This window comes from Perognathus longimembris, chromosome 5 (genome assembly GCF_023159225.1).
Source record: "Perognathus longimembris pacificus isolate PPM17 chromosome 5, ASM2315922v1, whole genome shotgun sequence".
Lineage (NCBI taxonomy): Eukaryota > Metazoa > Chordata > Mammalia > Rodentia > Heteromyidae > Perognathus > Perognathus longimembris.
In genome coordinates this window covers 47,803,962-47,863,871 of record NC_063165.1, presented here as the reverse complement: position 1 = coordinate 47,863,871, position 59,910 = coordinate 47,803,962, and the positions used below count along the sequence as shown (strand labels likewise).

General features: G+C 41.8%; 1 protein-coding gene across 2 annotated transcripts; it reads right to left on the bottom strand.

Annotated features, from left to right (window-relative positions):
- Positions 1-4,176: 4,176 nt before the first annotated feature.
- Positions 4,177-28,839, bottom strand: Casr (calcium sensing receptor). Of its 2 annotated transcripts, none has more exons than XM_048346750.1 (7): positions 28,587-28,839; positions 26,199-26,626; positions 21,516-21,822; positions 16,248-17,132; positions 11,637-11,867; positions 7,730-7,853; positions 4,177-5,814 (listed from the first exon to the last, which is right to left on the bottom strand). In XM_048346750.1, exons 2-7 carry the CDS (start codon positions 26,381-26,383, stop codon positions 4,286-4,288), a joined length of 3,261 nt encoding a protein of 1,086 aa, XP_048202707.1. In that variant the 5' UTR covers positions 26,384-26,626; positions 28,587-28,839; the 3' UTR covers positions 4,177-4,285. The 2 variants fall into 2 exon arrangements, with proteins under 2 accessions (XP_048202707.1, XP_048202708.1); XM_048346751.1 differs by lacking the exon at positions 28,587-28,839 and adding an exon at positions 27,858-27,944.
- Between the last annotated feature and the right edge of the window lie 31,071 nt (positions 28,840-59,910).

Here is a 59,910-nt window from a genome sequence, read left to right as displayed (position 1 = left end):
CCCCAAACACCTACACATACCCCTCCAACACCCCCCCCCCACTCTTCTGTAAAGCTAATCCCAGGGCTCAGACATCCTCACCCATAAAGACTTATAGCACACTATGTTTTGTTAAATAACCTCAGCACAAATGACAAAGCAATTGGGATCAAGTAACAATAGCCAATCTTGGTGGGGGAGGGGAAGACTTTTTTTTTTTTTTTTTTTTACTGTGGCTAAGCTTTGCAAATGTTCTATAGAGTTGAAATTATTTCCAAATAAAAACTAAAAAGCCAAACAATAAACAAACACAATGATCACAGCATCTAATAATCCTAGTAAGAGGCTTCTTGTTTTATTTGCTTTTTTTTTGTCTTACACATGACAGACAAATAAATGCTCTACCACTGAGATATATTCCTCAGCTTTTTTTTAAATTAAGATTTGATTTTTTTTCTTTGTGGAAAGAAATGAAAACCAAAACCCAAGAAATTATTAAAGGAAATTAAAAACCATGTATAATTCTAATGTACACACACAATCACTACTGAAGGTTCTAGATATTTCTTTAGGTTATTAAATAGACACTAACAGCACATATGAAGATGTCATATGCACATCTCTATATCTATCTATTTCTATATCTACCTAACATCATCATTTAAAAGCCAAATGATACCAAAGGGCTTATAACAGCACGTGCCAGTCCCCATGCTCATCTCCTCTCTTGTCTGCAGAGCTTTCTTGCCTGCTCTGTGTCAGCTGCCATAAGCTGCTTTCTTGTGGCAAAAGGCAGAATATAAACTGCATCTCTGTGTTCCCCCAGAATCTTTCTGATCTCTCACAGCTGTTAAGATGAAAGGGAATCACGTTCTGTTTGGTTTTTCTCAGGAAGCTGTGCCTTTCATTTTATGTTTCATCTTTAAAATACTGGTTTAGGGTGGTGGATGACTGGCTGACTAATTTACTCGAGACTGACTTTTCTAGCAAGTCATCTATGAGAGAGACAGGAAAGCAAACACTACGTTTCCATGCTTGCTGGGTGGCTCGAGTTCTGCATATGTCTGATGGGATTTCCTTGGAAGTTGCTCAGTAGAAGGCAGGTGAGGGGGTAGAAAGCTATGGCCTGAATAATCCTGTGGAGGGATTAGGTATGGATTGTTCCTGATTCTATAGCGTTCAACTTTGAGTCCCCCAAAAGTTTAGAAGTATTCCCAAATTCCTTTTTGCTTAAGCTCGTTAGAATGAATTGTCTCTACTAAAGAAAACTGATAGAAGAAATCATTCAATTCCAAGGTTCTTCTTGAATATTCAAAAGCAAACTCTCTAACTTTTGGTCACCTATAGTTTTTGTGATTATCCATATTCTCAAAGGTGACATTGTGATTTACCTTACTTTATTTTGGCATTAATATAGTCCTAATTGGTAATTTCAGTAGGAATGTTCTATCTTCTTCACATAGAAAAAGAGAAAGTTTCTCATCTAAGGCTGTATAGCTTCCCCGCTATGCTGCTTGGAACCACATTCCTGGTTCTGTATGTTCCACCTGTTTGTGAGTAAATAAAACAAATCTAAAAGTTTTGTGAAAATATTGGCCTAATTAGAGTCCTAGAAAAAATTTGGGAATGGAAACTTGCCGCACATAGTAATTCTGATCTAAAATGTTATGCTTATCTGTTCAAACATTGGTTGTGTGTTTTAGATTCCTTCATTTATTTTTAAAAATAAATTTTATTGCATATACGTGAAGTATACAACATGTAATTTATTTATTTATTTATTTTGCCAGTCCTGGGGCTTGGACTCAGGGCCTGAGCACTGTCCCTGGCTTCTTTTTTTTTTTTTGCCAGTCCTGGGCCTTGGACTCAGGGCCTGAGCACTGTCCCTGGCTTCTTCCCGCTCAAGGCTAGCACTCCGCCACTTGAGCCACAGCGCCGCTTCTGGCCGTTTTCTGTATATGTGGTGCTGGGGAATTGAACCCAGGGCTTCATGTATAAGAGGCAAGCACTCTTGCCACTAGGCCATATCCCCAGCCCTACAACATGTTATTAAACACGTGTGGACAGTAAGTGGTTACTATGGTGAAGCAAATGAACATATTCATCATGTCATCTAGTTACCTTAGTCCATTTTGTAACAGAGTACCTGAGATTAGGTAATTAATAAAGAGTAGAAATTTATTTCTTACAGTTCAGGAGGCTGGAAGTCCAGAGGTGAAAGATCCATATCCAGTGAGGGCCTTGGTTCACCATCCTATAGTGACAAGTAGAAGGATAGGTAAGAGCACATGCCTTGTATCTATGCACATATGGTAGGGGGTGGGGAGGGAGATAGAAAGGGAGAAAAGGGGCCAGGCACATCCTTCTATTATTAGCCTTCTTCCCTCCCCTGATACGGATGCGGTCTCTTCATGAATGGGTAACAAGGCTTTTGAAGATCCTAGGGACGTCCAGGCTGATGGTACATGTCACCTCTAAAGACAGTAGGTTGTTGCTGTTCATCTTGGATAGCCAAAGTTTGGGGAAGGCCTAGAACGTAAGTTTTATACTTCTTCTGCAGATTTTGAGAAGTGAATATTGGTCAGGACCTTCATTTGGAAGAAGGAGCGAACCAGTTGGAAAGAAGGGAGGTTCTTGTCTGTGGTCAGGTGGACTCGCTACTTTGGGCCTTTGGTGGGGTGACAGGTGGCAGTGATGGGGAGCACATGGCTGACTCCCTGCTTATGTCATGGCCAGAAAGCAAAAGAGACAGAGAGGAAGTGGCCAGGGTCCCACAATTCCCTTTGACCTCCCCAATGACTTGAAGATCTCCCACTAGACCTGGTCTTTTAAAGATTCCCTGATATCACATTAGTGCTGCTCTGGGGATCCAGACTTTGACACGTGGGATTTTGAGGGACACTCAGAATCCAAACTACAGCACAGTCTAAGAATAAATAATAATGACTCTATTAGCCATGGTATGAACTAATATTTATTGAGTGCTTCTTAGATGTTAGGCACTGGGCTAAAGTACCTTACAGACATGATCTCATTTAATCCACAGAAGAGCTCTGAGAGAAAAGGATCACTATTACCCCCACTTTAGAGACAAAGATGCTGAGGCTAACAGAGGTACTAGTTACCTATAACCAGTTATCTAGTTTGCAAGTGACCAAGTCAGGACTCGAACCCTGGCCCCTCTGGTCCAGCAGCAAAGTTCTCAGCAATGAGATGACCACTTAATACATTGAGCTCCATAGCTGGAGTGAATTCTGTTATGGCATTTATGGGGTAGAGCTCACTGAAACCACATTGTCTTCCCCCAGCAATTGTTAAGGGGACAGAGAATGGGAGCTTACTATCCATAGTCAGGCATAGATTTGGCTTTAGAAATCCATTGGGTCAGAGATGACAGGAACTTCCTGAATGGATACACTGAGAGGGTCACACACAACTCTGCTCATGGGGCTGAGGGTGGTGGGTTGGGAAAGGAAAATGGAGCTCAATAATACTGCCTTATAGAAACCAGACTGTGACCATTGTTTAGCTTAGCTCATCCACAGACCATTACAACAGAAGCATTTCACTTAAGGATAAATGTACACATAGCGATATTAATTACAGATACAACTCATTTGATTTTTTTATGCAGTCCCGTCTCAAAATTTGAGGAGATTCTTGTGAACCTGACATCTACACACGGCACGACTAACCCAGAAAGCCAGACATATTGCTAGAAAAAGATGCACACTTCCTACAGGTACATGATAGCAGCAAACAAGTAGGACGAGACTATCTTACAGTTTTCATAAATACAAAGGACGCACATCCCCCTGATATTTTTCAAACAACCAAGTTCTTTCTGTTGTCAAGGTGTTGGGCACCCCTGGTGACACTGTGTCTTTGCAGGCTCAATTCTAGTGGTGGGAACACTGATGTCCCATCTGTCCATACGTTTCTGGTGAGGGGGCTATGATTCAGATTATGGCTGGCCATGATTTTCAGTAACCCTCTCTATTTATATAGACACATACGGTTAAAGGAGGAGCAGACAGGAAGCTGAAAGCTTTGGTTTCATCTCTGAGCTTTTGGTGAAAGCAGAAGGAGGGACTTGAAGGGGGATGACAGCAAGTCGGATACAGCTCTCTGACAAATGACCACAGAAACACACGACTTTTCATTCTGAAGGGAAGAGCCTTGGTTCTCGGTCATGTAAAGCAATGCAACTGAATCTGTGTGTCTGTTGTGCTCCGTCTCCCTTCTTTCTCAGAGGAGACCATCTCTCATCTCATCGCTGCCATTCCAAGAAACCCCATGACCCCTGTTACGAATGCAGTATGTTTTCGGTGACAGTGCTGCCTCCACCGCTGATGACAAAGCTCCTGGATTTGGACATGACCAGGGCCGGGGACATCTCTTCTGGATCCTCCACCTCTGCCTGGCGGTCCCCTCCCACCGGCCCTCCCCCATGGTGGCCCGTCTCCTGGCTGCTCAGTTCTGAGTCCGTGTCCTCGCACTGCAGTGGGAGCAGGGCTTGGTGTCTGGTCAGGGCATCGTTGCTTCTCTGAGCTTCCAGAGAGTTCTGACGTGTGGAATTCCTCGGGGGAGCCGCCCCCGTGGCGTTCTTCTGAGGCTCGTCGAAGCTCAGGGAGAAGGTGACCGTGCCGCTGCCAAAGATGACCTTCTGTTTGCACCGGGGCTGCTGCTGGGAGGGTTGGGGCTGGAGGGCCAGGGGCTGCGGCTGCGGCTGCAGCGGCTGCTGCTTGTGCGGAGCGAGGGCCAGCGGCGGCTGCTTCTGCCTCTCGGGCTGCGGGAAGGGGTCTTCGCTGTTGCTCTTGCTGCTGATGGAGGAGGAGGGGATGGAGCCCGTGGAGCCCCCGAGGCTGCTGGAGCGCTTGCGGGAGACGTTGCTGCGGCGCAGCGTGGCCCTGGCGGCCACCTTGAAGGCGTGCGCCGCGGTGCTGCAGCGCACCTCCTCGATGGTGTTGCGCGAGGGCTTGAAGAGGATGATGTAGACCTTGTTGAAGAAGATGCAGGCCAGCAGGCCGAAGCTGGCGGCCAGGATGGCGATCACCTCCACGGCGGACACGAACTTGCCGTAGGTGCTGGCGTAGGCGGGGATGAAGGAGATCCAGACGATGAAGAAGATGAGCATGCTGAAGGTGATGAACTTGGCCTCGTTGAAGTTCTCCGGCAGCTTGCGGGACTTGAAGGCGAAGAAGAAGCAGATGGCAGCCAGCAGGCAGGTGTAGCCGATCAGGGAGCCCAGCGCCATGAGCGAGCCCTCGTGGCAGGTGATGAAGATGATCTCGTCCTCCAGCTCGTGGTTGCGGTAGCTGGAGGGCGGCGCCGTGTACAGCCAGATCACGCAGATGACGATCTGCATGAAGGTGCAGAGGAAAACCAGCAGGAACTGCAGGTTGAGCCCCCAGCGCTTGCGGTGGAAGCTGGTGGGGATCTTGGCCTCGAACACCAGGAGCACGCGGTTGGTCTTCACTAGGATGCAGGAGATGCACAGCACAAAGCTGATGCCGAAGGCTGGCTGGCGCAGGCGGCACGTCCAGTCCTGGGGTTCCCCGATGAAGAACAAGGAGCTGGAGAAGCAGCACAGCAGGGAGAAGAGCAGGAGGTAGGAGAGCTCTCGGTTGGTGGCCTTGACGATGGGCGTGTTTCGGAACTTGATGAAGACACCCAGCACAAAGGCCGTCAGGAAAATGCCCAGCACGGCAAAGAGGGTGAGGGCGATGCCAAAGGGCTCTGTCCAGGACAGAAACTCGATCTCCTTGGCAATGCAGGACGTGTGGTTCTCATTGGACCAGAAATCGTCAGGGCACTTGTCACAGGCGCTGGCATCTGTAAAATGTCCCAGCGGGGAGAGTCAGTTAGTGGGTAGAATAGAGCAACATCTGTAAGTGTGGTATGGAGAGGAGGGCACAGGGGTTACTGGATGTGGTCATTGTTGTCTTTAGGGATGACATCGCTGTGATTTTTACATTGCACCCTGATATGCCTTCACTAAAAATAAAAGTGACTAACAGGACAGTAAAACTGCCTCTGCGTTGAGGAGTTGGAACCAGTGGGAGGAGGGAGGGCTAAAGAAGAGTATGAATGAGGATGAACAGGGTTGGTGAAATTTATTTGCATCTATGAAAGTAGAACAGTGAAATGTGTTGAAATGGTTTTCAGAAGGGAAAGTAGGATAAGGAATGATAATAGAAGGGAAGAGATAGATTTGAATACATTGTATGTGTACGTATAAATATCAAAATGAACCCCCTCCCCTGTACAACTAACATATGTCAATAAAATATCAGCTTTTGGCTAGCATGGTGGTGCACGCCTGTAATCCTAGCATTCGGAAGCCTGAGGTAGGAAGATCATGGGTTTTTGCCACCAGCGTAGAATACACAGTGAGATCCTATCTTCAAAAAAAAAAAAAGCCCAAACTAAAATGAAATAATACACTTAAAAGTACCTTTCATAGTTCTGCTGGTTTTGTTTGCTTTGCACAATTGTGGGGCACATTTTTCCTTTCGTGTTACTTGCTGATGGTGTGTAGCAGAGACTGCCCTACATTTCACAGGTCTAGCATGGTCCACCAGCCCTCCCCAGGGCCACTGAAGCTCTGGCCTGACTTACATTTGTTATTTTTACAAACCTGAAGTTTGTAACAGGATAGATTCAGGTAGTAAAATGGTTAGTATAGTGATATTTCACCATCTCACACACAGCCCGATTTTCAAAACATTTTTTTTATTGTTACTGTAAAGGTGATGTACAAAGGGCTTGCAGTCACATTATTCAGGTAAAGAGCACATTTTGGGGGGGACAATGTCACTCTTTCCCTCGCACTCTGATTTTATTTGATATGTGAGTGGGCATGGGTTTTGTATTTGGAGATTTTGGTGGGATTCTGGCCATTAACCTGCGGTGTGGCTTTGGTTAGGCCCTTAACATTGCTAAGCCTCAGTTTCCTCATTTGTAAGGTGGAAATGACAATGAACTCATTATTGCGGTGAGGATAAAAGAACAGTTACAGTTTATAAAGTTTTCCCAATGTTAGTCAAAGTTTTATTAAACAAATACTTATCTAGAGCTTACCATGTGTTTTATCAATACTAATTTTTGCTTAAGTCACAAAACTATCTAAGACAAGTTTAAATGCCATCCTCACTTTAAAAGAATTTGAGTTGCTGGGTGTGGTGGCTCATGTCTATAGTCTTAGCTACTCCATAAACAGAGACTGGAAGGATTAGAGTTCAAGGCCAGCCCAGGCCTTGAAGTTCCCAAGACTCCTATCTCAACCAATAAGAGCGGGGGATGGTGGAGCACATCTGACAAAGGCAGAAGAGTGAGACCCTATTCAAAATAACAAAAGCTGAGAGCATGGCTCAAGGGGTAGAATACCTGCCTGGCAAGTATATAAAGTCCTGAGTTCAAACCTCAGTACCAACAGAGAAAATAGAAAGAACTTGAGACACAGAAAAAATATAAGATAAGAAACAGTTCCAGGAAATGCAGGCAATCTGTCATGCCCTGTTAACTCAGAGCTGGAACAGATGGCACTCTGCCTACTTACTGCCACTGAACGCTGAGGAAAGGGAATCACTATTGGAGAGAAAGATATTGCCAGGGAAGCTCATAAACAATTAACATTTCAAAAAGGCCTCTGATGTTCTCTTATATTCTTTCCCATGAGCTTTGTTGACCCCAACCTCTGGACATGGCCTGAGACCTACATAGGTTTTAGGTGGAGCTGTTCCTTTACCTGTCTCATCGCTGTACTCCCCATCAGGACATTCCACACACTCAAAACAGCAGGTGGGCTCCCCCTCAATGATCCCTTTCCTGGTCCCAGCCAGGCAGTCTCGGCTGCAGTTGGAGAAGGGCACCTGAAGGGCAGAGAGGAAAAAAGTGAGTGGCCAAGGCTAAGGGTCAAGGGTCAGTCCCACAGCTGTTTTGACACATGCAAGGGGAAGAACTTGGAAATAAGAATCAGTGTAGGGGACATAGGATCATTTGAAGTAGAAGAAGAACCATGAATGGTTCTCATTCTCGTAAAGCTAACATATTTAACACTCATTCCCGAACCAGCTAAAAAATAGTACAAAAGGGTACACAACTCAGTTTCTAGTGGTCAAGGAAGTTCACTTGAATTCCAAGTCTGAAATTAATTTTTATTTGTCACAGCAAAACAAGGTGGTACTTATTGACACAAGAGTTTAGAGGAAAGGGGCTGGGAATGTGGCTTGGTGGTAGAGTGCTTGCATAGCATGCATGAGGCCCCTGGGTTTGATTCCTCAATACCACATAAACAAAAAATTATAATTAAAGTATATTTTAAAAAACGAGTTTAGAGGAACCTTTGGGGTCTAAAATCAGCTTGTACATTAACATTCACCTGACCATGGAAGTCACTTTTTCATGCCTAAGCCACAATGTCATCAACTTGAAATTGTCATCAAGTGCTGCATTTGTATGTAAGTCAATGGACAATATTGATTAAGATGCCATGCTAGAGGACATCTGAAATACCATGGCGAAAGCTTGTGGAACAATTAATGCACACTAAAAAGAAAAAGTGAATGACAAGGAAAGTAAAACAGTTCTGTTAGGAGGATGGGTACCAGGGAAATAAGAGAGGGCTCACAGAGATGGTGAATAAGGATGAAAATGGTCAAATATTGTATCTGCATGCATGAAAGTATAACAATGAAATGTGTTGAAATTATCTTAAGAATGGGGAGGTAAGTAAGGGAGAGTGGTAGGAGGGGTGAATTTGATTGGCATATGTTGTATTCATGTATGGAAATGCACAATGAGCAACACATTTATGTTTAGATGTAATGCTAGAGAGTTCATTGATTGTGCTAGTGTAACATGCATAAGACCTTGAGTTTGAACCCCATTATTGCCAAAAAATAAAAAAAACATATTATGCTATGCAAATCCCATTGTGCATTTATAAGCAGTGTGTGTGTGTGTGTGTGTGTGTGTGTGTGTGTGTGTGTGTATCAAGGGAAGATATCACTTGTCTCAGTAGCAACTTTGTGAGGTTATGTAGGGAAATCATTAATACATAATTCATGGTTAAATGTAGATGGTATTTTTGTGGTCATTTCTAAAAAAAAATCAGAAAAGCAAGAGTGGCTTAGAGATATGTTGAGGGCATATCTCCAAGTGCTTACTTTGAGGAAAGGTTTCAATGGAAAATTGTTTTTTTTAAGATATAGATAAAACTTTAATAATATAGAGGGAGGAAAATGAGGGCCAATTATGATCATTTCTCTGTGAGATTTTTCTTGCATATATAACAGACATTATCTGGGCCCTCCCTTCCCTCCTTTTTTATTTTTCTGGAAGAAATCTCTATATTTATCCCTTGATGCCTTGTATCTTAATTGTAGTATTTTGTTTGCCACAAACCAAAGCCAAATCACCCTCATCAAAAAAACATTTTCAGATGCATTTTGCAAATCAGCTGTCTCCCCTTGTAAGAGTCACAGATGGACTTGGGGGTTGCTCTTCGTGTGATCTACTGAGAAAAATAAAATGGTAGATTAGATATGGATGTCCATTTTTGTCTTTCAAAATAATTTGAATTTTTAAAAATGTCTGGTATATAAAAAGTCTTAATTTTATTATTATAATTATTATAATATATATATATATTTATACATAAAAACTATCAGAGCCAATCTGTGAGGAAGAAAGGGGTGTGGGGGTGGGGGTATTTGAAAGATGGGGCCAGCCTAGGCGTCTTGTAACCCCCTCCCAGGTAAAGAACAAAGTAGAACTAAGTCTCCCCTCCCTTGGCATGGCCAGGCTGTTTTAGAGCCGGGTGTTTAGGCTAGTGCAGACAGAACTGAGATTGCAGGAGTGCGCAGCTTGGCACAGCCTTCTTGGCCGCAGAGGGCGAGGACTCCTTTGAAAGCCAAACATCCATCCTAGAGTCTTTCTCTCCTGGCGTGGCTTCTCCTTAGGACAAGTGGTACATGCCGTAGCCCATGGGCGCTCAAGGCTAGCACTCTACCTCTTGAGCCACAGCGTCACTTCTGGCTTTTTTCTATATATGTGGTGCTGAATCGAACCCAGGGCTTCATGTATACAAGGCAAGTACTTTACCACTAGGCCATATTCCCAGCCCTCAATGGAAAATTTTGATTTAACTTACTACTGAGGAGCATAAACGACTGCATTTATGACTCTTTATCATTTATTGACTAATGTTTAAGCCCATGATGCCCATTGCCTGATAGGGGATATTAGAGTTATAGAGAACAGTACAGGAAGTGTCTTTTATGCAGAGGAGAGATGAGACATGCACCCATTATGCATAAAATGAATTATGTTCATTAATGGGAGTGAAAGATAAGCTAGATAATACAACAAGGATGAACAGATAATGATATAACTTACCAATTTTTGTCTCAGTCAATGGAAATGTGTGACAATTTAGACAAGGGTATAATTAGTGGGTATCATAGGAATATAAACTCTAGGATCCCAATATCCCTATTTAGTAAAGGTCCTGTATTTGTAGTTAAGAATCTATCTCTGGGGTAGAAGCTAACAAAGACTTACACACCATACATGGGATTTGCTGTTATAGGAGACTTTCCCATAATTCATCCTATGTTCTGGCAAACATTGATCTCAGGGCCTCTCATCAGATACTTATCAACCCAACAAGCATTTGGCAAGAGGATGAAGTGGAATCCTAGGACATGTTACAAAATGCAGTCCAAGATGCTTGGAAGAACAGTGAATGAAAGGTAAATACAAAGAGCAAAGTGGTGAGTCTCAGGTCGGCTTCCAGGAAGGTGTTTGGTCCAGAGTCTGTACTCTGGGAGGAGGAGCTGGGGCTCAGCATCTTGCTGCATCCTAAGACAAAGCATGGCCATCATTTCAGTGTAACTTCACTGAGTGCTGGGTTCTGGTTATTAATCATATTTCTATGAGGCCCCTGACCAGAGTCACAAGCTTTCTCCTCTTTGTTTCAGGTGTCCCATAACAGGTAAGTAAATGGCCTGTTGGGCATATAGGTCAGTTCTGAACTATTTGGGTGACAGAAAACTATCTCTGTGTGATTCGTCAGTGGTGATAATACCATTGGCACAGTGATAACACCAGAGTACCCAGATCTGTTTTGGACTCAGGTGTCTTCATGGCTTCTACTGGTGACTGGAGCAAGGGGAACATCTCTGTAATGCATGATTGTCTCATGTATCCTGGACATTTTGCATCCCTCGATCCCAAGTGCAGAAGGCCACTAGCATTTTCTGGTCATTGTGGCAATCTAACAAGCAGTCACTTCTATTCTCAAACTTATCTCCCCTGATCAATGTAGGTAGGTAGGAAGGATATAACTATCTATTCAGAGCCACTGACTGGTTATGTGTGCTTGAATACTTTGCTCTAGTTGGATTTTAGCTAGAGAACCTTCATGACTGGCTAGGAACCATGTTCATAAAAAGTAAAATCATTTCAATATAATAAGACAGCATGGGGCCCAGGTTCAGTGTATACTAAACACTCATGAGTTCACAGGAGCCCTTGACAAGCACAGTTAGTGCATTAAGGAAAGAACTCATGCCAGAAGTTTGTGAAGGGGAGGTCAGCATTGTTCCAGATGCATGGGAGCTGCATCTGATGCTCTTATAGACAGTACCTACCTCCCTTGAGAATCCACTCCACAGGATTTTCTCCTCATTGATGAAGAGTCTTTCTCCCTTCTTGGCAGAGACATTGTAATACCCCACTTCCTTAAACACAATGGAGCCATCCTCTGGGGAGAGGTGCCAATTGATGATGGAATAGTTCCAAACCAGGTCGCCACACTCATCAAAAGACACCTGCTCCCCCATGTTATTGGTGAAGTTTAGGTGACGTAGGTGCTTCAAGACCTGAAGAGGAAGAGAGATGAACGATTATAAGCCACAGGACAGTCACAGATGCCTATGTAGATTGTACACTGCACAAGGACAGTAAGCCATATTGTTCTTACACATGAAGTTACCATGACTTGAGGAAGAAGCTCCTATTTCTGTTTTTGTTGGTTCTGGGTCTTAAACTCAGTGCCTGGGCACTGTCCCTGAGCTTTTTCACTCAAGGCTAGTGCTCTACCACTTTGAACCACAGCTCCACTTTTGGTTTTCTAGTGGTTAATTGGAGAGAAGAGCCCCTTGGATTTTCCTGCTTTGAACCATGATCCCCAGATCTCAGCCTCCGGAATAGCTAAGATTACAGGCTTTAACCACAGGTGCCTGGCTTAGAAGCTCCTATTTCTAATATTCACTATAGTACTTGCGAGGGTCTCCAGCAGCCTTGGTAAGGGCATAAGCTTTACTCACTACTCAAAATGTGAATGGGGTTGAAGATGGGAAAGAGAAAGAGGAATGTTTCCCCTGGCTACCAGCGAGTTAGCATTTTGGCCTGGCATCTTCTCAGATGGGCGTGGATAGAGAAGAAATAGCATGACTGAATGTTTTTACTATCTGTTCCTTCTATCCCTATGATCTTGCACCTGTGTGTCCTGCTGCTAAAAATCAGTGTGGGGCAAAAAAGAACAAAGAAATGGAGTTGTGGGCGGCACCCTGGTCATCACTGTTGACAGGACCATGCCATATCCTTTGATTTATATAAAACTTTATGGAAATTTTTTTCCTGAAAAGTAAGTGCAAGAATACTGATTACCATTCCTAATACTAACTACTATCGCATACTAGTCACTTAAAAACACTTAAAGTAAATAGTTATTCTGCAACCTTTGGGGAATAAGTCATTCGTTCATCTAATCTTTAGTCGTCACAGCTGGATGACAGGTGATAGGTACCACACTCTGCTTTTTCCATTGAGATGGAATCTGCAGGACTTTTTCCTGCCTGTGCTGGCCTAGGCCTGTGATTCTTCCAATCTCAGCTTCCCAGGAAGCCAGGATGGTCAATGTGCACCACGATGCTCAGCTACCGGTTGACAAAAGGTACCATGAACTTTATGGCATGGTCTGTCCTTGACCAGAAATCCTCCTGTTCTCAGCCTTCCAAGTAGCTAGGATTATAGGCATAAGTCACCCGTGCATGGCTGAGGCTGGGGTGTGCTCATGGCCTTTTCTGTTGTACTACACGGCCCCTAAGAGAAATTGCTGTGAGTACCCACGGCAAAGATCACGTAGAGGCCAGTCGTAGCTTCTGATGAAATAAATTTCATTAAAAAAAAATCCACTCATCACTATTAGTTGTCTAGTCCATTCTCATTACAGTATTGTTCAGATTTCAGAACCAGACACATAGTATAAAAAAATAAAACTGTCCATATTCCTGAACACAGGAGCAAAATTTCTAAATCAAATTTTAACAGATCAAGTCCAGACGTATTAAAAAAAAAATAAAGGGAGACTACATTGCAACCAAGTAGAGTTTATCCCAAGAATGCAAGGTTGGCTTACTATCTGCCTATTTTATCATACTACAAAGATAAAACCATGATTATCTCAATAAATACAGTACAGGTATTGGCGCCATCCATTCTCCATTCCTTATTAAAACTTTCAGCAACATGGTAATAAAAAGGGACTTCTTCAGTGCTACAGAGGCATCTATTAATGCTTTCTCCTTAAGATCACGAGCAGGGGGAACAAGTTGGATAAGAAATGCACTCAGTACCTAATGTATATAGCTGTATCCCCTCTGTAGTTCACCTTGACAATAACATTTTTAAAAAAATACCATGAGCAAGACAGGAATGTTCACTCTCACAATGCCCTTTCAATGTTATACCAGATAAACTAGGCAGTGAAATTAGGTAGAAATAGGCAGATTCAGACCTAATTAGATTCTATACTCAAAAACAAATAAAATGGCCAAAATAGATTGTTCCTGATATGGATTCACACATTGCCCCTGACATAGATTCTCCAATTAAAAATAAGATAATTTATTTAGCCAGGCACCAGTGGCTCATGCCTGTAATCCTTGCTACTCAGGAGACTGAGATCTGAAGGTCACAATTCAAAGCCAGTTCAGGCAGGAAAGACTGTGAGACTCATCTCCACTTACCTACTAAAAAAACTGGAAGTGGAGCTATGGCTCAGTGATAGTGTTCTAGCCTTGAGTAAACAATCTAAGGGACTGTGCCCAGGCCCTGAGTTAAAGTCCTAGAACTGGCGCACACAGACACACACACACACACAGACACACATACACACACAGAGTAATTTTTGGTGGATTTAGGGTTTTATGCCTCAGCAATCTTGTTTGTACTCTTAAAGTCCTTACCACAGTGTTTCCCCAACTCCTGTCGTTTACTTCCCTGATAATGTAGAAGCATGTTTCAGTGAAAAATTGTAGTTAGAGGTACTGAGTTTTTCTGCATGAGGGTTTTCCAAACACTCCTCCCACTACCTTTCTGTCATCTTCTTTTTATTTAGTTTTAAAATTTTTGTATTGTTATTATAAAGGTGATATACAGAGGGGTGACAGTAATGTAAGTTGGATAAAGAGTATGTTTCTGTTTGGACAATGTCACCCCTTCCCTCACTCTCTCCCAAGCTTTCCTTCCTGTCCCAACTCTTAAATTGTATAGTTCATTTCCAACACAGTATCTAGTGAGTACCACTGCTGCATTTGTTCTTTGTCCCTCCCCTTTGGTGCCCTCCTTCCAAAGACAGATAAATGCACAAACAAGACAAAAAGAAAAGAAAACAGAAACAGCAACAAAGAAAGAAAGCTCTTGTTTCCATTTCCTGGAGTTCACTTCAATAACTATTATTTTATATAATCAGATGTACGTAGGCATTATGCCATTGTCCCCTAAGAGTATCCTCCTTTGTTCTCATTGTGTGTGAATGCCTAGAGTCCTGTATAATTTATCATGCTGTCATCTTTTTAACCTCTATCCTCTCTCAGTATATTCCTCTGTTCCACTGTCTTCCTTTATTTACTTGTTTATTCAACACATATTTATTGAGCAAGCACTCTGGGCCGAACAGGTGCTGTTCTTAGAACGAGTGATACGATGTTATTGTAAATGGGAACAAAAAACAACTTTGATCTACTCCAACTCAGTCATTTATGTCCACTCTGTAAGCAGACACACTACATTTTCTCGTTGTGGTTCGGGGTATAGGGACAAATGGCTGCCTCTGGTGAACACTGAAAAATCAAGACTTTGCACCAGTGTCTTCTCTAAGAAACCATGGCTGACCTGGTAGTCTTTCAGAAACTAGAAAGCATGTGTGCAGAGGAACAGACTGGCCACAGGATCCTTCCAGAAGTAACTTTGGCCTCATTAGGAAGCAGATTATCTGGAGCAGATGTGGAATTTTATACTGGCTAAGTGATTTTTAGGAAATCACTTTAGCTTCTCTGAGTTCTTCTCTTACCTACAAAATGACAGCACTGAAGGCTAATACTGAGGGTCTAGGTAGACACAGTGTGCATGCCTATAATCCAAGCTGCTCTGGAGGTGGACTCAGAGGATCACAGTTTTGAGGCCAACAAATGCTGAGCAACAAATCCTGGGTACACACAAGGCCACATACCTTTAACTTAAGCAAAACCACTCTATTCCACAATAAATCCACTCCAGGCATTCTAAAACTTTTAGAGATGACACTTTTGGTATCCTGAACCACAAGACTAGCAAACATCTGAGTCATAGCTTTAAGCAAAGCTAATTCTGTCAATGTTTTTGCATAAGTCAGTTGCTCAGATATTTGAAAAGACAACATTTTTTTTTATTATCTTTAAGTAGCTGTGGAAAGGAGTTGCTATGTAACACAGTGACCTCATTTTAGAAGCTTAAAAAAAAACATTTTTCCTTCTTCTTGAATTGTAATATTTTTCAGCCACATCCCTGGCCCTTTTGGCTTTTGGTTTGCTTTTCAGATAGGGTCTCACACTTTTGCCTGGGCTGGTCTTGGAAGACCTTTCTACTTCTGTCTCCTGTAATTTTAATTTATTTTAAAAAAATATTGCCCTTTAAAAATAATTGTCAGGGTTGGGAATGTGGCCTAGTGGTAGAGTGCTTGCCCTGCATTCATGAAGCCCTGGGTTCAATTCCTCAGCACCACATCAACAGAAAAAGCCAGAAGGGGCGCTGTGGCTCAAATGGTAGAGTGCTAGCCTTGAGCAAAAAGAAGCCAGGGACAGTGCTCAGGCCCTGAGTCCCAAGCCCCATGACTGGCAAAAAATAAAAAATAAAAAAGTAATTGCCATCTTTCCTGCCTGAATAAGCCAAATCCTGCTTTAGTATGTGCTGGAATTCTGTGTAAGTAAAGGACCCACCTGCCAAGCCTCCACCTTTTTGATGTCTGCACAGGAGCCATTGGTGAAGAGCCCTCTTCCCGGTAAGCAGGTGTAGATGTCTTGCAGGGCGTGGGCAATGGAGTAGACGGCCAAGTACACATTGTAGGATATCCGTAAGTGCGTGTAATCCATATAAGGGGTTTCAACACTGCTGATGTTCTCCTCCCCTGTGCAGAGGGGTCGGAAAGTAGTGGAACTGTTGCTTCGCCTGCTGCCACTTTCTTCATGACCCCTCAGGAGGCTGTCCACAGGTAAAGGGCCTTTAACGCCATCCTGGAGGTGGCAGTTAAATGTTTCTTCCCAAAACTCCTTGGCAAAACCATTGTGGACGGATTTCCTGGGGTGGACTTTCTGCAGGAATTCCCGGAACCCTGGGATCTGCCCCGCCTTCAGACCAAATCCGATGGTGCCTCCAACCACGTGGAAGTACTCGGGCATGGCGATCAGGGAGGAGCTGGCCCAGGCCTCACTCGCCAGCCAAATCCTGCCGGTGATGTTGCGCCTGACGATCTCCTTGATGAGGGGTTCCAGGTCTGGGCCGCTGGAGAAAACGACGATGACCTTGGCTGTGGAGTTCTGGATCACCTCCACCACGTGCCGGATCTCGTTCTCATCCGAGTACTGGGAGATGAGCTCACTGAAGTCGATGCAGATGTCCCTCTCTTCAGCTTCCTCCCGGAACTTCTCAATCCCGGGCCGGCCGTAGTCATCATCAGCCGCAATTGTGCCCACCCAGTTCCAGCGGAAATACTCCACGATGTCTGCCATAGCCGTGGCCTGGTGTTCATCGTTGGGGATGGTGCGGAGGAAGGATTTGAACTGGTTCTTGTTGCTGAGGAGTCTGCTAGAGGAGGCGTAGCTGACCTGGGAAGAACCAAGAACTTAGCAGGGGTGACTGAGTAGCCCACTGAACCTCAAGACTCTGCTGGAGGTGGATTTTGGAGCATGCCCTAATCGCATTTATCAACAGTTGTTCAAGGCAGGATGAACAACTAGGAACCCCTAATATGTGTTTGATTCCAACCTATGCACCCTAGTATCAGTTTTCGAAAGCTTTCTCATTCCCAATGGGAGATACTTCCTCATGATGTGTTCAAAGTGGGTCTGGCCATAAACTCAATCTGACAATAGTGGAATGCCCTTGTCTGTTTAAGGAGAGTCTGTATGCACCTTACATGTTTCTTGCAAACAGCACAGGGTTGGGTCCCTGGTTACAATAGATCTCTGTATGTACCTTCTGGACCTTCTGTCTCCTGGGCCCAGGTTCTGATCTGAATATTATTATAGCTTTCCCGGACTCTGATGATCATTTGCATAACCTGCCTCTAGGAGAATCTGGTCCTCTAAGAGTCACATGCAAAATACTGTGTAGAGGAGCCTGAGGGGCTCCCTTTACCTCTTCTGTCAAATTACCCTCTTCTTGTCCTCCAGCTATTTGTCCTTTTTTCTATCCTCCAAGTCCTTCTGACAAAAGTGCTCAGTGGAAACACTTTCTTTTTAGGTTCGATTTCCCACACTTCAATGGCAATCATAAGCATCATTAAATATCAGCAGAGACACAAACTACTTCCTTCTCCTGACTTCTCAGTGGTTCAACCACCACCAGAGCCCTTTTCATTGTTTAGTTACAGCCAGTAGCTGTGGATTCCTGCTGTGAGTTTTCAAAACCTTACAGAGACTGAAAGGGGAACCTTGCCGAAGCCACATTGCCATGTTCCCCATCTACATCTGAACATGGAGGGAACTACCACAGAAAGTCTTGTCTTTGGTATTCAGGGGTAATTGTCAAGAGCATCCAAATGCCATTATCTACTGCAGCGTTTCCCTTTTTATTTTCTCATCACAGCATATTTTCAAATACAAAGTTCTCATTCTCTCTTTCTTATACACACACAGCAACTTTAACAGCAAGACAGAGGGTTTTGTTTCTTTTGTATGTATGTATGTATGTATGTATGTATGTATGTATGTGTATTTATTGTGCCTGTCCTGGGGCTTGAACTTGGAGCTTGGGTGCTGCCCCTGATCCTTCCTTCCTTCCTTCCTTCCTTCCTTCCTTCCTTCCTTCCTTCCTTTCTTTCTTCCTTCCATCCCTCCTTCCTTCCTTCCTTCTTTCCTTCCTTCCTTCCTTCCTTCCTTCCTTCCTTCCTTCCTTCCTTCCTTCCTTCCTTCCTTCCTTCCTTTCTTACTGAGGGCTAGCACTCTATTGCTTGAGCTCCACTTTTGGCTCTTTTGGTGGTTAATTGGAGATAAGAGTCTCATGGACTTCGCTGCCTGGGCAAAGATCCCTCCATCTCAGCCTTCTGAGTAGCTAGGATTATAGATGTGAGCCACTTGTACCTGGCATTTTGTTTGGGTTTTTGAGACCGGATGTCCTTATGGAGCCCAAACTGGTTTTGAACATCTGCCTTAGCCTCTTCAAGATCCTCCTGCCTCAACCTCCCTAATGCAGAGATTACAGATATGTACTCAAACCAAGTCAATAATTATTTTTTATTAATAGAATTATTTGAGTGTTTTTAAGTAAAAATTTTACTATGCTTCAGTTTTTTTAAAATCAATGAACAGTTTCAACATTAAAACATATTAGTCTATGAAAGAATAGTATCAACTTTGTATTTTTTTTTGCCAGTCCTCAGGCTTGAGCCCAGGGCCTGAGCACTGTCCCTGAGCTCAAGGCTAGCACTACTTCTAGCCTTTTCTGTGTATGTGGTGCTGAGGAATCAAGACAGGCCTTCATGCATTCTAGGCAAGCACTCTACCACTAGGCCACATTCTTAGACCTCAACTTCGTATTTTTTTGTTTGGTTTTTTTTTTTTTTTTGGCCAGTCCTAGGCCGTGAACTCAGGGCCTGAGCACTGTCCCTGGCTTCTTTTTTGCTCAAGGCTAGCACTCTGCCACTTGAGCCACAGCGCCACTTCTGGCCATTTTCTGTATATGTGGTGCTGAGGAATCGAACCCAGGGCCTCCTGTATACGAGGCAAGCACTCTTGCCACTAGGCCATATTCCCAGCCCACAACTTCGTATTTTTTGACAGAAGTTTGATGTCAGAAGCTGTACTATAAATTAATCATTTTTTAAAATTACATCACAATAAACCTTGATGTGTTAAAGAAGTTCAGGAGGTGGTCAGATTAAGGAATCTGTTTTGATTTTATAGGTTATTGAGAACTCTATTTGCAAACCAAAGTAATTAACTTCTTAGTCTAGATTTTGCAAATGTGAAACCTACCATTTTTTCAACTTATTATTGCTTGCTTTTTTATTTTCTTCTGAAAAAAATGGACCAAAAATTCCTTTAAATGGATAAAAATCCTTTATGGATATTTATTTTTTTAAGAGAAAATATTCATAATATTTGATTAGGTTTCAATTGGTAATCTATAAAGTGGGGTAACACTTCATGTTCTCTCTCCACAAAAACAATTCCTTAAAAACTCAGATAATTTTTCTTATAAGAGGGGAGAATTTTATGAGTGATTCATAAAAGGCTTCTAGCTACAATTTTTCTTAGTTGTCTTGCTTGTTTTATCCACTAGGTGGTGCGACTGGCACAAGAAATACTGTACCACTGGGTCTGTGCCCAGCCCTGCTATGCCTTATAGTCAGCGGTGGAGCTATGTGGGCTGCTGTTTCCAGGCTGCATCATCCCAGATACATCTCTGATCTCTCAGAGAGAAGGAGTGGGGACCCAGGTAGCAGGTTTTTAAAGCTCCTTGAGTGCCTCCAACTTTCAGCTGTGGCAGGACAACTACCGTAGACAAACTTACTACACTGGGTTGACTGATAAACATGACAGTTTTCTTAGTATCTTCACAATTCAAATTTAATGTCACATTATTGTCCATTCACACCATGCAAAATTAAGCCTGTCTCCTTTATGTTCTTTCTTTTCTTAATAGTGTACCATCTTATGTCAGTTGGCCATAGGGTAGCAACTCTGTGTATTTAAAGTAACACCGCACAATACACCAATTTTAAATGGGCCTAACATGTTTACTGATGTGGAATTTGGCACAGAAGTTACTGAAGCAGGATTTCTCCATGGGAAACACCTTTGATGCCCTGAGGTAAGGATTTGATAAATGATGACAGGACTCCCTCTGTGTGACAAGTGTGTGAATGGGTTATGGAGACCACCGAACACACAGAGGCCTTCCAGCAGAGAAACATGAACTCATCAAAGGTATATTTAATATGCAATATTTATTAAATATTGAAAATAAATTTGATCTGCTTTGTAATTTAAGATTTGTTATGAAGGATGTACTATGATGGAGCTAATTTTCTTCTCCATAGATACTTAGGTTAGTTCCAGTTTTTCTCAATTATGAAAAGATGTCACAGTTTTATGGATATTTTACTGAAGAAAGGTTTGCTCCATAGTATCAAGAGGGAAAATTAGGCAATGAAATGACATTCAGAGCTTTGTCATTTTATGGGTTTATCATTGTTCTTTGCCTTAACAAATAGATGGGTAGTTACTAAACCACTTATTTCAGTGAATTGTTAGTATTTGAAAATAACTATCTTCTCATCAAGGCAGAGTTCCTAAAGTGTGGATTGGCTTATCCACACATACTGTATAAATATTTGTCAAATAATATAGAATATTCTCTATTTATGAAATGTGCAAGGTAATGATTAAGTTCCTGTTTTGAGAGAACCAATGTTTTGTTTCCCTCTGAACTAAATTTCAATCCCTCAGTAGAGAAGTAGAAACTTGGGGGAATAGGATTAGATACAGACATTTTTAGTTTGAAAGATAGGATTTATATTGTGTGGTCTCATTCCTTTTTAAAAAAAGGCAGAAGAAAGGCCATTTACTTAATGAATGGAGGGAGAATATCTGAGCAATGAAAAAAATCTAAGTTGTATATACATAAGGTACATTTGAAATAATTTTGGGGAGTTATGAAGGTCTAGATGTTTAGGGCCTCAGAAATCCCAGTAATCATTGAATAATCATTATCCAATGCCCCAACCAAATGAAGGTTTTGTTCTTATTAAGTATTACTGTTAATTTTTTTTACGAGTATTGGGGCTTAAACTGAGGCTTCGAGTTTTTTCCCACTTTCCCGTTGTGTTCTGAGTAGCTAAGATTATACGCAGAGGCCTATAATCTGGGTGCTAATGTAAACAGAGACGGGAAACAATAAACTGCATGGACACTGCTGGCATGGCCTTCTCCAAGCCTGCTTCCCTGCTTCCTGCCTCCAGTGCCCATCTAAGAAAGTGCCAGTACCTGGGGAATGTAGAAGAGCCCAAGTAGGTTGGCCACCGCTGTGGAGACACCTGATCCTGTTGCTCCCACCACAGCGATGGTGGAAGGGATGTGCTCTGAGCAGTTGCAGAACTCATCCAGATTCAAAGAATCGATTTTGTTCTGGGCAACAAAACTCAGAGTGGCCTCCAAGGCCTTGGACACGGTGTTGCAAGTGTCAAATATCCTGTATCCCAGTGTCATGTTGGGAAGAAGGGCTGGGCTGCTGTTTATCTCCTCGATGGCGAATATCATAGCTTGTAGCCAGCGAAATCCACGGAAATTATACCTGGGAGAAAGAAGTACAAGAAAATGGGTTTGCAGTCACAAATGGAGGTTATGACATTCCTAGAGGTCAAAGGAGGAGAAGAAGGGGAACGGTCTCACTTTTATAAGCAAAAAAATTATATATGTATATACACACATATATATCATGATTATTTCTCAGTGGTAAGATTTATTTATACTTTTTTATTTTAAAAAATGAATATGCATGCCAAGTGCTAGTGGTTCATGCCTGGCTACTCAGAAGTCTGAGATCTGAGGATCAAGGTTTGAAACCAGCCCAAATAGGAAAGTCTGTGAGACTCTTATCTCCAGTTCACCAGCAAAAAGCCAGGGGTAGAGCTGTGACTCAAGTGATAGAGCACTAGCCTTGAGGAGAGAAAAAAAAAATCAGGATAACTAGTGCTCTGGCTCTGAGTTCAAGCCCAAGAATTAACACACACACACACACACAGACAGAGCATTACTTTTCTAAGAAGAGCACCATTTTGTATAAGAATCCAGCAAATTACCAAGAAAGAGAGTCAGTGACAGGTTTTACCCTCTTCAGCATGAGGGCTGCAGAAATATGCTGACTCAGTGGATCAAAGTCCAAAGTGGGAGAAAATTACATGATGGCAGGTTCTCCCTTTACATTGTGAGCGGGGCAGGACTTGAACTCAGTGACAGTAGGTGAGAAACTTGATCTGTTATACTTTATTGTATCCTTCAGGTTTAGCTTTTGTGGTACTGGGGACTGAACTCAGGGCCTCACGCTTGCTAACAGGTGCTCTATCACCTAAGAATCATACTACCCCCCCTTTTGTATTGGTTATTTTTGAAGTAGGGTCTTTCTTTGTGTTGAGGCTGGCTTGGGTTTCCTCTTCCCACTGAGGATGATAAGCATGTGTCATTAAGCCCAGCTATTAGTTGAGATGAAGTTTCACAAACTTATATAACCAGGCTGCCCTGGAACCACAGTCCCCTAATCTCCACTTCCCAAGCAGCTATGATTATAGGATCCAGTCTAGCTGTGGGTTCACTTTTATTTATTTATTTTTTGTGCCAGTCTTATGTCTTGAACTCAGGGCCTGAGCCTGTCCCTGAGGTTCTCTTGCTCAAAGCTAGTGGTCTACCACTTGAGCCACAGTTCCACTCTTGGCCTTTTTGATAATTTAACTCATGAAACTCTTATCTCCAGATAAGAGTCTCATGATTTTTCCTGCCCAGGCTGACTTTGAACCTTGATTCTCAGATCTCAGCCTCCTGCATAGCTAGGATTACAGGTGTGAACCACTGCACTCTTATTTGGCTTAACTTTTAATGTGCTACTTTCATTGTTTCCTTCATTTATTTAACTATTTTGTTTGAAACCTACAAAAACATTAAGAGATATAAAATGTTTTTCTGTATGTATACCCCCGATAAACCTCAAGCTTATTGGTTGGCCTTAGGCCTGTGTATGTGTGGCATATTACCATCTGTCTCTTAGGGGGCAACATGAAGAGCATTCATCGCCCTGAGTCACATGAAGGATACTGTTAGTATCCGTGAAATTCAACATTTCCTTTTCTTTTTTTTTTTTCACTCATAAGAATGTGAAAATGTTCTCTAGTATACTAGCTTTCGTTATAGCATGAATAAAAAGAAATCCAGTTTGGTTGGAATAATCTTGGTTTTCATTTTCTAGCTATCACAGAGACTTAGGAAAAGTGCTTTCTAGAAGTGGCTAGGCTAGAAGTGCTACTCTGAGAAGCTGGCCAAGACGTTGAGTATGGTCAAGATCTCTGCTGCCTCCCTGTGGGGGAGATAATGAAGTGCCAGACTTTGAAGTCAGGCCCCACTTTACCACGCGAACCCCACTTTACCACGTGAACCTGAGATAAGCAGGCCCTGTGAGCAGACAGACCCAGGACAAGCTTATTAGGGCCCAGCCGGTCAAGAACTCTAATCGCTGGGAATGCTTAACTCTGACCACCCCTAGAATGCCTCGAGCTCTGTGCCTCGAGCCCTGAGCCAATCAGATTTGTACTCGTGTCCTGGTCTTGCTTGCTTGAACACCTGAATACTGACCCTTAATAAGTTCCAGGTAAGAGCATGCTTGAAAACTACTTCTGTGTGGACCACCTTGTTGCTTTAATTGGAGTAAAGTGGCCTCTTGTAAGACTCACTGATCTGAAATCTGCAGTTCGAAGCCAGCCCGGGCAGAGAAAGGTCCCTGTGAGAGACTTGTCTCTAATCAGCCAGCAGAGTGCTGGGAATGGAATTGTTTGGAGCTCAAAAGTGGTAGGGTGCTAGTCTTGAGCTGGAGAGCTGAGGGACAGCACTCAGGCCCTGAGTCCAAGACCAGTGAAAAGTTACTCCTCCTGGGACAAAAGTGATGGAGCATCCAGAGGCAGTAACCCGCTGCTTGGATGGCAGAGATGGTATCAGATCCTAGAGTCACTCCTGTTTGGTCTTTCAAAAGTTAATCAAAGCCGGGAAGTCCTAGAAGAATAGTTCGTAAGCATGCCTTTCTAATGCCCATGTCTGTCTACTGGGCAGGAACTTGCCAGTCATATTTTGGCAGCTCACTCCAAAGTGGGGTGACCCCCTTATTATTGCTGTAACTTTTTTTTTTGTCTTGCTTGAACACCGGATGGTTGTAACTTTGTTTTTACAAGTTTGTCAAGATCTAGCAACTAGCAGGAGTCCTGTAAAGTCCCATTTAAGCAAGAAGGCATTGGTAGTTTTGGGCTTGCTCAGGAATACGGGTATAATTTCCAGTTTGGAGTAAAGCTCCTAATGGACATCTGATCCTGCAGTCCCTTGGTAAAGTATAGGTTTCTGGCTAGGTAAGGTCAACGTCCCTCAGTCAGCCTGAAGAAGCTACAGAAGATGGATGATCTTCACCCATCAGCCCCCCTTTAAAACCAAGGGACCAGAGTTGTTTTAGGTTACTACTTTGGGCCCTACTGGCCCATGCCTTACCTCTATATCATCCCCTAGACATGCAAGCTATTGAAATGGACAGAATGGAGCCATGATTGGCTCCCAAGGTACCAAAAAGAAAAAGGGGGAAATGAAGTCAGGCCCCACTTTACCACACGAACCACACTTTACCACGTGAACCTGAGATAAGCAGGCCCTGTTAGCAGACCCATGACAAGCCCATTAGGGCCCAGTCGGTCTAGAACTCTAACCGCTGGGAATGCTTAACTCTGACCACCCCTAGAATGCCTCGAACCCTGAGCCAATCAGATTTGTACCTGTGTCCTAATCTCGCTTGCTTGAACACCTGATTGTTGTAACTTTGTTTTTTGCCTTTATAAGCCCTGTGGAATCGTAGCTCGGGGCTTCCTCCTAACCTCCGCTGTGTCGGTGGGTAGGACGTGGCCCAAGTTGCAGCTCGCTTAAATAAAGCCTTGCCTTGCTTTTGCATTTCGGAACATCTGAGTCTCGGTGGCCTTCTTGGTGGTCGTCTCGCCACTTGGCACAACAGTAACAGCTCCATTTATTCTGTAGGAGTCAGATCCTACTATATCCAATTGCCTATTGCTGGGTGATATATTTGAGTATTTTTCTTTTAAAATGGAAGTACTGGAGTTTGAACTCAGAAATGTGCTTGTTAGGTGTTCTACCACTGGAGCCACATTTTCACTTAGCATACCATGTTCTAAAGGGTTCATAATAAATGAAGAACCATTGGGTGGAAAACAGCTGATATAGTGAGGGGGCTGGAAATCACATCAGAGAGGAATTGATGAGAAAACTGAGACTGTTGAGTTTCTGGAGAAGAAAAAATTTAGCAGTACATTCGAGGTCCCTTCAAATGTTGAAAGAGAGAGTCCACAGAGATTAGCTGTAGTTTGTGCTGCCCCATCTGTTTTAGTAAGGATCAAGATAAAGCTTTTTAATGGGAACAGTTCCAAAGTGCTATTGATTACATAGCATGTGGAAGTGCCTCGGTCTTGTTGGCTACAGAGAGGTTTCCTGCACCTCTAAATTCCTTTACTAAAGAAAAACAAGAATGAGGAGGTACCTAGGGATTCCTGACCATTAAGGCATTTAAGGTTGGTGGGGGGCGAGGGGAGAGGCAGAGCTTACTACTAGAGTTTGCAAGAATTACAAGAACTTAGTCTCCCATTAAACTACTCTGCCCCCAAGAGCTGGGGGCAGGTGATGATCTAGACACCAAATGCCTGGCCTTTGAGAGGCCAAGGAATTTCTACTCAATACCCTTGACATTTTGTTGGGGGGGGGGAGGATTCTCTAGGGAAGGGGTCAATAAGCTTCAGCATGATACTTAACCACCATTTTTATAAAGGGAGAAACTTGAGTTTTTAATTATTTGGGTTTGATACAGTTTTCCACTAACTATTCATAAAGGAAGAAACTTGCAGATTTGTCCCCTCCTCTTACCTGATACATTCTACAGATTCTGGTCTTGATTTCAGATCTTGATCTTTAGCTGCTACTCCAAAGTGAATAGGAAAGAGGCCTCCGAGGATAATGTCCCCTTTCTTCTGGGCTCGCTGGTCAGGCCCATAGGCAGAGGAGTGCCAGGCCAGTGCCCAGAGGATCAAACAGTGGCTGTATAACACCATGGCGCTACCTTCTCTCCAAGGAGAGAGACAAGGGTGTTAGTGATTTGGGGGCCCCAAGAATTTTACCCCTTTGGTGCAGTTCACACTCTGTGATGGGGAAACATGTCTACAAAGTGATTAACAACAGAATGGAAGCTGTGGTATTTGTGTCTCCATTCCTGCCTTCTCCATGGCGCTTGTGTAGGGTGGGCGCTCCCTGATTCTCCAAAAGCCACATCATGTAGAGACTGTTGGTAATGTTTTCTAAAGAAAGAGAAAATGATGGGTTCAGTTAAACGTTCATCTTGTCTTATGAAGGAGGTGGTCCATTTAGACAGGATTAAGGGTAGCAGATTGAGACATGGTGGTTTATGTCCATCAGTTGTCCATCCTCCCTCCCTCCCTCCCTTCTTCCCTCCCTCCCTCCCTCCCTCCCTCCCTCCCTCCCTCCCTCCCTCCCTCCCTCCTTCCCTCCCTCCCTCCCTCCCTCCATTTCTTCCTTCCTTTTTGTTGGTCATGGGACTTGATCTCGGGGCCTGAGTGCTGTCCCCAAGCTTTTTCACTCAAGGCTAGTGAGCCTTGAGTGCCACAGAGCCACTTCCAGTTTTCTGGTGGTTAGTTGGAGATAGGAGTCTCATGGACTTTCCTTCCCAGATGGATTTTGAAATGTGATCCTCAGATCTCAGCCTCCTGAGTAGCTAGGATTACAGGTGTGAGCCACTGGTGCCTAGCCATGTTCTCATTTTTATAACAGTACACTGTGAGATACAGAAACCTTCAACTCTCCAGATTGTAGGATTGTGTTCAGCTATGAAAGGCCACAATGTAAAGAGGCAGTTGATCAGTTCAGCCTGCATTGATGTCACCGCTGGACTGAAGGCTGCTCATGCTCCTGCATAAAACTGATCTGGCAGTGCAGCAGCTACTCTTATATTCTAATATTAATGAGCCCTTAAAAAAATCCTGCAAACACGTTCTTATAGAAAGTACAGGAGTCATATTTAAGTTTAAATCTGATTTTAAAGCAAAAAAAAATTTTTTTTTTTTGGCCAGTCCTGGGCCTTGGACTCAGGGCCTGAGCACTGTCCCTGGCTTCTTTTTGCTCAAGGCTAGCATTCTGCCACTTGAGCCACAGCGCCACTTCTGGCCATTTTCTGTATATGTGGTGCTGGGGAATTGAACCTAGGGCTTCATGTATACGAGGCAAGCACTCTTGCCACTAGGCCATATTCCCAGCCCCAAAGCAAAGAAAAATTTTAAAGACAACTTTTTTTATTATGATAGTGCCATTTGTTGTCAGGTTTTTGGTTCTAGTTTATACTTAAGGACAGTTCCTGAGAGCCAGGGGCCAATGGCTTATGCCTATCCCAACTGTGTAGAAGACTGAGGTCAGATAGATTCCAGTTCCAATGCAACCTGGGTATTAAAGTCTGAAAGACTCCATCCCAACAGAAAGAAGCTGAGTGTGGTGGGATGTGCTTGTCATCCCAGTTACTATAAGAAGCCTAAAATGGCAGATTCCATTCCAGGTGCATGCCCAGGCAAGACCCTGTTCTGGTACAAGCCAGGTACCAGTGGCTCACACCTGTAATCCTTGCTACTCAGGAGGCTGAGATCTAAGGATAGTAGTTTGAAGCTAACTCTAGTAGGAAATTCCACAAAACACTTATCTCCAGTTAACCATCAAAAAAAAAAAAAAAAAGAGCTGGAAGTCGAGCTGTGACTTTAGTAGAGTGCTACTTTTGAGCAAAAGAGCTCAGGGACAGCACCCAGGTCCTGAGTTCAAGCCGCAAGATTGGCACATATATAAATACACATAGAGACCAGGACAAAAAGAGGAGGTGGGGGAGGGTTGAGGTTAGAAGCATGGCTGAAGGATAGAGTGCCTGCCTAGCAAGCAAAAGGTGCTGAATTCAAACTGAGTACTGTCAAAAGAAAGAAAAAGAATAGTTTTTATAAAGAATTCAGATATATCATGTATCAGATTATGTTTGTTTGTTTTTTTTTTTAAGTTTAGCCAGTGTATCTAAGGAAAAACCTTTTGCTATAGCAAGGTGAGCCTTACAGGAACACTTTGCTGTCTTCACACTACACCCCCAAAACCTGTCATGTCAGTCAATTCATGACAACTAAATGTATATGTTCAGAGCCAAGCATGAACTGTCAGCTGAACATCTCCATCTTGATATCCTAAGATTCTTCATGTGAAGAGTCCTAAACTTACCTCCTTCCCAAACATGCTCCTTCGTTGTTTTTTTATCACAAGAAGTCACCTAGCATCGACAAAGCCACATTAAGAGTTATTCTTGATTCCTTTCTCCTCTCATCTTTGTTCCTCACATTCAAGCAGCAAGGCCCGCCGATTCTTTTTCCTGGCTCACTGGAATCCATCACTCCTCCCTCCACTTTCAAGGTCATCGGACATCATTTCTTACATAGATTTCTACAATGATTTTCTACCTGGTCTTCTGACCTTCACTTTTGTCTCTTTTCATTCTGCCTCTGCAAATATTTGATTTGGTTTGTAAGAAAGTGGTTTGCAACAGATTCTTGACTTAAATCTGGTTTTGGCTCATATTTCCACTACTTCCTAACACTACTTCTCAATAATAAAATAATGTACCGAGAATAGACAGTAGAGGCAAAGTAGTGAACAGATACACGTTAATTATGATAGGACTTTCCCTGGTCTTTGCTTCAAACATTACATTTGAGGCTTACAGAACTTCCTTCATCTCCTCAAGAACAGCCTTTAAAAATACCAAGACTTCTCACATAGTATTGCTCTACCTTGTTGCCTCCAGTTCAAACCTGACCTGAAAAACATTCACTTATCTTTTACCTTTCAGTTGTCTACCACTGTGACTTGATGTTGTGACCTGTAGGACCTTGGTAGGACACAAGGGAAAGAGCTCCCTCTTCTGCAGGTACTCCCACACATCGAGGAGCACAGCTGGATTGGTGGAGTGCAGACTGATTTACTTAAATCTCATGGTGCAGTGCACAACTTCTGTCTAGGGAGGCCTTTACTGAACCACCAGGGTAGGAAGGCCCACCTATAAGAATATGCCTCTTATATCTTGGGTCTTGAAGCACCTCTTGTGGAAGATACATTAAGCGTTATTATAGTAAATAATTCCAGGAACCAAATTCATTACCATCATCATATGCTGACTCTGGCTTCTTCGCAATGGCCAACAGCCATTCCTAGCCCAGAGTACTGGATCTCACAAGGCAGGAGCATCCACAGACACACAGCGCCACAGGAATGGCAAACATCCATGACCACCCAAGATTTGGACTCTAATCCTGCTTTTAGGTTTTTTTGCTTCACTACATGGATCTTGAGCATGTGTTGACTCATTCATGTAGTAAGAACATGTGCTGAGGGCTGAGAATAGGAAGATAACAAATATATGGACATGTTCTTTCCTTAGGCACTGCCAGGCCCATGGGCCAGAATGCTTGTGTAAAAGATTAGAATCAACCTTAATGCTCAGAAGGGAAAGAAAAACAAAGCAACTAACTTTGTTTCTTCTGACTCAAGACAGTACACTTAGTATGGTGTGTGAAGCAGCAAATGCTGAATAAATATTGTTGAATAGATGCATTCAAAAGAAGGTCCTTTGGAAAGAGATAGAAACTAGGACTTCATGATCAGGCATTGTACCGGCTCCTTTAAGCCCAATGTATTTCAAACTTCACTACAAATTGACAAAGAAGGCCAAGTCCACTTTTCTAGAGAGAGGAATACATTCTCTGCATATTCAATTTACTCATGTGAGAAATGCTGGTACTTGAATTCCAAATGCCCTAAGAACTTGGAATTTTAAGCAGTCTGTGCAATGAGTTAGGTAGGAAAAAGAACATGGGTGAGGGTAAGTCACTGAGAACTTTTAAACTTTTTCCTGTGAAAGATTAACTCCTTGGGGAAGTTTATTAACCTCATTAGAAATCTCAAAAGAAAACTCATGGCAAGAAGTACCAGATGGAGGAGAGATTTCAGGCCAATTTACAGCACTTAACGCCACGAGTCTAATGTAGTCTCCACTATACACCTTTTAGTTAAATTATTAAAGTCTAATTTGCTTTCAAAGCTGACAGTCATTCCAGATCCTTGTTGGCAACACTAGGGCCTGTATCCTGTGATTCTGCCATTACCCTCAGCTCTAATTTCTTTTCCCTGTTCCTCTTATTAGTGCCATATACAGGCTTCTATCACCTTCCATTTTCCCTATTGGTACAGATTACTTTCCCCTCTGACTCACTCTCCACATCCCCTAGGCTTGTCGCTGAGGCCTCGATCAAGAGGTATCCTAGTACACTGGCTTAATAATCAGAGTTTGTAGCTTACATTAGTTAGAATATAACACCCGAGTCTGAATATTTGCCCTCAACTCTTCTAATGGTATCTCTCTCTCTCTCTCTCTCTCTCTCTCTCTCTCTCTCTCTCTCTCTCTCTCTCTCTCTCTCTCTCTCTCTCTCTCTCTCTTTCTTTAAGGCTATAGATTTTTTTAAAAAAAGGATTTTCAGCTGGGCAAGTGGTACCCAAACTAAAGTGACCAACTCCAACTTCCTTTTAAGATTTTGTGGGGTCAAGTGAATAACTCCTGGCCAATGGGATTTAAGCTAAAGTGTCTGGCTGACAGTGTCTAAGAGCCTTGCTTGGAGAGCTGGAGTTTGCTCTCCATCCCTTTACCCCCACTTCCTTTACTCTCCGTCCTGCTTCCTGGAGATGGATATGACTGCTGGGGTCTATCTGGAACCATGAGCTACATTCTAGAGAACGATGACGCCATGGGATAAGGGTTTTGTAGTCCAAATATGAGGAGGCATTTTTCCTTTCACATGCTTGTGGTTTGAAAAGGATACAGAAAAACAGCACTGTCATTTCAGGAAGACAAATGCATGGGAGGCTGAGGTTATGTGTTGAGGGAGCACAGAAGCATTTGTGATGTTCTCTGGTGATTGCCGAGAGAGAATGAAGGCATGGTGGTGAATGACAGCTTTATGAGGGCAGGGTGACTTAGTCTGTGTCTTTCTCACCGTTGTGGCCTAACAACAAATCCTATGAACCCAGTAGATACTCCACAAATTCTTGAATGAAGTGTGCCCAGTACAGCAGGGCTGGCTGAATAGGGACAGAAGAAGCAAGAGATTGCCCCTCAAGATTTAAAGTCTTGGAGGAGGTAACAACTTTAATAAGAAATGTACTTACTACCTTACATATGTAACTGTACCACCTCTCTACATCACCTTAATTATAACATTGAATTTAAAAAAGCTCTTCCTCCACATAACTTACATTCTAATAGAACAACTCAATAAAGACAAACTAAAAAAAAAAAAGGAAAAAAAGATTTAAGGTCTCACTAGGCCAAGTTTTATCATAGTCACAGTTATATCCTCAGCATTGAACAAGGAACCTGACCCTGGATGAATGCTGTGAAAAAATATTGGCTGAACTTGCTTTTGTACAAAAAAAGTAGATCCATGGCTCCGCTAAGTCTCATAGTCAAACTGGTGCTAGTGGCTCATGCCTATAATACTAACTACTCAGGAGACTGAGATCTGATTATTTACATTCAAAGCCAGTATTAGCAGATTAATACAAGAGACTCTTATTAACCAGCAAAAAGCTGGAAGTGGAGATGTGGCTCAAGTGGTAGAGCACCAGCCTTCAGCAAAAAAGCTAAACAAGAGCGGAACCCAAGTTCAAGCCTCGGTACACATACAAAATGAGTACATTTCAGAGTCATGGGAAAGCTAGTAAGGGACAGTATGGAAAGCTGTATTGTCAATACTGTGATCTTTCCTTTTTTTTTTTTTTGTTAAACTAAAGTTAGCATCTCCTCAAACCATGTCCCTTGACCTCAACATTTCTGGAAACTGTATAACTCTTGAGAAAAATGATTTTGGCTCCATTTCAAACAGAATACTGAGGTACAAACCTGAACATAAAACCTCTCTGTAAACTAAAGGCATAATAATTAGCTTAAAAGCTACGGTTTTTATGATTCCTGGATTGCAGAGTAGAAATTCTAAACTGCCTGGGGTGGGGGTGGGGGGAATAGTTACGACAACCTAATCTGATTTCCAATGGAGATCATTTATCTTCAAAGGATGAATATGCTGATTTATCTCTGCTTTATGGAGCTATAATCTCTACACTCTTGTCACACTGATTGTAAAGAATACAAACTTTGAGGCCACAACTGCAGAAAGGTGAAATGTTTTAATGAGGGGGAATAGGGAAAAATACCCACAGAAGTTCAACTAATAGTCACAAAACCCATGTACCTGGCTCTAGTTACAGCTTTCTTTACCTCTTGCTGAGGCCCTGTCCAGGGTATGGGTTTTAGTACACACCTGGGTCACCTTAGAGCATGACCACATATCTGTCATTGTCAATGTGATTGTCCTGAGTTCTAGGTCAGACTTCATTTCTTCCATCTTAAAGCAGGATGCGCCTCATTTGACAATGAGAGCTCTCTCTCAGCACTGGGGAGAAACATAGCCAGGTCACGCTTGGCTGCCTGCATCCAGCCCCACATGTCTGCTGGCCAGTTGTACCCTCCATCTCCCTGACAGCAGGTGCGACTTCTGGAGAGTCCATGCCTCATTTAATCCTGGAAACAGCTTCATTGAGTTGGAAAAATGCAAGGACAGGAGCATGATTAAAACACACACACACACACACACACACACACACACACACACACACACACACACACCAGTTGAGCTGGGGTCCTGTTAGTCATTAGAAAAAGCTATCTGGGAAGGGAGGAGAGAGGATGAATTGGGGGGGGGGTTAAGTAGCTTAAGGCACTGAATAATATGGAGAGAAAGAAGCAAATAAAAGGAACAAGAGAGGAAACTGACACTTATCAGAACTGCCTTAAGAACTCCTGTACCACAGAAGTCCTGCTGGTAGCCCTGGATGCCGAGGAGGTGGACATGTTGAGCACGTGTATCCATGCGAGGATCCTCTAGGTGAGAAACTTACAATGTTCCCTCAAGAAGACAAAAAAAGGAAAAGAGATAGACAGGAGTTGAGGTGTGAAGACTCTAGGTTAGAACATGACCAGAAATGCTTCTTTTCTGCTCCAGAATATCAACATCAGAAAATATCCTGGCTTGGTGCTTGGATATTGTTCATGCTGACTGTTCCATAATAGGACTGAGTGATTTACCGGGGACACAGACCAGGAATTCAGAAATGTCTTATCCTGATGTTTCCCCCTCGTGCCTTTAGGGAGCTGATTTAGCTGATCCATCCTGCTGATGGATGCCTGGACACCCACAGGGTGAGCGAAATGGTTCACTTGGAAAGCAAAGACATGCAAGTCAGGATTTTCTCAAGACAAATACCCTCGCCTCACATCCTGCATGAAAGAAATGTATCAGAGGAACAGTATCCTTATAGCTGTTGCCTTCCGGAGTCACAGGGAGTCCTGGTTCCCAGGATGGCATTGTTTAAGTCTGGTATCTCAAGCTAGGCCACCACAAAGTGTCCTGGTGTAAAACACGTCTGACGCTTAGTGCCACAGGGATATCCTTACCTCCTAAAGGCTTTAAGATCCGGAGTGAAAACTATTTGCAGTATGGAACGCCCAGCCCCTCCATTCCTGTGGGACACTCTTTACAAGTGCTTGAAGCATGGGCGTGGACGTGTTAACAGCTTGGGAAGCATAAGATCCTTAGCTTATCTTCTCCAAGGCTTTCTGGGTACCTTTCCCTTCCCTTTCTTTCTCTCTTTCCTTGCTTTTCTTTTCTTTTCTTTTTTTTTTTTGTGGCCAGTCCTGGGGCTTGGACTCAGGGCCTGAGCACTGTCCCTGGCTTCTTTTTGCTCAAGGCTAGCACTCTGCCACTTGAGCCACAGCGCCACTTCTGGCCATTTTCTGTATATGTGGTGCTGGGGAATTGAACCCAGGGCCTCATGAATACGAGGCACGCACTCTAGCCACTAGGCCATATCCCCAGCCCTGCTTTTCTTTTCTTTAAATAGTACTACTGGTTGAACTCAGAGACTCTCACTTGCTAGGCAAATGCTCTATCCCTTGACACACCTCCAGCTCTACTCTTGCTTCAGTTATTTTTCAGATAGGGTCTCAGTTTTTGCCGGAGTCACCCTGGACCACGATCCTCCTACTTATGTTCCAACATAGCTAGGATGATAGCAGTGCATCACCATTTCTAGTTTGTTTTTTTCCAGGCTAGTTGAGATGGAATCTTGCAAAGTTTTTGCTTGAGATCCTATTGAGCCTTGACTCCATTTCCCACCATCCCTGGCCTCTGCTTGCATTTTTAAATGGAGAGAAGTCTGCTCCTTCATTGATCACCACAATTTTTTGGTAATCCCAGCTACAAGATTCCAAAAAGAAGTAGTAGGAGCAAGGACAAAGATGGGTGTCCAAATGCCGAAGCATTCCTCCTCTGGCTGCAGTGATAGGTTCCTCAAGATGTTTCTGCTGTGGCTTATAGCCTTGCACTCAGGCCTTTCTCATACCTGCCTAGCATAGTGTCCCTGTATGAGGACTGAGGACCATTGGATACTATGCTAGAACGCTTGTAAACTGACTAATGGCTAAAGGGAGAGGGGCTGCTTGCAGTGTTCGCTAAATATTCTCCCCAATGATCAATTCTCAGATAGGATTGGGGCATCCAGGGCACAGTGGTCAATTTCAACCAGTTTGCCCAACTTCTGGGTATTTAACCATTGCCTGTAAGGAGCCAGCAGTAGCATGTCATCAGTGAACATCTCTAGGCACTCAGAAAAATTAGTTTTATTTGGAAAAAAAAAGTGGCCCAAGGCATTTTATGGGCATTATAAACTAGCACCTTCCATTTCTCCCTTTGCTTTGACTATTAAGAAACTGCAAATCAAATTTGTGACCCAGATCTAGCTAAAATGGAAACTAAAAGCTCTATTTTAGTGTTCTAGTATTACTCATGGCATTATTTTTTCTTCCTGCTCTGTTTTAACCCAATTTCCTCACCCCATTAAATCTTTCCTATTTATGAACAGTGGTAGAGATAGAAACACAAAGACAAGTAATTGCATAAATCTGCAGTTCTGCTGTGGGCAATGAGAAGTGTGTCCAGGTGAAATTTCCTGTGTCCTTAGCAGGAAGTTGTTTAGAAAAATCATTCTTGCCTACCTGAACAGATTGTCTTGGTATATATGGTCATTAATTTAAAATATATTCCATAAAGGAGCTGGGCTATTTATCTGGTTTATACTGAAACCCTCTCATACTTGAGTATTTTAATCATGGTAGCCAATTTTTATCAAGGATTAGGAGGTGGCACTCACAATTTATTGAAAAAGCTTCATGAGGTCTAGGGATCAAAGAGAAGGTATTTTGTTTTTAGGAAAAGGGGAAGTCATTTCCCAGTTCCAGTGCACAGCCTGTCTTTCAAAACACCAACAATAAAACCTAACACTTTCGATTTCTAGTGAACTAAATGTGGTATCATTAACACCATAAAATCCACTTACTGTGGGAATTGTTTTTTTGTTTTAATTGGGCCACAGGTGCACAAAATTGGATTACGGATCATCTTTGGTTGATGATACATCCGCCTTCCTAATCAAAGCTTGGCTCACTTTATTTTTTTTCCCTTGTTTTTAAATAATAAATCTGCTACCCCAAACTGGTAGGTTTTTCTTTTGCATCCTGTTCTCCTGCCTCTCTTGAGCAAAGAGGCGATCTTCCTCAACTACATACTCATCAACCTTTGCCTCCATCCCCTGTGCTAAAATATTTTTATAACTCATAATAAAGGCTGAGAAAACACATACATGACCATATCTCCATGATAGAATTCTGGTTGTCTTTCTTGTTTGTTATTTTGGTTTGAAATTAAAAAAAGAATAAACATGTGTTACTATTTTTTTCTTGCCACTGGGCCGTGTATATGGAAAACATTTGCTCCATCATTGAGCTACATCCTAGTCTGTATTAACTTGTTAAATCAGAAGTGGTGTTACTATCAAGTATTAGTTGTATGGTTGCATAAATGAACATACATATTAAAATTTTCAGAACAGATTTTGCTGTGTAGAGATAGCCTATGAAATCTATCTTGAGAGCTCATTTGAAAGGTTCTAGCAGGGGAGCATACCTGTTCATACACCCTTAACCAAGGCAAGTCCTCCTTTATTGCGGGGGGGGGGGGGGTGGAGCTCATCTGCTGACTGCACTGCTTGGAGGGTGAGACACACATGGAGTGGTTGAGGATGGAATGGACACCTGCCCAGCCAAAACAATCCTGATGACCAATGGGGTGACAGGTGTCACAGCCTGACTGAGCTCACAGCCTGAAATACATACTGGAAAAAATATGCTTAGAGGGTCTTCATGTCTTCTTTCCATGTTTTGTTTTCTTGTCTTTAACATCTTTTTCTGTCTTTCCATTCTCTGCCTTTCCCAATTTAAACCTTTCATTGGAGTTTAACAGACATCAGACATGTGCATAGATCCTGTGTAAATTTCTATAATGTACATACATTCATGGGACTGGAAATAGAACAGTGATGCCAGAGGTACCACCCAGGCTTCTTCCAGCCATTATTTTCCCCAAGGGAACAAGCAGCTGCCCTCCACCATCACAGAGTCCTTTCCTTTAATCTTTACATAAATGGCTGTGTGTGCTATATATTCTTAGATAGACACTCTACCATTGAGCCTGTATTATACCCAGGGCTCTATAATTCATTCTTTTTGTATCTGGCTTCTTTGCTCTATGTAATATTTGCAAGAGTCAGCTATATTGTTGTGTGTAACAAGCTCAGTACTTTCCTTCCCATTATATAACATAGTCATGTGCCACTTAGCATTGTGTTCCTGACAACCATATAGAATAGTTACACAGACTTAGATGGTATCGATGAGTCAAATGATATGGCCTCTAATGCAGCCATGAACAAAAGACAGATGAGCCTGCTGTCAGCCTAATGTGGCACATTGCTTACAGTAAACTATTTTATAAGTAAAAGTACACCATAAAATAACAATAACATTTTATTAAAACATAAAGCATAAAACACAATGATGTAGTCATTTATAATTATTTTTTAAATCAAGTATTACTTGCAATTTGGGTAGTACTGGAGTTTGAACTCAGAGCCTAGTACTTGCTCAGCTGGTGCTTTACCACTTGAGTCTCACTACCTGGCCTGTTCTAAGCTGGTTATTTTGGAGATGAAGTCTAGAAAATGTTTCTGCCTGCTGTGGCGTTGAGCCTTACTCCCCAATCTCAGCCTTTTAAATAGTGAGGATATTAAGTGTAATCACCAGTACCAAGCGTACATATTGTTCATAGTTGTATTGCTCTATTGCTCTATTTCTATATCACTGGCAGTGAGTGGATTGATTGTACACTAGCATCACCACACACACATGAGCAATGCATTGAACTACCACATTATGACAACTACAGCATAAAAATGATAAAAAAAATTTATCTCCATTAGAATCTTATGAGAATCTGTCACATAGGTGGTCCATTGCTGACTGAGACATGATTAAGTGATACATGATTATAGCATTATATGTGTTACATGATTATATCATTATTGTACCTTATTCATTGCCCATTCTTCTGTTAATTGACATTTTGAACAACAAATCTCTATGTTATGCACATTCTTGTACATGTCTTTTAGTGAATGTGTGTAGTTTGGACAGCTTCAGTAAACACTTCACAAAGGATTTGTACTAATTCCTCTTCCCACCACACCTATGAGAGTTTTATTACTCCATATCCTTTCCCACTCCTAGTATCCCCAGTCTTTTCAAAGTAGCTATCATTTGCTTTCCTTAATATGGTTATATTGTATTTACTTGTATTATGGAAAGTATTTGAGCACTATCAGTTGTTTTATATTTTAAAGCATACTATGCTGTATGTGCTCTTCTGAAACATTTTCCGTTTATTATTATATTAAGAAGATTGCAGTATATTGTCATGTTACCATAATGCATGATTTTCTACCTGGTGAGTATATTGCAATTTATTCATTCATGTTCCCATTAATGAACGTTTGGAAATTTTCAATAGTGTGACAATTCCATGGAGAATCTGTGTGAAGATGTTAAAGCCTTTCACCTAGATGACTGCTAGTGATTTCTTGCAGATGTCCACATTTCCAAAGGACATATCATAACTGCTTTGTTGTCTCAGTTTAAAGATTTTCCTTCACAGTTAACTAAACAAAAATCACATCTATTTTAAAATTAAGGCTATTTCCTTGTGCTTAATTACCTCTACAAGACAAAAACTCTTGTTTCATATAAAGGTAAAATGAGTCATTGCACTTTTTCCAAGTTCCCTTACTTATGCCTTTCTACTCAAGGTTACTTCATATTTTTCCAAAGGTATCTTTTTACTAGCTTCCTCATGTAGTTTTCAGCATGGAGTATGCTAACAAATATAAATACGTTGCTTTGAGACTAACCTGAAATCGAGAGGAATTGTATTTCAGATTTTATAGGTCAACATATATGGTTATTTTCTAATTTCTCAAAGATCTCACATTGCAACTGTTCAAAATTCACTTATTTATTCAGGCAAGGTATTGCTAGATAACCCAGGCTGGCATCAAATTCTTGATACTCCAACTTCTTAAGGGCTGGGATTACAGATGTGGACTACTATGCCCTGTTTATTTTTGAAAAACCATATCTCCCTGTTAAATTTATTTAGAATGTTACCATTATTTTAAGGAACATGTCGCCTTGTCAGGAAATGTCAGAAAATATTTGCTGACTCATTAGGTAGCTTTTCCAGTTTTGTTCAGGAACATGATAAAGCACATTCCAAAAACAAAACCAAACAAGTTCTTGCTGCTGCTGTTTCTTTCTTCTCCTCCTCCTTTTCCCGCTCCTCCTCCTCCAGTCATGGGGCTTGAACTCAGAGCTTTTTCACTCAAGATCGTACTCTACCACTTTGAGTCATAGCTCCACTTCCAGTTTTCAGATGGTTAACTGGAGATAAGAGTCTCACAAACTTTCCTGCCTGGGATGGCTTTGAACCTCAATCCTCAGGTCTCAACCTCCTGAGTAGCAAGGACTACAGGTGTGAGCCATGAACACCTGGTATTTGTTTCTAATGACAAGACTCCCATTGCTAATGATGTCTGCAGTTGTCTGGGAGGAAATTGTCTCAAATAAGCCTTCTCCAAATCAAGTCCATGTGTGCTCCTGTAGCTCACTCAGGTATCCAGCACATCGCACATGTGGTGGAAACCCACTCAGTGGGTTCTCTGTAATGGGACAACCCTCAGGCAGAAACTTGGTAACCTCACTTCAATGATACCCTACTTCAAAAAGTGGGTAGGGATGGATGGTGTTGGTTCATGCCTGTAATCCCAGCTACTGAGGAGGCTGAGATCTGAGGATTATGGTTCAAAGCCAGCGTGGGCAGGAAAGTCTGTGAAGCTCTTCTAATAGAACACAAAAATGCTGAGAGTGGAGCTGTGGCTCAAGTGGTAGAACTCTAGCCTAGGGACGGCAAGTGGTCAGGCCCTGAGTTCAAGCCCTAGGACCTGCACAAAAAAAGTGGGCAGAGGTGTGATTTGGGTGGTAGAGTGCTTGCACCTGCCTAGCAAGCCCAAAGCCTTGAGCTCTGAGTTCCAGTAGCATCTCCAAGAAGCATGAAGGGGAGGAGGAGAAGAAACGCAAATCAGAAGCTTTAGGAGAGTGTCCTGGCACTCTGTGTTTTAACAAGTACTCTGTGCAAGTGTGGTATACATTCAAGTTTGAGAATTATTGCTGGATTAATCTTTTACCTTCCTTAGCTAGGGTCCTCCTATTTTGCTCTAGGTCCTAAAAATCCCAAGAATAATTTTCAGCATGAATCTTTTCTTGCAATCCTATAACTTTATTGTAAGCATAAGCAAACGAAGCAAACATGGTCACATTTCTTGTCAAAGCCAGTGTATTCCCTTGACATCTTTTCCATGCAATATATCATTGCGAACCTCTTGTGAAACTAGTATTCTAGGAGACAGTTCAGAAGTTTCTGCTCTACGATTAGAATATGTTTCTGAGTCTCAATGGTCATAGTCTGTGAACTAAAGCATGACCGCTACCCACTGGTCCCCCTTCTCCCTCAGGACTGGAGGGGACTTACCTATGGGGCCACTATTCTTCTCCACCCTTCCCCAGCTGAGGCTTGTGAGCCCTACTTATAAATTTAAATCTCTCATTGTTACATTCTACTGCCATATTTGCAAAAACAAAACAAACCAGTAGCTTCCCCCCTCCCAACAAATCCATTGATCCTAGATGGGAAAGTCTGAGGTTTCTTTCTTCATCTGGGATAAAATTCTCACTTTTTCTTTCTTCTCTCCCTTTTTCTTTTATCTCCCAGAGGTTTCCAAACAGATTTGTAGGTTTTCCCCAATCTCACTGATGACAAAGAGTCATCTTAAAGCCAAAGATTGGTATCCCCTTTCTTATTTCAATTGCCCCCAAATGTTGATTTTATTGGACCAGGGGTCAGCTAACTACATCCCCTCACAGCTCATTTTGTAAATAAATTCTTGTTGAAATACAAGCATGGTGACTTACTTGCATAATGTTTATGGTTGCTTTTGTGCTACAAGGGTAGTGAGTACTAGGGTACTGAGTGCAAGGGTACTGAGTACTAGGACAAAGACTGACCCACAAAACCTAAAATAGTTACTATTGGGCTCTTTTACAGAAAAAGAATGTATTGATCCCCAACATTGGGCAGAGCACAAAGAAAATCCCACTTTCCTAGGCACAGTCCACTGATAGCTTAGGGAACAGTGATGGGCATGATGTGACCAATGGTTTCTGCAAGGCTCCAAGGAGCTGAAGTGGCTAGCTTTCTCCCTGGAGGATCGAGGTCAGAGGTCACCCCTTTCCCTTGGTTGTCATCTGACCCAGGACCATTGGTTCTCATGGACAGAAGAGAGAGGGTGAGGCAGTGGGGACTTTCCACACACTAAAAAGCTTTGGGCCAAAGTGAGACATCCAAGCCATGCATCTGATCACTAACACAACAATTTCTACTTCCTCAGATGCTGCAGAATAGGTCTGTTCCACAGAGCACTGTTTGCCAATGAAATGCCTGTAAGGGATGGTAGATTGGTGCAGCAATGAAAGATTTTAAAATTTTAAGTAGGTCTCACAAAGCTCAGCTTTGGTAAACAAGAATGCGATCTGCCTGGCTGGAGCTGTTCCTTTTCTGGGCGTCAGCAGCCCGCATCCACCGGGGCCACTGGTGCTGGAGCAGAAAGATCGTGGTGGCTCGATTTGCAGTCCCGGCCTGGCAGTGGCGTCAGAGGGAGGAGTGGGGGTTTGGATTTGTGAGGCATCCAATTAAAGGAGAGTCACTGTGGTCCTGGTCTCAGCCTCCAAGCCTAGAGGACCTGGCCTTGCAGGCCTGCAAGGGCCAGAGGCTGCAGGGGCCTAGAGGGTCCATCCCATCTCCACCCCAAGCCTAGATTCCACCGGAAGACCCAAGCAGCAATTCCTCACCAATGAATACATAGTTAGAATACCAAGGCCAGAAAGGCCTCTCTGAATATATGATGCAGGTAAATCTCTCACTTTACCAGTGACTCAGTAAACTGAGTCTCTGAGAACCAAAGGGACTTGCCCAGGTCACAGGCCCAGAGCCTAACAGCATCAGGAGAAGGACGTGAGTGTGAGCTCTTGGAGTTTACATGACATTTGTAATTTTTAGCACATAAACATTTTATAAAAGAAAATAAGCCATGATGGAAATATCCAACTCTCCTCTCTCTGGAACATTAGGGTCTATCCTAATGATAAGGAATCTTAGGTTTGGAAAAGAATATTAGAAGTCTTCTAACTGGACCATTTATTTGTCTGCTTAGTGGCAGAGTATAGACAGACCCTGGTAGGCACTGTAGGCTATGTCTGCTTCATAAACATCAAGTAAACAGAGAAACTCAATAATAGAAATGCAAATTTCCTACCCACATACTTGGGTAAGAAGGCAGGAAAGTTTGCTCTTCACTGGTATAGGCTTTGGTGTGGGTGGAAGTGGCTAGCAAAGAAACAGAGGTGGCTGGCAACATGTGGTCAGTAGACCGTAAAAATGTGGTTTTAAATAAAGGCTGTTTACAACAATATAATACACTTAGTGAAGAGTCTTTATGTTGTAAGATATTAAATTTTAGCTCAAACAGGCAGTGTTTCAATCTAGGAGGGACTTCATGTAGCAATGTTGTATAAATCAACTGTTAGGATCTGGGTGTTGGGGAAACCCAGCAAAGATGTGTAGAGGCTGAGGGATGTATTTGAGAGGATTAGGATGTTGGGGGACAGAAGGTGTCCACAGGCCAGGGGGAAGGAGATCAGATGTCATGGCGTAGTGGTGGTTCTGGACTCCTTTGTGAGCATGGGTTACCTTAGCCCTTCCGCCAGGCATAGCTGGGAACAAGGCATGACCCATGGGGTGGTTGTACTAGTATATGTAAAAGCGTCTGCCTAATTATTTAACTATAACTCCTATGTACATCACCTTTACAATAACAATAAAATAAATTAATTTTTAAAAACATGTTTCCCCAACAGTCCTTGGTAAACAAATGCAGCTACTTCCGTGTTAGTTTCAGCCTTTCCTGATTTTCTAAGAGTGCAATCCTTCAGTGCCTCCTCTTTTTAGGGTCCCAGTTCCAGCTAGAGACAGATGGGCCTAAGTGGAAAGTATTTGTATATTTAGCACAGAGCCAAACACATAGTTCATGCTCAGTAAGTATTAGTTCTTAATATTCTAAAAGACACAATCTCAATGCAGAATCCAAATTTTCTTCCACCCCAAGTTCTGGGATTTGAACTCAGGGCCTCACACTAGCCAGTAGGTGTTCCACTACAGCTACAGACAGCCCCAGCCACGCTAAATACAAATAACGAAGCTCCATATGCAACAAGGGAGGATGGGCGTGCAAAGATGCCACAGGCTCAAAATGCTCCTCAAGAACAAGTCATAACACTGCAGGAAGACGGAAGACAGCTGGAACCAGCTTTCAGATCTGCAGTTCAGTGCTTTTCCAGGTGACCATTCTAATCCACTCCTCCCTCACACTGCTACGTCCCTTACAAGCAGAAATAGCATTTGGGTTTGTTTCTCTTTAAGAAATGATGCAGAGACAGCCTTCCTACTTCCTGAATTTTCCATGGAAAAGTAGAATGGGCAAGATGCTGGGTACTTCCTGCACTCAGCTTGTGTACCCAGGCTATTAGCACAGGTGGGTACAATTATTTAGCAGGGAAAAAAAACTCAAAGGTCAGAGACAATTGTCTTTACTCCCAGCTGGACCTTTCCATCTCATTTACTAGAATTTACCCCAAAATAATGTTTTGTCTTTTAACATCTTTTGAAGAAAACAAACAAACATGTCCTAACCCTGGAAGGGAGGCAGCCAGCCCATTCCTTCTTTCCTGGTAGAACCATTAGTGAATTTACTGGTGTCGGAAGGAAGGAGGGGTTGGAATAAATGTGAATGCAGGTGTGTGTGTGTGTGTGTGTGTGTGTGTGTGTGTGTGTAGACTGTGCTAGCTTAATGGATATAAACGGAAGTGGAAGATGAGAGCTAAATGGATAAATAAAAAGTGAGTGAATAAGTAGGTAAAAGGCATTACGTATTTGCCATAGTTGTTTGTTAAATTCTGCCCACAATGCCACAGATAGAGGGGCCCCTCTTACAGGAAGGAACTCAGAGAGACTTAGAGAGGCTAACAGAGATTTTGGTAAGCCACACTAATAAATAATGGAGAAAGAATTTAAATCTAGATGGTGTGATTCCCAGGAAACTTCGCTAGTATAGTAGAGATTTGTCTTATTAATTTCTTTTGTTACTGTCTGGTAACAGATCAGTAAAGATTCTACGTCTTTAATAATCAAAGATGCGTTGAGTTTGGATTTCAATTCTCAAAAATGGAGAATTTCCTCTGAACCTCGGTAGAATGTTCTTCCACCAGCTCTTCTGTCTGTTTGCCTGCTTGCCTATCTCCTTCTCCTCCTTCAGGTTTTACCTTAAGTGTTACCACCCTCTGTTTGTTTTGTTTTGTTGAAAAAGGATCTCACTACATAGTCTAGGCTGGCCTTGAACTCATAATTCTTTTGCCTCAGCCTCTGAAGTGCTGGACTTCGGAGTGTCCAGCAAGTGTGTACCACCATACCAATGTTTTCTTTTCTTTCTTTTTTTTTTCCGTAGCACTTATCTGTAACCACACATTCAGTGCTATGTGATTGTATAATTGAGACATTTATTTCTTTGTTTATTATCAACTGCTCAGTTCCAAATCCAAGTTGTGGCTGTTTGAGGGCAGGGCTGTCAATCTTGTTCAACTTTCTTGAATGCTCCCTGGTAGTCTAGTGGTTAGGATTCAGCGCTCTCACCGCCACAGCCCAGGTTTGATTCCCGGTCAGGGAAACCTCTCTTTCTTCAGGCTGGGAATATGGCCTAGTGGTAAAGTGCTCACCTCATATACATGAAGCTCTGGGTTCAATTCCTCAGTACCACATATATACAAAAAGCTGGAAGTGGCATTGTGGCCCAAGTGGTAGAGTGCTAGCCTTGAGCAAAAGAGAAGCCAGGGGCAGTGCTCAGACCCTGAGTTCAAGCCCCAGGACTGGCAAACAAACAAAGCAACTTTCTTGAAACCTCAATATTTATCAGAACATCTGGAATTTAGTAGGGGATCAATAAATACTTGCTGAATGAATAAAGGGGTTCTTCACCCTTCTGTCTCTTACCTCCTATATTTACCTTGCCACTTGTCCCTATAGACTTGTCTTAAATAACTGATTCTTTCTACTTCTTTTTAATCCTACTACTATCATTCAAGATTAAACTACTACCAACTCTCATGTGTCCTGCTTTCCTACCTTTCATTGACTGTTTGCTGCATTCACCTATGCCCACCCCCCATCCATTCTTCTACCTGTATTCAAAACCATTTTCATGCTGTAAGAGTTGAACCACACTACTCATAATGATCTTGGAGGCCCTTCCTGGGTTAGCTTCCTCTAGCTCTCTCAACCACATGTTTAGTTCTTCAAGCAGATGAAGCTGCCACAGGTGTGATTATGTCCCATTCCTTCCAGCTTTGAGGCCTTTGGACATTTTTTTTCCTTTCTATTGGGAATCTGCTTTTCCTTACTGTTGGCTCATCTTTCAGATCTCATCTCACAGACCAATTACTTCAGATAAACTTCCCTGAGCCTTCACTACTTCCTCCTATCTATCCACACAGTTGGCTGTTCATTCCTGTAGTGATTTACTCACTACCTGTCTCCTTTACTAGACAGGAAGCCCTTAGGGATGAGAGCTAAGTCTGTCTGGGTTACTCTCATATCTGTCATATATGGCCCAATGCCTGGCATAATATAAATACATAATAAGTAAATAAGGAATGGATACAATTTTTTAAGGTAGACGTTCCAAATGGCAAAATTGTATCTGTAACTTAGATATGATTTACAGTAGTTTTTTGTGGATGGTACCCTGTTTCACATGTCCAAAGACCTCAATGGCCTATCTACTTACATTGTTCTAATTTATGAAGTCTGTAAGTTCTAAACCTTGTGATAACAATAACAGCACCAAAACAATACCTAAAATCTGAGCACTTTTTACAGGCTATACTAAGTTTCTGAAACGTATTCCTCCCAATCACTTAATAGAATGGTACTGTTATTACCTTTATTCCTCCATTTTTATACATGACTCTCTCTATATATGTGTATACATGTGTATATATATATATATATACATGTATATGGATTTTAAAAGTCAGTACCTCACACTTGCTAGATTGCCACGATATTGTTGAGCCATGCCTCCAGCCCTGTTTTTTGCTGTTTTGTTTTTTTTTTTTGAGACAGGCTCTTGTCTCCTACCTAGGCACATGCCTGAGCCACAATCCACCTTATTTCTGTATTTATTTATTTATGCCAGTCCTGGAACTCAGGGCTTGGCCACTGTCCCTGCCCGAACTTTTCTGCTCAAGGCTAGCATTTTACCACTTGAACCAAAGCACCACTCTGGTTTTCTGGTGGTTAATTGGAGATAAGAGTCTCACAGACTTTCCTTCCTAGGCCGGCTTTGAACCATGATCCTCAGTGGCGTGAGCCACCAGTACCTGGCCATCATATCCAGCTTCTCTCTGTGGAGATTGAGTTTGGTAGATTTTTCTGCCCTAGCTGGCAGAAGGTGTGCCCATCAAGAAACAAGATTAATTTGACAAATATACTTAAATAATAGATCCTAACATTTGTATAGGGCTTGGCGGGTTTGCAAAAGAGCTTTCATGTCACTGGCTTAATTTGATTCTCATAAGAGCTTATGAAAAGTGGACATTATGAACATCCCATTAAAGATGAGCAAACAGAGACTCCACGAAGAAAGGTTCTGACAGGCCCACAGCCCTGGCTCCAGAGCTGATGTTCCCGATGCTTCGGAAACACCATGCACCTTGTCCTTTGTCCTTCACAGTGGTGGCAATGCTCTCTGGTCACTTCTGACACAAGTCAGTCCCCTCCTGACAAGTTCTGCGCTGTCTAAGAAAATCAATTACACCTGACTTGGCACCACAATTCTTGTTACTTAGATTAATCATTACCTATTTGCCAGACTTCCATGGCTCCTGGCAACTCTAACCTTTTTTTTTGAAAGAATCTAATCCTCTCTCAAAGGCAGAAATTTTGCCAAAACATAGAAAGAGATTTCCTAAAGAAAAATGTTGGATTCAAATGTGCCAAAATATTAAGAGCAACTAACTGTGCATTGTGATTATAAATGTCAGTGTGTGTGTGTGTGCGCGTATGCGCGTGCTAGTGCATACATGGGTGGGTGTGCCTGTGTTTTCCTTCACTCTAAAAACCATCTTCTAAAAACTGATTTTTTTAATCTTTAGGTAGTTGTAGAAAGGAGTTTCAGTGCAACATGTCAGTTTATGAGTACAGTGTATCTTGATCCATGTTAACTCTTTCATTGTTCTCCCTCATCCCTTCCAACCTCATCCATCCCTCTCAATTTTCCTAGTCCTATTTTTATGTGTATATATATATTGACTATTATAACTGCATTCACCTACTCTTCACCCTTTCATCCATTTTCCCACTTTCCCTTGATCTCACCCCCTTCCACACACATACAGACCACAAGGTCCAGCTTCCTGGTATTCATTTTGTTAAACTCTAAGTGAGTTGTTCAAAGGAGTTATAACATTGGAATCTTTCCCTGCACATACAAAACTTCAGTTACTATGTGTGTGTATAAGTGTAATCCTGTATGTTTGAGCTTTCTTTAGAGCAGCATGAACACATCATGAAATAAGTTGAAAAGCTTTCGAATGGGCTTCACTTAAAAAGAGACCCCATCTGTCAGCCATGCATCCACCAGTGTATTGGTTTAAATAAAGTAGCAGCCTTTTTCATACCTCATATATATCCCAATGGTCCAGATGTGCCCTCAGTTTATTCTTGGAGGCAGAAGACTGTACTCAGAATAGAGAATCAGCCTTCTCAAGTGTGTAGTCTTCTATCTCTCTATAGTTTGGATTCTGAGTGTTCACCAAAGGCCCATGGGTCCTCAGTTTTGGTCTCAGCACTATTGAGAGACAGTGAGACCTTTAAGGGGTGGGGCATAGGGGATATGTGTATGTCCTTGGACAGGCATGCTGTTGGAAGGTTGGTGGTCAAGATCTGAGGCTGTGGTTCAAGTGTCAGAGTACTTACCTAGCAAGCACAGGCCCAGAGCCAAACCCTAGTACCCGCTACAAAGGAAAAAAAATAAATAAAAGGAGGGTAATTGTGGTCCTCTGGATCTTTCCTCTCTTTGGCTTCCCAGCCCTGAGGTGAGTGACTTTGTTTTTCCACATGTTCCTGCTGTCTCCTAATGGACCTAGAGTCAATTTATCATGGACTGGAACCTCCAAAAACTGTGGCTCTGAATAAACCTTACCTCTTTATAAGTGGATTATCACAGGTGCTTTGTTATAATGACACAAAACTAACACACTAGCTGTGCTTCAAGGTACTGGAAACATCCATGTTTGAGATAGTAGCAAGAGTAAAGATAAGTTTCATTCTTCTTTTCTTCAACCCTCCCCTCTGCCAGTCCAGAAAGTCCTGGTTTCTTTTGTTCGAGTTTGTAGCATGGATTAGTCTCTCAGTGGTGCATTCCATACTCCTGAGGTTAATAAATGACTCTGGAGAAAGCAAGTCTTTTATCGTAGGCTTTTGTGTGACCCTTAGTCCTGTCAGTAAAAAAAAAATACTGAGGTATGATTGCTTTCCAAGAAGGAATTTGCCTTACCAGCTCATTGTCACATGTCCACGTCACATGTCATGTCACACGCCCAGGTCACATGTTTATGTCAATGGTCTTTTCTTGGACACTTTCATTCTAAGGACTCCTTAGCATCCAGGAGAGATTTTATTTGGCATTCCTATTCAGTGCAAGTACAAATGATCGGAACATCTCCCCCTGAGGGCCAGAGTTGAAACTCAAGTGTGTTTAGCATGAGGTGATGTCAGTTGATCTGCCCACCCACATCTTCCTTACAAGCTCCCTGAGGTTTATGAACATCTTGAACTCAGAGGTAACTACGGTATTGTGTCTTTATCCTCTTGTTTGAACCATACGCAGTGAACATAATGGTTCTGGTCTGGGAGCTTAGAAGGACTGGATTGCTTTCCCACTCTGCAGTTGCTAGTGTAAACCTCGGCCTTAAGACACCAAAAAATAACTGTGGTACATTTTTAAACAAGTGCTGAAGATAACCTCATTGTTGTTGTTGTTAGAAGTCAGCATAAATCAAAAGGCTTTGGATATTATATGACAGAATTTTCAAATGGACACTGTTGGCAGTACAAGAAAACAAGGCTATAGGTAGAATCAACAAAACTTAAAGAGCAAGTGACAGCATTTGGCACTGAGATCACAAGAGGGATAGAGAAATAGTAAGCAACAACCACAAAACCCCCAGGCACTTCCTTAAAGTCACCTCAGAGTTTTCAAGAAGAAAGCATAATTCACGGTCAATATTGGACAGTTCAGTGTAGCTAGACAATACACAGATGTTGATCCAGAAGAGATAGCAGGTCCTGGTGAGGAAAAACTAGAACAGGGAAGAAGAAGCATCATTTAAAGTAGAGGGCTTGTTCTTCTCGGAAGCCACAACTGGAATAGTCAGGAGCCAGCTTGAGTAAGTCATCCCTCATTATCCCTGGCTTTTGCTGTGATCACAGGAATGGCTGATAAAAATGAGTGCTGATGTCAACAATTCAGATAGTGGTTTTTGACACTAGCTAAACAACTATATCCAAATGGTAAGAAGCATGGATTGCCTGCAAGCAATATATGAAACACAGGATCAGGGGACTGACTACTGAAGAAGTACCTTGTTCACAATGACCAGGAAAATCAAGGCTTATTTCATACTGAGCTCTAGACTTCATACATGGTGTACAGTGACAAACAATCTCGTCTAGAGGGGACCTGGATAAGCTGGCTATGTTGGGAGAAGACAAACCAGACAATAGAAGTTTGGGAATGAAATCATGAGCTGAAAATCAGTATGAGAATAAGAATTTGCCTGGAGAAAAGAATTCTAGTTTGAGCCATAGGGATGCTTAAAAAGACCTAATAGGCAGGCAGAAATTCCAGAGACATAAATTTCGGTTTGATATAAGGAAGAACTGCAAACTGTACAGTTTATACAGAAATGCACCACAATGTACCTATGTTATAACATAGCAAAAATAGAACACAGAAAAAAATTCCTAATACAACAGTTAGGAATTCAATAGTGAAATACATGTGAGGGTATAATGATGGATACAGGAAGCCTCAGGTCCTGGCTAACTCGAGACACAAGATCTGCTCATCACTAAATGAAGCTGCAATCCTAAGGACTGTCTTGAATTTATATCAGACCTTTCCTTCTTGGATTTTGTAATTCTTTCACCTCTAGTCTCACAAGAATCAACATCCCAGAACCACGAAGATTAAAGTTATAGCAAATGTGGAATCAAATCTCACTCTAGAGACAGTGCTTTCCTTGGTTCCTAAAGACTTATTCATATGAAGCTACTTGAGTTTACGGAGAAGCAAGAACCTGCCAAAATCTAAGGCAAGCTCTTCTGAGTTTATAGAGTGGATGTAGAGATGTAGCTTTATATGTTTAAATGTCCATCAATAAGTTGAGTCAAGTGGGCCTACCGACACATATGTAAAATAAAGCCAATGGGTGTTATTATTCTGGTTGATCTTTGGCAAATCATTCCTGCTGTATAGGCTCAACCGGACCTGTGTGGACCATCTCTATGGTTCCTACCTGCTCTTACATGTTGCATCCTAACCATCACAGACAGCTTCCAGACATGAAGTCCCAGTGTGCAAATGAGGTCTTGTCTAGCTTGTAGCAGATATGGGAGGAGAATGGAGAACTTATTGCCTTTTTGTTTTTATTTATTGCTTCATCACTCTCCTAATGATTGTATGACCCCGGTCTCATTGCAGAGCTAGCCTTTGGTTCTCCCTGGCACTTCTGGTATTGTTTTCCATCCACAAGGCCCCCATTTTTCCTTGTGTAATTCCCTCTTAATTGCACAGCTGCTGCTTGCTGGCCTTGAGCTCACATCAAAGCATCTCTGGCAGGCACTATAGCCCCAAAAGTGAATGACATGATTTTAAATCTCATCTACTTATGGTACTTCCCTTTTCTTTTCTACCTTAAGAATAAAATCAGTTTATCTTCTTCATAAGAAACTTGGATTAAGTCTCCTACTTCTGGGAGCTCAGGTTTCTGAGTACTTACTGTCATTGTCATCATTCCACTCCATGTCATCCTTCCCTTCTGTGCGCTTCATAGGATGCAAACGTAATAGTCTGCTGGCAGATACCTTGGCTTATTCTGAGTCCTCCTCTATATTTTATCATATGTTCCTTCCATTGTCTACCTCAGATCGCTTGGTTATTTTCCTGTACCTTCTTCCTCTCCCTCTCCCATGCTGAGATGGCTAGCTGTCACCAGGCAGCACTCATGGTTACTTTTGGCAGTATTCTTTCAGCCCTCTCAGATACTTCAAACATTTTGTTTCCTTGCCTCTGAACTTTCTAGAATAGGAGTATTTTAAGAAGGCAGCATCAAGCCATGTGCCCAGTGGCTCATGTCTTTAATCCTAGTTACTCAGGACCCTGTGATCTGAGGATTGAGGTTCACAGTCAGTCCTGGAAAAAAAAAATCCATATGAATCCTATTTCCAACTAGCCATCAAAAAGCTAGAAGTGGTGGTGTGGCTCAAGAGGTAAAGCACTAGCCTTGAATGAACAAGCTAAGGGACAGCACCTAGGTCCTGAGTTCTAACTCTAGTACTGGCACAAATAAGAAGAAGAAGGAGAAGGAGGAGGAGAAAGAGAAGGAGAAGAAGGAAGAGGAAGAGGAGGAGAAGAAGAAGCAGCAGGAAGAAGAAGGAAAAGGAGAAGAAGGAGAAAGAAGGAGCAAGAAGAGGAGAAGAAGGAAAGAAAAAGAACATTATCATCAGAGCAGCATTCTTTAATGTGTGATTCTCAGACTGTCAACACCACTAGCATATGGGAACTTCTTAGAAATGCAAATATTCAGGCCTTCTGACTCACAAACTATGAGGCAGGGTTTAACAATATGATTCTGGTACCTGCTTGAGTTTGAGAAGCATTGTGTGTAGAGATGGTTTTCTACTACACCTAGCTAAGATCTATTTAAGCTGTGCCTTTAATGCTTATGAGGAAAATGCATGTACAGAAAATATTAGATGACCTTTGGATCAAAATGTTAAACCCCAGTGACTGAGAGGGGACCATATGGAAGGTCTTTTTTCTGAACAAGGTTAGTCTAAGGAATGTAGCCCTCACACATGCCATCTTTCCTTTTCTCAAGGCTAAAGCAAAGGTTCCCTCTTTTCAATCAAATACAAGAAAAGTGCACCCAAAAAGACATGTTAGCCAATGCTGGAAGGAGAGAAGCAAGAAGAATGTTCCAGGCATCTCAATAATTCTGGGTATCTGCAGTCACCAGGGAGATAAGTATTTGACAAAAGTTTCCATCTATTCATGACAGGACCTAAGCAAGCTGAGAGTTTAAGGGAATGACACTAATATAATAAAGGATGCTGCTGGGTGCTGGTTGGCTCATGCCTGTAATCCAAGCTATTCAGGAGGCTGAGATCTGAGGACAGCATTTTGAAGCCAGCCAGGGCAAGAAAATCTGTGAGACTCTTATCTTCAATAATCACAGAAAAAAGCCAGAAGTGGTGCTGTGGCTCAGTGGCAGAGTGCTAGTATTGAGCAAAAGGAGCTAAGGGACAGGCCCAGAGTTCAAGGCTGAGGACTGGCAAAAAAAGAAAAAAAAGAAAAAAAAAAAGAAGGTGCTTATTAAAATCCTATGTCAAACAAACACTACACTGAAAGTTGAAATACTAAAAGCACACACCCCCATTGCATTTCTTCAGTTTTTAGTAACATAGAAAAGTCTTTAGTAATATGGAAAAATATTAAATATGTAAAAAAAGAAAAATGATAGAAAAAATAAAGATGGCTGTTGGTATAGATAACATACTAGCCTCAGAATCTACATAAGAGTAATTAAAATTTAAAAAGTATTTAAAAGTGGTCAAATAAACAGTATGTTAAAGTCACTGACACTTCTATTAATAACCAATGACAAAAATGTATTATTTGTAAATAGATATTACTTATACTAGTAACCAAAAAAAAGTAAGTTTCTCAGGAGTAAAATGAACTAAAGATGTGCAAGAATGTATGGAGAAAGACATGTGTTGTTGAAAGACATGTCTGTGTTCATTTACAGGGGTTCTCAACATTGTTAGAATGCCATGTTAGAATGTCAGTTCTTCAATATAGTTCTAGTAGAAAGCAGTAACAGTAACAGTTGTGGGGGGTGTGCGTGTGCGTGTGCGTGTGCGTGTGCGTGTGTGTGTGTGTGTGTGTGTATGGGAGACTTTATGACTTACCTACTTGAGCCTAAAGGTTATATAGACTCACAAAGGGCTAAAAACACTCCATATTCCTGGATAGACATGCCTCTCTCTGTTGCCAATACTTAATCCTTTGCTAGTATCATGGAGAAAGCTGATAAAGTCAGGGAGGGCAAACAGCACAGAGACAGACTCCTGGCACCTAGAACCTTGGCCATTGGCAGATGGCACTGTATACACTGCTGGTCAACAGCAGAATTGAGACAACTGATTGCCCATGTGGAAAAATGAATTCAGGCCTTTATTTAGATCAGACACCAAAACTGATTGTGAATACCTTGAAGATTTAAATGTGATAGGTAGTATTTTAGAACATGTAGGAGAAAATAGAGAATGCCTTTATACATTCAGATATAGAAAGGATTCTTCAGTTAAAAAAAGCAGCAATTATAAAAAAAAGATCAATTCAATTGCACTCAATTAAGAACTATAGCTCATAAACAATCCTATAAAGTGAAAAGACAAGCAACGCAATGGAAGGAGATAATTGCAGCAATATAATAAAAAATTCATTTCCAGATTAGAATTCTATCTGAAGATGAATAGGACATTCCCACTGGAAAAACCACAGCACTGTTACCAACAGATATTTTATAATGAAAAATCTATGAACATACTTCAGCCTGTTACTTTTTCTTTTTCTCGTTCATAGATCTTTTTTTTTTTTTTTTTTTTTTTTTTTTTTGCCAGTCCTCAGGCTTGAACTCTGGGCCTGTCCCTTAGCTCCTTTTGCTCAAGACTAGCTCTGCCACTGAGCCACAGTGCCACTTCTGGCTTTTTTCTGTGATTAACTGGAGATAAGAGTCTCACAGATTCAAGCACCAGTAGCAGTGCAAATAAGAAAAAGAACATGCAGCAGACAAGCTTCACATAACAAAACTGGCAGCTTTCAACATTCAGCTGTTTTAGTATAATCTGCAATCATGTGGTAGCTTGGGACACGTGCCTTTTCTAAACAATGTGGCTGCTGGGTAAATTATGGACGTCCCTTGTTTACCAACTGTATATGAGTTCATGTACATTATAGCAATACAAGCTGCAGTGTGAGGAGCTGAATGTACATACATCATAAAACTATAAAGAAAGGGAATGTGAAATGCAAATTCCTCCTCTTTGAGGAAGGTACAGAAAAGACTTGATTAGAGATTCACAGCCATCTATTTTGTTGCTATTCTTCAAACCACACACACACACACACACACACACACACACACACACATCACATATATTATCATAATGTAATACTACCTTTTACTATGAATGTAATACTACTTCTAGTATGAATGACATTTTTGTGATGACCTTTTATGAATGACTTTTTCATGATAAAATGTCAAACAAAAATGAGTATTTTCATAGTGAAATGTTAAGAAGACATAAAAAGAACAATCAAAATTGGAAGTCAGTTAAGTCATTTGCTTGGAAAAGAAACTAGTATTGTTTTGTTTAAAAATAATATTTGCTGGGGCTGGGAATATGGACTAGTGGCCAGAGTGCTTACCTTGTATACATGAAGTCCTGGGTTCGATTCCCAGGCACCATATATATAAAATGGCCAGAAGTGGCACTGTGGCTCAAGTGGTAGAGTGCTAGCCTTGAGCAAAGAGAGGCCAGGGACAGCGCTCAGGCCCTGAGTCCAAGGCTCAGGACTGGCAATAAATAAATAAATAAATAAATAAATAAAATAAAATAAAATATATCTATATTTGCTAAGTAAAAAATATACACCAATATCAAAAAAACAAAAAGAAGGGGCTGGGAATGTGGCTTAGTGGTAGAGTGCTTGCCTAGCATGCATAAAGCTCAATTCCTCTGCACCATATAAGCATAAAAGAGCTGGAAATAGTGCTGCGGCTCATGTGGTAGAGTGCTAGCCTTGAGCAAAAGTAAACCAGGGACAGTGTTCAGGCCCCGAGTTCAAGCCCCAGGACTGGCAAAAAAATAAAAAATAAATAAAAACAACCAAAAAGAAGTGAAATTTATCCATAAAACAGTATTAAATCCTTACTTTGGTTATATATACATATACAGCTATAGATACATAGATATAATATTATAATACAGATATAATATTATAGATATAATATTACATATTATACATTTTGGGTCTGGAACCTGTAGTTTTTATTTCTACAATGTGTATTTACTATCATAAATGCATGATTTTATTGGGCCTCACAATATGGTTCTAGATTTACATACTCAATCATTTACTGTAGGTCAGTCCAAATCTTATTTTTTTTACTACTGAGAATAACATTTCAATTAGTCTATTTAAAAGTGCTTCTCTATTTTTCTTTTTGCCTTTTTCCTTTCTCTTTTCCATTTCCTTCCTTCCTTCTTTCTTTCTTCCTCCCTTTTTCTCCTTTTCTTCCCTCCCTCCCTCCCTCCCTCCATCCCTCCCTCCCTCCCTCCCTCCCTCCCTTTCTTCCTTCCTTCCTTCTTTTTTGAGACAGGTTTCTATATAGTCCAGGCTGACCTTGAACTCTTGATCTTTCCGCCTCAGATGCCTGAATGTTGGAATGACAGACTTGTGTCACCATACCCAGTATTGAATAATTCTTGAACTTTAGGATTCATCTCAAGTGGTGGAAAAGCTGTGGGGAACTCACTGTTTTGTTTTGTTGTTTTTGTGTCAGGGATAATTTACTCTTCATAAAAATAACTTATACTCTTTAAAATGTGGGGTATTTTTTTTTCCACAGAAGGACTCCAACAGTGCTTTGTATCAGTCTTTTATCTTCTGAGGTTACCAGTACCTTCTTGATTGACCATACTCTAAAGAACAAGGCTTGACTCTCCAAGTTCCACATTCTCTTCAAGAGTTCCAGTGGTTACATTTGTTTTAAGAAGATCAGACAAACCACTTCAGGAAGGGTGCGAATCAAAGACTTCAATGGTTAGACAAAGGATTACGGATGGAAGCAGCCACTGACGAATACACGTAGTTAAGAGGTAGAGAGGTAGAGTCTCTCCCCATAGAAATTGGGTTAAGAAAGGACCTCATGGGGCTGGGAATATGGCCTATTGGCAAGAGTGCTTGCCTCCTACACATGAAGCTCTTGGTTCGATTCCCCAGCACCACATATATGGAAAATGGCCAGAAGGGGCGCTGTGGCTCAGGTGGCAGAGTGCTAGCCTTGAGCAAAAAGAAGTCAGGGACAGTGCTCAGGCCCTGAGTTCAAGGCCCAGGACTGGTCAAAAAAAAAAAAAAAAAGAAAGAAAGGACCTCATAAGAAGGACTACATGTGTGTATGATCATGTCTGGCTTAATATCTGTCATCAAAAGACAATAATTTTCTTCACAGTGTGAAAATAAAGGATGATAGCTATTACTCTGGAGGAAAAGAATAATGGTTTGAGGTTCATCAAATCAGTTAATGAATGGAGGGAAGTGGAGAGGACATTCAGTTAGTTTTGATCAAACAAGCTCTGAATTTCCTAGCTGAGCCATACTCTTCCAGACAAGAGCTTGGTGTTGTGCACATTTTCAGCCCAAATGGTTTGCTCCCAACCTCAATTAGCAGGTAGGTGGACAAAAAGAAGGAACTACTGGCATAAAACATTAACAGAGGAAATGATCTGGGTGGAGTTGCAAAGACTACATGTAGATGAGGCAATGTCAGGCTTCCTGTTATAAGATGGCTAATTGGGGATCCGGTCACAACGCTGTGTTGTGTACTTGAAACTTCCATTGAGAGTGGATCATAAATGTTCTCCCCAAGATGGTAGGTGATGTGCTAGATCTGTTTACTCTCTGGATTGTGGTCCGCTGATTACAATATGTTTGTTTATCAACTCATTGTATTGTAAAACTTCCACTTAAACAGTTCATCAATTACACCTCTAGAGGCATGCATACCACAGAAAAGTTTTCCTATTAAAAAGAACTAAACAAAAAACGTTTAAAAGGGAGCCTTATTATACTGTTGGTGGGAAAGTAAACCTATTCAACCACACTGGAAAGCAGTATGGAGGTTCCTCAAAAAAAAAAAAATACACATAGAACTACCCTATGAGCCATAGAGTCCAATCCTGGGCATCTATCCAAAAGACCACAAACAAGGTTACAGTATAGCCACTAGCACAACCATGTTCTTTGCTGCACTATTCACCATAGCCCAGGTATGAAATCAGCCCAGATGCTCCTCAATGGATGAATGGATCAAGAAAATGTATACATACACAATGGAATTTTACTCATCTATTAGAAAGAATGATATTGTACCATTTATAAAGAAATGGAAAAACTATGTTAAAATTATGTTTCACCTTAGAGAAACAAAGGTTGTATGTTCTCCCTCATATGTGGAAGCTGGAATTAGCTCACAAACCTATAAATAAACATATTGGGCAATTCAAGTGTTTACAAATGTATGAATTGAAATATGGTAGAATCAAAGGGGAACTCAAATAGTTTAATTCCTTAGAAAGGCAAAATCAAAGCCCAACAAAATAAGCACCATGAGTGATGGTGCAAGAAGTATGGTAGGGCCAAGGGGAGGAAGGTAGGTGAATGAAGAGGAAAAGAGTGGGCAATGTAGTCAAGAAAGCAATGTGTATACTACAAAATTAAGAAAAGCAAGGAAAAAGTGGATTGGGAGAGATGGAGGAGAATGTTGAAAGGGATGACATTGAGCGAGATGCATTGTACTCATAAACTGTGTTAAATGGCAACCCCTTTGTACAACTACATAAAGGTAATTTTTAAGATGTGAAGGTCAATTAAACAGAAATTAATATATAACAAAAAATAAAGATTGATCTTATCCCAACCCCTTAATCTCACACTTCACATTTATAATGTATGTGTGTGTGTGTGTCTAGCTCCATATTATTTCTCTTTGAATCTATTTTATACTGTCTATGTTTATAGACAGTGGGTTTAATCTGGAATTCAATATTATTAGATGTTAAACACATTCTCTATACTACGGAATGCCCTTGTTCCACGTGACTTAGAATGACTGCCCAGGTGTCTCACTGGCTTCAAATATCCTACCTGTGCCAACTGCCTTCTGCTGAACACGAACTTGTTTCAAACTTTTCATATCATAAATACCACTGTCCTAACTTTCTTATGAATTTTTTGTGCATATTAATGACAATTTTCTTAGCATAAGTTCAAGCATGACAGCTGTTAAAGGAAGGAATTAAATATTTTTCGCAAGTGTTGATTTTTTTTTCCTTCCAGAAAGGGTATATTCAATTATGGTCCCACAGGTGAGTATGAGCAGATTTTGGGAAAACTAGTTACATTGTTTGTTTGTATTTAGTTCTAGACACCAAACCTAAGATGTTGAGCTCTACCACCATGCCATATCCCCAGCCCTTGAGGTTTTGAGACAAGATCTCACTATGTACCTCAGACTGGCCTCAAACTGGCTATGTAGCCTAGGCTGGCTTCTATCTAGACACTCCTCTGCTTTAGTATCATAACTGCTGTTATTGTAGGCCAGTAGCACAATATTTATTATATTTTTGAGGGAGAAAAAAATCTCAGAAACTAAATTGTGGCCATCAGCTTGAGAATTACATGAACTGAATTTGAATCTGGGCTGTTTCACTTAATGGCCATGAAACCCTGCAGTCATTTAAACTCAGTGAATCTGTTTTCTCAAGTGTATTGGGATAATTTCTACCTGAAATTTATGGCAGGATTAGACAACAATGAAGAATAAAAGTGCTTAGTACAATGTCTGATGCATTCCAAACATGAAGTAAAAAAGAAATGACCAGAATACTGTGTCTTTCTCGAGTTTACTATAAAAGCCATCAAGAAAAGTCACATAGAATGAGGCACAAAAGAGAAGGAATTCATACCACAGGGCACACCAAAGGAAACTACCAAGGCCACCACACAGCTGGTTCATAAATACAGATCAAAAATAGCCTTCTGGGGCTGGAAATATGGCCTAGTGGCAAGAGTGCTTGCCTCCTACACATGAAGCTCTCGGTTTGATTCCCCAGTACCACATATATGGAAAACGGCCAGAAGGGGCGCTGTGGCTCAGGTTCAGGTGGCAGAGTGCTAGCCTTGAGCGGGAAGAAGCCAGGGACAGCGCTCAGGCCCTGAGTCCAAGGCCCAGGACTGGCAAAAAAAAAAAAAAAAAAAAATAGCCTTCTGGACAGGAAGATGAATCTGAAATGCAGTCATGGGGTGGAGTCTGGGGTGCTGTGCCCCCTGATGGGGAGGGAGGACATGGAAGCATGCAGGAAATCTACGCTTGCTACTCAGGAGACTGTAACAAGGCAATAACAAGAAGTTTAGGGAAAATTACAAAAGGAGTATTACAGGCCCTGAAATATGCAAGTTGGGTGGTGTTATCCTTGAAAAACATGATTCAAGCAACAATAGGACTAATGAATCAAGAAGAAAGAGGAGGGAGGGAGAGAGAAAGAGGGGAGAGCAAGAGGAAGGAGGAGGAGGAGGAGATGGAAGAGGAGGCAGGAGGAGGAGGAAGAAGAAGGAATGGAAGGAAGAAGTCAAGGAG

Coding starts and splice junctions, on each gene's coding strand:
- Casr (XM_048346750.1), bottom strand. CDS start 26,383: ATGGTGTTATACAGCCACTGTTTGATCCTCTGGGCACTGGCCTGGCAC. Junction 11,868..16,247: donor AAAAGGTGGAGGCTTGGCAG/GTGGGTCCTTTA, acceptor CTTCCTCTTCAG/GTCTTGAAGCACCTACGTCA. Junction 5,815..7,729: donor GGAGTACAGCGATGAGACAG/GTAAAGGAACAG, acceptor GACATTTTACAG/ATGCCAGCGCCTGTGACAAG.